Below are 72,089 nucleotides of genomic sequence, written 5' to 3'. Positions count from 1 at the left end.
AACTGACCCCAGTAACAGCCGGGGGGGCCAATCAGGGAATGGGAAGACCCCAAGTTCTTGACTATAACTGAAGCTGTAACACGCGATAGAGTGCGCTTTATTCTTAGTAACTGCAAGATGTAACTGAATGTAACTGAACCAATAAAGTTTGACTGGATACGACCACCGGATTCGGGTCTCGTCAACTGCTAAGACTATAAGAGACCCTACATTCTGGCGTAGTCGGCAGGATTGCTGAATGTCAGCCGCTGGGAGACCCTAGGACCCACGTCGACACATGGGTAAGGACACCTCTTAAATAAAGTCCTCGTTCAAAGTCTTTCGTGGCAGGCGTCATTCACGTGATCTTTAAAAGAACCGTCTGTGGGTAGTCGAGACCCCTGTAACAGAGAGCTCTTCACTCGACAGAACATAAGGTCCTGTCCCGTACTTAAGGTCCACGTCTTGCACCCGCTGCAACTAAGGGTTCTAAATCGGCACAATGGCTGCAGGCAGAAACAAAAACCGTCCCACGACTGAAAAAGGAGGGCTGGCCCCACCGGAGGTCACGGACGAGGAAGTGTTCGAAAGCCTTAGGGAATACATCGAACAGCGATTTGATTTATGAAAGATGTGCCGAAATTGAACAAAAGTACGGAACCTCTAAGGGTCAGTAGACCCTGGACGATATAAAAAGGGTATGGGGGAAAACCACGCGCATGAAAGATAAAGAAAGGACCTGCTGGTCCCTGGCCGTCATGAGCCAAGTTCGACAGGGAAAAGAAATCATGACCCAGTCCCAATTCGATCGGGATCTGAAAGCTACTAAAGATCAAATCAAGGCATTTAGGGAACAAGTGACCATGAAAAATTCAGAAATAGAGAAGAAAGGGAAAGGGATAACTAAACTGAAGGGTGAGATTAAAGATTTGGTCGCAGCCAGTACGCAGGGGCCGCATCTGGGGTACAAAGCCGTCTATCCAAGTCTGGCACAAGTAGGGAAAGAACACCGACAGCTGGAAAGGCAACAGGCGGGAGTAGTGACGTCGGATTCGGGCTCCTCGTTATCAGACGAGGACTCGGACGGCAGCGATGGATTCTACAGCCCCACTAAAAACAACGAGAGTTAAAGTAGAGATGACGACCAAGACGGAAGGTGGAACTAAGAAACGTAAACAAAAATACGAGAATATGATCGTTCATGTAGCCGCGGAACCCGAAAAAATAGATAAACAATCGAAAAAACTCCAACACCCGAAAAAGGGAGGGGCGAGAACTTGGGAACAATGAGATCGACTGCGAAGTACTTACACACTCCATCCTTTGGACAGAGTCCAGATTCTGACTGTCATGGTGCCGGAACGATCGGCACGTAAACTCCAGAGGGCAGTAAAAGAGGCACTTGGAGACACTGGACAGGGGATTGACGCAGCCTGGGGAGAAGTGAAAGGGTGGTTAACAAAGTACGGGCTGGCAAGGACGGATTGGAGTAAGATTGCAGGGTGTCAGCAAAAAGGCACAGAGGTACTCGAGTATGAGGAGCGATTCAAGTCTACGTGGCTGGAACATTCGGGTCTGCATCAAGATGCGGAGCAGATGGATGACGAAAGAGTCAGACCCTTGAAGGCTACCTTTATGGCGGGGTTGAAACCAGAACTATCTAAATTAGTGAAGGCGACCCTGGCAGATTGGGATGATCGGGGAACCTCCTTCGTGCAGTTAGTAGACCGGTGTAGCCAGTTAGATCGGGATTTAACTTCAAAGGTCCGAGTAATGCAGACTGGATGGAAACCAAAGAACCGAGAGGGACAGACGTCCGCAAGACTGCCGGGAAAGTGCCACTATTGCGGTAAAGAGGGACATTGGGCCCGATCGTGCCGAGCGAAGAAACAGAACAACCAGGGAAACTCAGGGACGGGCCAGAAACAGGCCGACAGGCGGTCAGTGATGGAACAGTTTAAAGAACTTTCCTTCGATCAGCAGCTGCAGTTGCTGCAGCATGCAAAAAACTCGTAGAGCCCACCCCTCCCCGGCAGGATCACTGTTAGCATTAATACATCAGCGCAGGGACGGACTATATGTCAGTGTGGGAGTGGGCGACAAAGAGATTGATTGTTTATTGGACAGGGGCAGAATTGACGTGCGTGCCTGAAAATGATAAATTCCCCCTCGACAGGACAACCTGTGCGGCACATGGAGTCGGAGGCCATAAGCTGATACTCCACCGAACCCAGCCGATGTGTTTGGTTCTGGGACCACATGAAGTAACCGCATCGGCCTGGGTGGGACCAGTGGGACAACCCCTACTCGGGATGGATGTCTTGATGAAAATAGACTCCTCCCTGGACTTTGAGGATGGCCAAGTCACATGGTCGATCCAATCCCTGCAGAGAGAAGAACTAAGGGACCAACCGATATGGGCCAAGGACAAACATGACTGTGGCTTGCTTAAAATGGACCCGGTTACCTTCACCGGGACTCCACCTCCTTGCACCAAACAGTATCCGATCAGCCCGACATCAATCCAAGGAATATTACCCATCATCTGGCAGTTAGAAGAATAAGGGGTACTAGTTAAGACCCACAGCTCATCCAACAGTCCCGTATGGCCAGTGCTTAAGGGTAAAGACGCCTGGCGCATGGCGGTGGCCTATCGGAAGGCCAACCAGTGCATTGACCAAAAAGCTCTGTTGGTAGTGGACCCTCCACTATATTTCAGGCTCTGACACTGGAAGACAAGTACTTCTCCGTTATTGATATGGCCAACAGATTCTGGGCAATTCCGTTGGCCCCGGAGGTGCTGCCATGGTTTGCCTTTACCATCCAGAGACAGCAATATACCTGGACCCGTCTACCTCAAGGGTTCCACAACAGCCCAACAGTGTTCCACATGGCCCTCCAGGGTCACTTAAGGAACTACCCCCGATGGGATCTACGGTCATGCAATATGTCAATGATATCCGACTGGCGTCCACCACGGAAGAACAGCACGAATGAGACGTGCTGACCTTATTGGACCACCTCGTCGAAAAGGGATACAAGGCCAGTATGGCCAAGAACCCAGATAGCCCAGGGAGAAGTAATTTACCTAGGACAAAAGATCTCAATGGGAGAGCGGGGACTGACCCAGGATAGGACCAAGGCTATTCGCGCGTCTAAACAGCCCGCCACGATCCAGGAACTTCGATCCTTCTTGGGTCTGTGAAATTTTAATAGGAACTGGGTGGACTCCTACATTCAACGAGCACAACCATTGAATGACCTGCTAAAAGGAAAACAGACCTCAAAAGAAGGTATCACTCTGGCTGAGGAGCAAAAGGAGACATTTGAAAAACTGAAACAGGTCCTGTGTACGGCACCCGCCCTAGGGATCTGTACACCAGGAAGCCCTTCACCCTATTCGTGCATGAGAAAGAAGGATACATGACTGCTATCCTGACTCAAGAACATGGGGACCAACAGAGGCCCATCGGATACTACTCAGCCAAACTCGACACAGTGGCTCTCGGATGGGGAAGTTGCCTGAGGGCCATGGAAGCTACATGCCAAGCAGTAATAGTAAAGGCAGGATTAGTCTTAGTCCAGAAACTGATCATCAAGTGTTCCCATACAGTGCATGCTATGCTCTCCATGAACCGGGTCATAAGAACATAAGAACACAAGAATTAGAAACAGGAGTGGGCATCTAGCCCCTCGAGCCTGCTCCGCCATTCAAAAAGATTATGGCTGATCTGGCCGTGGACTCAGCTCCACTTACCAGCCTGCTCCCCATAACCCTTAATTCCCTTATTGGTTAAAAATCTATCTAGCCGTGATTTGAATACATTCAATGAGCTAGCCTCAACTGCTTCCTTGGGCAGAGAATTCCACAGATTCACAACCCTCTGGGAGAAGAAATTCCTTCTCAACTCGGTTTTAAATTGGCTCCCCCGTATTTTGAGGCTGTGCCCCCAAGGTCTAGTCTCCCCGACCAGTGGAAACAACCTCTCTGCCTCGATCTTGTCTATCCCTTTCATTATTTTAAATGTTTCTATAAGATCACCCCTCATCCTTCTGAACTCCAACGAGTAAACCTAGTCTGCTCAATCTATCATCATAAGGTAACACCCTCATCTCCGGAATCAGCCTAGTGAATTGTCTCTGTACCCCGTCCAAAGCTAGTATATCCTTCCTTAAGTAAGGTGATCAAAACTACACGCAGTACTCCAGGTGCGGCCTCACCAATACCCTGTACAGTTGCAGCAGGACCTCCCTGCTTTTGTACTCCATCCCTCTTGCAATGAAGGCCAACATTCCATTCGCCTTCCTGATTACCTGCTGCACCTGCAAACTAACTTTTTGGGATTCATGCACAAGGACCCCCAGGTCCCTCTGCACCACAGCATGTTGTAATTTCTCCTCATTCAAATAATATTCCCTTTTACTGTTTTTTTTTCCAAGGTGGATGACCTCACATTTTCCGACATTGTATTCCATCTGCCAAACCTTCGCCCATTCGCTTAACCTGTAAAAATCTCTTTGCTGCCTCCCTGTGTCCTCTAAACAACCTGCTTTCCCACTAATCTTTGTGTCATCTGCAAATTTTGTTACAGTACACTCTGTCCCCTCTTCCAGGTCATCGATGTATATTGCAAACAGTTGTGGTCTCAGCACTGATCCCTGTGGCACACCATTAACCACCAATTTCCAACCCGAAAAGGACCCATTTATCCCGACTCTCTGCTTTCTGTTTGTCAGCCAATTCTCTATCCATGCTAATACATTTCCTCTGACTCCGCGTACCTCTATCTTCTGCAGTAACTTTTTGTGTGGCACCTTATCGAATGCCTTTTGGAAATCTAAATACACCACATCCATCGGTACACCTCTATCCACCCATGCTCGTTATATACTCAAAAAATTCCAGTAAATTAGTAAAACATGATTTCCCCTTCATGAATCAATGTTGCGTCTGCTTGATTACACTATTCTTAACTAGATATCCCACTATTTTTTCCTTAATGATACCTTCAAGCATTTTCCCCACTACAGATGTTAAACTAACCGGCCTATAGTTACCTGCCTTTTGTCTGTCCCCTTTTTTAAACAGAGGCTTTACATTAGCTGCTTTCCAATCCGCTGGTACCTCCCCAGAGTCCAGAGAATTTTGGTAGATTATAACGAATGCATCTGCTATAACTTCCGCCATCTCTTTTAATACCCTGGGATGCATTTCATCAGGACCAGGGGACTTGTCTACCTTGAATCCCATTAGCCTGTCCAGCACTATCCCCCTAGTGATAGTGATTGTCTCAAGGTCCTCCCTTCCCACATTCCCGTGACCAGCAATTTTTGGCATGGTTTTTGTGTCTTCCACTATGAAGACCGAAGCAAAATAATTGTTTAAGGTCTCAGCCATTTTCACATTTCCCCTTATTAAATCCCTCTTCTCATCTTCTAAGGGACCAACATTTACTTTAGCCACTCTCTTCCGTTTTATATATCAGTAAATGCTTTTACGATCTGTTTTTATGTCTTGCGCAAGTTTACTTTCGTAATCTATCTTTCCTTTCTTTATTACTTTCTTAGTCATTCTTTGCTGTCGTTTAAAATTTTCCCAATCTTCTAGTTTCCCACTAACCTTGGCCACATGATACGCATTGGTTTTTAATTCGAATCTCTCCTTTATTTCCTTGGTTATCCACAGCTGGTTTTTCCTTCTCTTACTGCCCTTCTTTTTCACTGGAATAGATTTTTGTTGAGCACTATAAACATAAGAACATAAGAACATAAGAATTAGGAACAGGAGTAGGCCATCTAGCCCCTCGAGCCTGCTCCGCCATTCAATAAGATCATGGTTGATCTGGACGTGGACTCAGCTCCACTTACCCGCCCGCTCCCCGTAACCCTTAATTCCCTTATTGGTTAAAAATCTATCTGTGACTTGAATACATTCAATGAGCTAGCCTCAACTGCTTCCTTGGGCAGAGAATTCCACAGATTCACAACCCTCTGGGAAAAGAAATTCCTTCTCAACTCGGTTTTAAATTGGCTCCCCTGTATTTTGAGGCTGTGCCCCCTAGTTCTAGTCTCCCCGACCAGTGGAAACAACCTCTCTGCCTCGATCTTGTCTATCCCTTTCATTATTTTCAATGTTTCTATAAAATCACCCCTCATCCTTCTGAACTCCAACGAGTAAAGACCCAGTCTACTCAATCTATCATCATAAGGTAACCCCCTCATCTCCAGAATCAGCCGAGTGAATCGTCTCTATACCCCCTCCAAAGCCAGTATATCCTTCCTGAAGTAAAGTGACCAAAACTGCACCCAGTACTCCAGGTGCGGCCTCACCAATACCCTATGCAGTTGCAGCAGGACCTCCCTGCTTTTATACTCCATCACTCTCGCAATGAAGGCCAACATTCCATTCACCTTCCTGATTACCTGCTGCACCTGCAAACTAACTTTTTGGGATACATGCACAAAGACCCCCAGGTCCCTCTGCACCTCAGCATGTTGTAATTTCTCCTCATTCAAATAATATTCCCTTTTACTGTTTTTTTTCCCAAGGTGGATGACCTCACACTTTCCGACATTGTATTCCATCTGCCAAACCTTAGCCCATTCGCTTAACCTATCCAAATCTCTTTGCAGCCTCTCTGTGTCCTCTACACAACCTGCTTTCCCACTAATCTTTGTGTCATCTGCAAATTTTGTTACACTACACTCTGTCCCCTCTTCCAGGTCATCTATGTATATTGTAAACAGTTGTGGTCCCAGCACCGATCCCTGTGGCACACCACTAACCACCAATTTCCAACCCGAAAAGGACCCATTTATCCCGACTCTCTGCTTTCTGTTCGCCAGCCAATTCTCTATCCATGCTAATACATTTCCTCTGACTCCGCGTACCTCTATCTTGTGCAGTAACCTTTTGTGTGGCACCTTATTGAATGCCTTTTGGAAATCTAAATACACCATATCCATTGGTACACCTCTATCCACCATGCTCGTTATGTCCTCAACGAATTCCAGTAAATTAGTTAAACATGATTTCCCCTGCATGAATCCATGCTGTGTCTGCTTGATTGCACTATTCCTATCTAGATGTCCCACTATTTCTTCCTTAATGATAGTTTCAAGCATTTTCCCCACTACAGATGTTAAACTAACCGGCCTATAGTTCCCTGCCTTTTGTCTGCCCCCTTTTTTAAACAGAGGCGTTACATTAGCTGCTTTCCAATCCGCTGGTACCTCCCCAGAGTCCAGAGAATTTTGGTAGATTATAACGAATGCATCTGCGATAACTTCCGCCATCTCTTTTAATACCCTGGGATGCATTTCATCAGGACCAGGGGACTTTTCTCCCTTGAGTTCCATTACCTGTCCAGCACTACTCCCTAGTGATAGTGATTGTCTCCAGGTCCTCCCTTCACACATTCCTGTGACCAGCAATTTTTGGCATGGTTTTTGTGTCTCCCACTGTGAAGACCGAAGCAAAATAATTGTTTAAAGTCTCAGCCATTTCCACATTTCCCATTATTAAATCCCCCTTCTCATCTTCTAAGGGACCAACATTTACTTTATTCACTCTTTTCCGTTTTATATATCGGTAAAAGCTTTTACTATCTGTTTTTATGTTTTGCGCAAGTTTACTTTCGTAATCTATCTTTCCTTTCTTTATTGCTTTTTTAGTCATTCTTTGCTGTTGTTTAAAATTTTCCCAATCTTCTAGATTCCCACTAACCTTGGCCACCTTATACACATTGGTCTTTGATTTGATACTCTCCTTTATTTCCTTGGTTATCCACAGCTGGTTATCCCTTCTCTTACCACCCTTCATTTTCACTGGAATATATTTTTGTTGTGCACTATGAAAGAGCTCCTTAAAAGTCCTCCACTGTTCCTCAATTGTGCCACCATTTAGTCTGTGTTTCCAGTCTACTTTAGCCAACTCCGCCCTCATCCCACTGTAGTCCCCTTTGTTTAAGCATAGTACGCTCGTTTGAGACACTACTTCCTCACCCTCAATCTGTATTACAAATTCAACCATACTGTGATCACTCATTCCGAGAGGATCTTTTACTAGGAGTCGTTTATTTTTCCTATCTCATGACACAGGACCAGATCTAAGATAGCTTGCTCCCTTGTAGGTTCTGTAACATACTGTTCTAAGAAACAGTCCCTTATGCATTCAATGAATTCCTCCTCCAGGCTACCCCGTGCGATTTGAGTTGACCAATCGATATGTAGGTTAAAATCCCCCATGACTACTGCCGTTCCTTTTTCACATGCCTCCATCATTCCCTTGATTATTGCCTGCCTCACCGTGAAGTTATTATTTGGGGACCTATAAACTACGCCCACCAGTGACTTTTTCCCCTTACTATCTCGAATCTCCACCCACAATGATTGAGCATTTTGTTCATTAGAGCCAATATCGTCTCTCACAACTGCCCTGATATCATCCTTTATTAACAGAGCTACCCCACCTCCTTTCCCTTCTTGTCTATCTTTCCGAATCGTCAGATACCCCTGTATGTTTAATTCCCAGTCTTGGACACCCTGCAACCATGTTTCTGTAATGGCCACCAAATCATACCTATCTGTAATGATTTGTGTCGTCAACTCATTTACTTTATTTCGAATGCTGCGTGCGTTTAGATAGAGTATTTTAATCCTAGTTTTTAAACCATGATTTCTAGTTTTGACCCCTCCTGCAGCCCCTTTATATTCAGTGGCCCTTTTTGTTTTTTGCCTTGGGTTTCTCTGCCATCCACTTTTACTCATCTCCTTTCTGTCTTTTGCTTTTGTCTCCTTTTTGTTTCCCTCTGTCTCCCTGCATTGGTTCTCATCCCCCTGCCATATTAGTTTAACTACTCCCCAACAGCACTAGCAAACACTACCCCTAGGACATTGGTTCCGGTCCTGCCCCAGTGCAGACTGTCCGGTTTGTACTGGTCCCACCTCCCCCAGAACCGGTTCCAATGCCCCAGGAATTTGAATCCCTCCCTGCTGCACCACTGCTCAAGCCACGTATTCATCTGCGCTATCCTGCGATTCCTACTCTGACTAGCATGTGGCACTGGTAGCAATCCCGAGATTACTACTTTTGAGGTGCTACTTTTTAATTTCGCTTCTAGCTCCTTAAATTCGTCTCGTAGGACCTCATCCCTTTTTTTACCTATGTCGTTGGTACCAATGTGCACCACGACAACTGGCTGTTCTCCCTCCCTTTTTAGAATGTTCTGCACCCGCTCCGAGACATCCTTGACCCTTGCACCAGGGAGGCAACATACCATCCTGGAGTCTCAGTTGCGGCCGCAGAAACGCCTATCTATTCCTCTTAAAATTGAATCCCCTATCACTATCGCTCTCCCACTCTTTTTCCTGCCCTCCTATGCAACAGAGCCAGCCATGGTGCCATGAACTTGGCTGCTGCTGCCCTCCCCTGATGAGTCATCCCCCTCAACAGTACTCAAAGCAGTGTATCTGTTTTGCAGGGAGATGACCGCAGGGGACCTCTGCACTACCTTCCTTACACTGCTCTTCCTGCTGTTCTTCCATTCCCTAGCTGGCTGTGGACCCTTCACATGTGGTAAGACCAGCTCGCTACACGTGCTACTCACGTCATTCTCAGCATCGTGGATGCTCCAGAGTGAATCCACCCTCAGCTCCAATTGCGCAACGCAAACCGTCAGGAGCTGGATGTGGACACACTTCCCACACACGTAGTCGTCAGGGAAGAGCTCCTTAAAAGTCCTCCACTGTTCCTCAATTGTGCCACCGGTTAGTCTGTGTTCCCAGTCTACTTTAGCCAACTATGCCCTCATCCCACTGTAGTTCCCTTTGTTTAAGCATAGTATGCTCGTTTGAGACACTACTTCCTCACTCTCAATCTGTATTACAAATTCAACCATACTGTGATCACTCATTCCGAGAGGATCTTTTACTAGGAGATTGTTTATTATTCCTGACTCATTACACAGGACCAGATCTAAGATAGCTTGCTCCCTTGTAGGTTCTGTAACATACTGTTCTAAGAAATAATCCTGTATGCATTCTATGAATTCCTCCTCCAGGCTACCCCGTGCAATTTGATTTGACCAATCGATATGTAGGTTAAAATCCCCCATGATTACTGCCGTTCCTTTTTCATATGCCTCCATTATTCCCTTGATTATTGTCAGCCCCACCGTGAAGTTATTATTTGGGGGCCTATAAACTACGCCCACCAGTGACTTTTTCCCTTTACTATCTCTAATCTCCACCCACAATGATTCAACATTTTGCTCATTAGAGCCAATATCATCTCTCACAACTGCCCTGATATCATCCTTTATTAACAGAGCTACCCCACCTCCTTTCCCTTCTTGTCTATCCTTCTGAATTGTCAGATACCCCTGTATGTTTAATTCCCAGTCTTGGCCACCGTGCAACCACATTTCTGTAACGGCCACCAAATTGTACCCATTTGTAATGATTTGTGCCGACAACTCATTTACTTTATTTTGAATGCTGTGTGCGTTTAGGTAGAGTGTTTAATACTAGTTTTTAAACCATGATTTTTAGTTTTGACCCCTCCTGCAGCCCCTTTATATTCATACATATTGTCCCTTCCTATCACCTTGTGGTTTACACTTACCCCAGTGCTACTCTGCTCTGTTGCCTCCTGCCTTTTGCATTCTTTCTTGGGGTCCTGTTTATCTGCGCTCTCACCCACTCTAACTAGCTCAGAGCCCTCTCCTGGGTTCCGAATACGCCTCCCAATGAGGCACCGAGCTTTCAGGCTTGCCTTTTTATTACACTTTGACCTTTTCGAATTTTGCTGTACATTGGCCCTTTTTGTTTTTGGCCTTGGGTTTCTCTGCCCTCCACTTTTACTCATCTCCTTTCTGTCTTTTGCTTCTGTCTCCATTTTGTTTCTCCCTGCATTGGTTCCCATCCCCCTGCCATATTAGTTTAACTCCTCCCCAACAGCACTTGCAAACACTCCCCGTAGGACATTGGTTCTGGTTCTGCCTAGGTGCAGACCGTCCGGTTTGTACTGGTCCCACCTCCCCCAGAACCGGTTCCAATGCCCCAGGAATTTGAATCCCTCACTGCTGCACCACTGCTCAAGCCACATATTCATCTGAGCTATCCTGCGATTCCTACTCTGACTAGCACGTGGCGCTGGTAGCAATCCCGAGATAACTACATTTGAGGTCCTACTTTTTAATTTAGCTTCTAGCTCCTTAAATTCGTCTCGTGGGACCTCATCCCTTTTTTTACCTATGTTGTTGGTACCAATGTGCACCACGACAACTTGCTATTCTCCCTCCCTTTTCAGAGACATCCTTGACCCTTGCACCAGGGAGGCAACTTACTATCCTGGAGTCTCGATTGCGGCCGCAGAAACGCCTATCTATTCCTCTTACAATTGAATCCCCTATCACTATCGCTCTCCCACTCTTTTTCCTGCCCTCCTATGCAACAGAGCCAGCCACTGTGCCATGAACTTGGCTGCTGCTGCCCTCCCCCTCAACGGTACTCAAAGTGGTGTATCTGTTTTGCAGGGGGTTGACCGCAGGGGACCCCTGCACTACCTTCCTTGCACTGCTCTTCCTACTGGTCTTCCATTCCCTAGCTGGCTGTGGACCCTTCACCTGCAGTCAGACCGACTCACTACACATGCTACTCACGTCATTCTCAGCATCGTGGATGCTCCAGAGTGAATCCACCCTCAGCTCCAATTCCGCAACGCGGTCCGTCAGGAGCTGGAGGCGGATACACTTCCCGCACACGTAGTCGTCAGGGACACCGGAAGTTCCCACATGGTACAGGAGGAGCATATCACGTGACCGAGCTCTCCTGCCATGACTTAACCCTTAGATACAGGCGACCTCAGCCAGATGGGCCAGATGGACAACAGCCCTGGAAGCTCCAAACCTGCATATTGTATGAGCTAGCTGGTTAATCCGGCCACCGTACTCCCCCTGCCTGAAGAAGTGTATGAAGACTAGCACGAATGTGCGGGCATGTTAGAAGAAGCTGCTGCGGCAGCCGAAGAGCCGTTACCCAATCCGGACTTGATCCTATTTACAGACGGATCCTCATCTGTGGAGCATGGAATCCGCAAGGTGGGCTGGGCAGTCACGACGCTGCACAAGGTAGTCAGGAAAGGGACCTCCGCTCAGCAGGCTGAATTGAGAGCGCTGGCCGAAGTCTGCAGGGAGCCGAGGGACAAACAGCTAATAAATACATGGATTCCAGGTACGCTTTTGGGGTGGCACATGATTTCGGCCAGTTATGACGGAAGAGAGGATTCTGGGCTGCAACAGAAATCCCAATACGCAATGGGGCGGAAGTCCGCGACCTACTTGAAGCATTACTGCCGCCAGAGGAGGTATGTATCCTGAAATACAAGGCCCATACGAAGGAGAATACAGATAAGGCTAAAGGGAACGCATGGGCCGACCAGGCAGGTAAGGAAGCCGCCTTAATGGAACCAGAGAAGGGCGCCCTTGTATGCCAACTGGGGACCCGAACGCTGACACAGGATCTGGCAAAAATGCAGGAGGAATGTCTCCGGATGGAAAATGGAAATGGATAAGTGAAGGGATAAAGCTATGGGCGGATGGAATGTGGAGGCAGCCTGAGACAGGAAAACCAGTGGCACCACAAGCGCTAATGCCCTTTTTGGCCCAACAAATACACTCCTGGGGGCACGTAGCCCCCCAACAATTGTCGGCTCGATTCCAGAAGAGCGGGTGGAGCCGGGGTTTTAGGAAACACGCTCAAGCCACGGTGGGCAGGTGCGTCACTTGCCAGAAAAATAACCCCGGGCCCTCCACTACAATGCCACTTCCCTGACCTCTGGCCCCGGCAGGGCCTTTCCGAGAATTACGAGTAGATTACATCTCATTGCCCCCATGTCAGGGGTATACGGACATCTTAGTGATTGTGGATCGATTCTCTAGGTGGGTGGAAGCCGTACCCACCCGAAGGAGCACCGCCACGCACACGGCTAAGGTGCTGAGTAAAGACTATATACCTAAATGGGGAGTCCCCGCAAGTATTGCAGGAAGAATGTTCCCAATGTTGGGGAAGTCCAGAACCAGGGGTCACAGTCTAAGGATAAGGGGTAAGCCATTTAGGACCGAGATGAGGGGAAACTTCTTCACCCAGAGAGTGGTGAACCTGTGGAATTCTCTACCACAGAAAGTTGTTGAGGCCAATTCACTAAATATATTCAAAAGGAGTTAGATGTAGTCCTTACTACTAGGGGGATCAAGAGGTATGGCGAGAAAACAGGAATGGGGTACTGAAGTTGCATGTTCAGCCATGAACTCATTGAATGGCGGTGCAGGCTCGAAGGGCCAAATGGCCTACTCCTGCACCTATTTTCTATGTTTCCATGTTTCTATTGACTCTGATCAGGGGGCCATGTGCCGAGAGGTCTGCAGATTGCTCAACATCACCTGGAATCTACATTGCCCTTATCACCCACAGTTGTCAGGCCAAGTGGAGCGTATGAATCGAACTTTGAAACAACGACTGGCCAAGTACCACCAAGAGGAGATCCCGTGGCTTCAAGCACTCCCAATGGTCTTGTGTAGCATCAAGGCTACCCCAAACTGAACCACGGACTTAAGCCCTTTTGAGGTGATCACCGGGACACCAATGTCTCTCCCGGGGACCATCGATCTGCGAAAAGCAGACTGTCACCTGATGAGTGACACATTGTCGGAATATTGCCAGAATTTAACAAATGCTATCAGTTCTGCTTCCCAACAGGTAAAAGCGGCTTGGGGGGAACCCCCGGAGGGCGGACACGATATCGTCCCAGGAGTTTGGGTATATGTAAAGAAACTACACAAAGAACCGCTGGGAGCCAAGTGGAAGGACCGTACCAAGTGTTGCTGACGACCTGATCGGTGGTTAAACTCCAAGGGAAGGAGGCTTAGATCCACGCCTGGCACATTAAACGGGCACCCACATCGGAAACAGACTAAAAGAACTGAACTTTTGAACTCAACAAAATGTTTGGACTGATTGTACTCGTGGGTCTGACCCTACCCCTGTGTAACATGGAGCTACATGTAAATACTTTTATGCACAGGTCATAACCCTATGCTAAGGAAGCTAACATCTCCAGTTATTGGGTATGTGCGCAGGTACCTATCCATTCAAAGGGAGGAATTCCTTTGAGACCGGTCCCCCTCAATGAATCTGAGATGGCGGAATGACTTTTTAACCAGAACCATATGAACGGGAACAGGACCAATAGTCTGGGGGAAGACGTAGAACTACCAAAGGCCGAATGGCAGTCAGTAGGTTATGGGTTAAACACCTTTTTGGGGTGGTATCAGCCCAATTATAACCAGATCCTAAAGCCCCCGTTCTTGGTCCTCACTAGCACCTCAGGGATAGGAAGGCCACAAGGGTCGGTATGTCTGATCAGAAACCAAACCGGAGGGCAGGAAATGGGGAATAGTACGTGTAGGCAAAATGGGAATGTGATGAAAGGAAGCATGCAGAGCTTCCTGCATTTCCAGAATAAGACCAGCCCGGGCCAGAACTTTACACAAGGATGGGTAGTGATAGAAGGTGGCCGATATTCCCCATACAACGGTACCTACTTTATTTGCGGCCATAGAGCTTATTCCTGGCTGCCACAGAACTGGACAGGATCTTGTTATGTGGGTTATGTGATACCCTACATTCGCCAATCCACTTTCCTTCCAGGGTTGTTTTCTCCACAAAGGAGTAAATGGGCGATTACGGAGACTGAACGGTTCTTCGCCATGCTGGTTCCTTGGTATGGAACTGGTAAATTAGCAAGGGAATCCATTAACATGGCATCTGTCCTGGAAAAGGTGGCTAATGACACCGCAGGAGCCCTACTTAAAATAAACGCCAAAATGGTGGCCATTCATACAGTGGCCTTACAAAAGCGAATGGCCTTAGACTTTATCCTGGCGGAGAGGGGGCGGGGGGACATATGCCTTGATCGGCACCGAATGTTGCACATATATCCCGGATAGTTCCGAGGATATCACCAACCCAGCAGACCACATCAAAAAGAAGATAGAACAGCTGCAACAACCCACAGCTACCACACTGTGGGGCTGGGCCACAGGATGGCTAGGCTCCATGGGCAGCTCATTGGTACAAGGAATTATATTTGTATTTGCTGCAATAGTAGCATTATACTGTTTGTTTGCTTTGATTAGATGTTTGATTATGCGTATGATGACAATGACGAACCCCGGAATAAGGAATGTGGAAGGGGGCTTTCGCCACCCACTTCTGCACCTTAAGAAGTGGATATATATATAATCGAGGCGTTATGATTCCGGCTAAGGAGGGAATCAAAGGGGGGATTGTGGGACCTGATTAACTGGGACCTGATTAATTTATAATTATAGAGTAGCTGTGTGCTGTGTACATGCTCACTAACAATGGAAAATGTTGCAGCGTGGTTGGGGCCAAAGCACAGTCACAGGGTTAAGCGCTGTTCCGACCAGATAACAGGAACATGCTGCGAAACAGTGAACAGTAGGAGGAAAGGGCATGATGTGGTAATCACATCATGACCAAGGCGATTACTATCTGCAATGGACAGCTGGGTCATAACCAGTGGCCAGTCCGGAGTCGACAAACTGACCCCAGTAACAGCCGGAGGGCCAATCAGGGAATGGGAAGACCCCACGTTTGCGACTATAACTGAAGCTGTAACACGCGGTAGACTGCGCTTTATTCTTAGTAACTGCAAGATGTAACTGAATGTAACTGAGCCAATAAAGTTTGCCTGGATACTACCACCAGATTCGAGTCTCGTCAACTGCTAAAAATATAAGAGACCCGACAGTTATGTTCAATAACAAAAGTTTAATACCAACATTGGTCTGAAATCATAAGTATCACAGCCAATAACACCCAACCCCGGCCACACCCCACTTTTTCCACCATTGACATAAATCACATGTTCAACATGTCCAGCAACACAGAATACAAAGGCAAAGCAGGAGCGCGGTCCCCAGCCCCCATACATTACAACAAATTGCATACACCCAGATGGAGATATAACACAGCCATCACCTGTGGAGATACACCTCACTTTCCTTCTCGTCTCCCCTTCTTCTCCCTACCGCTACCCCTTCCCCTCCTTGCTCCGCGATGCCTGGATGAGGAGCTCCTCAGGCGGTGAAGGCAGATGCGGTGGTTGCACGGGTACGGGAGCGGGGGGTGCCAAGGGGGCAACATTCTCTGATGCAGAAGCAGGATCTTGGACCTTGCTCTCATCAGTCATTAGCAGTGGTGGTGCGGAACTTAGGGGTGGAGTGCTGCGCTCTGGGACCACTGGGAGGCCTGTGGCAGCAGTGTTCCTGGCTATTGCATTCAGGGCCTCCGCCATGCGCGGAATGTACTCAGTCATGGTGCTCAGCTGTCAGGATATGCCCCCAATGCTTCGATGAGCTGGTCATCAATGTCTACAGTCCTCCTGGACAACTGTACTATAGCTCCGCTGTCGTGTGGCGCTCGTGGACCAGACCTGCCGTGTCCATGAGGCCTCCGCGGGGTCGGCGCCGTCCTGAGGACAAATGGGGTGCCCTGTGGCAGGTGCTTGGGGTCGGCACCTCCAGAGTGGGGGCGGGAATGACCGGAGGACCACTAGATGGCCTTGGGGTAGAATGACTTCTGGAGCGTGGCGATGCAGGTTCCTTGAAGTCCACACTCTCATCCGTAGAGGACAGACTCAGTGGATTGCCGGGCGAGAATCGGAGCTGCTCAGCACCAGATGTAGTAGGATCGTCCGCCAACTCCTGCCCCGCGTCCCCACCTTCTGGCCTTTGTGGTCTTGTCTTGGGACGCGTTGCTGGCTGAGCTGAAAAACACAAATGAGCTTATTAGAGGAGAAGGGGGTGCTAGGGTCACAATGTGAGTCCAGCGCTACACACAGCATATGCACGACAAAAGCACCACCGCTCTCAAAATCATCGCACACATCACATTTCATGACCATCAACACATTTGCATTCCAATGATTTTCATTCGGCCATCATTATTTCTATGACAATTTATATGATTGTTCGGATATGAGTGAGTGTAGTATCTATTGACTTCACATCACATAATGGTGTAAGCTTTACTCACGTGGCATCACTTCAGGGTCTGCAGATGCATCCGTGGCTGTCCGGGGGTGCTTCCCCACGAGTGCGAGCACCCGCTCCTCCTTGTCAGTGATGTCGCTAGGGACTGGTGGCCCCCCACCTGTTCGCCTCTGCATAGACCTCATCGTCGATAGCTTCTTCTGAAAAAGGTGACAGGACGACATTGCGTGATATCATTGCTAGGTACTGTCACAGACACTGATACAACACATAACCGACAGATGTAATCATGATTATTATGGAAATTATCCTTCTTTACCTAAAGACGTGCACCGTGACCGCAGGCTTTGAGTAAAACATTCCCGGTAAAAGTGAAAGACCTCACATCTGATGATAGCCACTCATGACTGTTACAGATCAAATGATATAAATTTATCAGTGCATGTAAATAAATGTAATACTCTTGCGGATCCCACAAGATCATTCCATTGTTTGCCGCATTGGTTGCCCTTATGCATCCCGTTGGTCGCCGACGAGACCACTTCTGCTATCTCAGTCCATATCCTCTGGTATGCCTTTGGGGTGGGCTTCCCACGCCTTCCCTGTGTCAAATCACCCCAGCGTAACTCGACCTCCTGCAGGAGGGAGGCATTTGCCTCGTCCAAGAACCTCCTGGCTCTTTTGCGCCCTCCAATGAGCTCCTCACCCAGCTCACTGCTCTCTCCAGCGTCAGTCTCCACAGCATGCTGTGATGCCTCCTCCTCTCTCTCTCGGTCAAATATGTGGCTGGTAACAGCTACATTTTGTTTGCCTACTTGCTGTGAAGCTCTAAAATTTCCCTCTTTCCTCCCAAGGCAGCCACACCACACCCAGCCACACCTTCAGTCCCTCTGAGCTCCCTCTCTCTCTCTCTCTCTCTCTCCTCTTCTATGCATGTCATGATGACCCTTGACCTCCAGAATCGCGGGAATCGAGCGTTGCCATGTCATTGCTAAAGGTGGCCACACTTTATGACAGAAGGTCAAAAAAATTTAATGCTACCGCCCATTTTATATCGCTCGCGTCAACGCCCATTTTCAAAAGTGGAGACTAGGTGCTTTGAGAATGGACGAGAAGCCTACGCTCTGAAAACCCTTTTTTAATGCCCACGCCGGAAATATCGCCCAAACAAAAGTGGAGGTTCTAGCCCAATATCCCTTTGCAGATTTGCACAACTTGCTTTCCCACCCAGCTTTGTATCATCAGCAAATTTGGTAACATTACACTTGGCCCCTTCATCCAAGTCATTAATATAGATTGTAAATAGTTGAGGCCCCAGCACCAATCCCTGTGGCATCTCACTAATTACCATTTGTCAACCGGAAAATGACCCATTTATCCCGACTCGCTGTTTTCTGTTAGTTAACTAATCCTCTAGCCATGCTAATATATTACGCCCAACCCCGTGAACCTTTATCTTGTGCAGTAATCTTTTATGTGGAACTTTATTTAAAACCTTTTGGAAATCCAAATACATCACATCCCCTGGTTCCCCCTTATCCACCATCCTCAAAAAACTCCAGCAAATTTGTAAAGCATGATTTCCCTTTCATAAAACCATGCTGACTCTGCTTGATTGAATCATACTTTTCCAAATGTCCTGCTACTGCTTCCTTAATAATAGACTCCAGCATTTTCCCAACCACAGATGTTAGGCTAACTGGTCTATAGTTTCCTGCTTTCTGTCTCCCTTCTTTTTTAAATAGGGGCGTTACATTTGCGGTTTTCAAATCCGCTGGGACCGCCCCAGGATCCAGGGAATTTTGGTAGATTACAACCAATGCATCCACTTTCTCTGCAGCCACTTCTTTTAAGACCCTAGAATGCAAGCCATCAGGTCCAGGGGACTTGTCTGCTTTTAGTCCCATTACTTTACCGAGTACTACTTGTTTAGTGATAGTGATTGTTTTAAGTTCCTCCCTCCCTATAGCTTCTTGATTATCTATTATTGTGATGTTTTTAGTGAAGACCGATACAAAATATTTGTTCAATGTCTCTGCCATTTCTAATTATTGCCATCTCCTTTATTAATTCCCCAGTCTCAGCGACCGATGTTTACTTTAGCTATTCTCTTCCTCTTTATATACCTGTAGAGACTCTTACTATCTGTTTTTATATTTCTTACTAGTTTACTCTCATAATCTATCTTCTCGCTCTCTCTTATTGCTATAGTCGTCCTTTGCTGTTTAAAAAAAATTACCAATCCTCTGGCCTCCCACTAATCCCGACAATATTGTATGCCACTGTTTTCAATTTCCAATTTCCTGATGTAGATGGGCATGGACAGTTCCATTATCGGAGGAGTTGTGGGAGAGATGTCTATCTGCGATTTCTACTTAGTGTACCAGAGAACAGTTGGAATTAAATGCTGTGCCTCTAAACCGTAGGCCAAGGCTCTGTGTTTACTCAATCTCAGTCACACTCAATCATGGTGCACAGGGATCCGGTTCACACTCAAAGTACCGAAATAGGAGAGAAAACACAGTGAGAAAGTTCCCTGGGACCCCTCGCTGACCCCTCACTGACCCCTCACCCTCACTGACCCCTCGCTGACCCCTCACCCTTGCTGACCCCTCGCTGTCTCCTCACTGACCCTGACCCCTCGCTGATCCTCACCTACCTCAGATTCACACCACAGTTGGGCCCCTCATCAGCCCGGGACCCCTCACCCTCTCAGTACCCTCACGAGCACATGACACAGGCACCAAGGGCTGGCACCGGGGTGATTATACATCTGTTTTTCTCAACGCGAGATGATTTCTTTGATACATTTGTTTTTTGTCCTGGATTTCGTGTTCTTGTTTATTCTTGTGGGAAATAGAGGTCAAGACTCTCTGAAGGAAAGCAATTGGGTGGTAGTAGTAAAGATGGTGGAAAGGGCTGTGGGACTATTGTTGTATTGGGAATAGGAGGGCACATTTAGGTGAAGTGGTCCTGGATGAGCTGGTCTCTGAGAATCAGGAACTGATAGCACACTCAATGCCATATTGCAGGTTCCAGGAGGTGGTGACCTATCAGGATAGTAAACGGCTGGCCATCCAGCAGGGTAGTATAGAACAATCGTCGAAATTTACAGCACGGAAGGAGGCCATTTCGGCCCATCATGTCCGCGCCGGCTGACAAACACCTATCCAGCCTAATCCACTTTCCAGCTCTTGGTTCGCAGCCCTGTAAGTTACGGCACTCAAGTACTTTTTAAATGTGGTGAGGGTTTCTGCCTCTACCTCCCTTTCAGGCAGTGAGTTCCAGACCCCCACCACCCTCTGGGTAAATACATTTCCCCTCAAATCCTCTCTAAACCTCCTACTAATTAATTTAAATCTATGCCCTCATGTTGTTGACCCCTCTGCTAAGAGAAATATGATCCTTCCTATCCACTCTATCTAGGCCCCTCATAATTTTATACATCTCAATAAAGTCTCCCCTCAGTCTCCTCTGTTCCAAAGAAAGCAAACCCAGTCTATGCAATCTTTCCTTATCGCTATAATTCTCCAGTCCTGGCAACATCCTCGTAAATCTTCTCTGTACCCTCTCTAGTGTAATCACATCTTTACGATAATGTGATGACCAGAACTGCACACAGTACTCCAGCTGTGGCCTAACCAGGTTTTATACAGTTCAAGCATAACCCCCTGCTCTTATATTCTATACCTCGGCTAATAAAGGCAAGTATTCCATATGCCTTCTTTTTATTCCCTGCTACCTTCAGGGATCTGTGGACGTGCACTCCAAGATCCCTCTGTTCCTCTACACTTCTCAGTGTCTTACCATTAATGTGTATTCCCTTGCCTTGTTAGCCCTCCCCAAATGCATTACCTCACACTTCTCCGGATTAAATTCCACTTGCCACTGTTATGCCCACCTGACCAGTTAATTAATATCTTCCTGCAGTCTACAGCTTTCTTCTTCATTATCAACCACACGGCCAATTTTAGTATCATCTGCAAACTTCTTAATCATGCCCCCTATATTCAAGTCTAGATCATTGATGTATAGCACAAAATGCAAGGGACCTAGCACTGAGCCCTGTGGAACCCCACTGGAAACATCCTTCCAGTCACAAAAACACCCATCAACCATTACCCTTTGCTTCCTGCCTCCGAGCCAATTATGGATCCAACTTGCCACTAGTAAGGGGCAAGCAGCACAGGACTCTTTCAGATGGTGTGACGCTAACAAGTCAGTTTTCAGTGCGGAAATGTGAGGGTGACAACACTTTGGGGGATCGCAGCCCTGAGCAAATCCATGGCACCGTGGGAACAAAGGACTGCGGTAGGGGGGGTGGGCAGGTGGGGGCACAGCGAGCTGTAGCAATGCAGTGTTCGTAGGCATTGTTCCCTGCAATTTTTAATTTTGTGCGCTGTCCCTTTAACCCGGTCGAGCAGCTTAGCGGGAGTATTGGTCATCGGGGATTTGATGGTCCGGGGGAGAGACAGGCTTTCCTGCAACTGCCGATGTGAGTCGTGTATGGTGCGTTACCTCCCTGTCCCAGGGTAATCATCATTATAGGGGGTCCCTCGAACGAGGATGACTTGCTTCCACGTGGGTTCACAGATGTTTCAATGGAGGACCCGATATTCCAGTTCTGAACTCCAATTGAGGGGGTGGAAGATGCCTGTGCATGGATTTTTTTAACGTGTGGTGGCCGTTGCACATCAGCCACCACACGGGCTTGACAGAGCTAGGTCTAGGTCCAATGGCAAGGGTTAATCAGGATGACTGGAGACCTGCTCTGCTGCACAGACCTAGTGCGCGCACATATTTCAGTGTGGGCTGGCCCGTGCTGCCCCTGGGCTCTCGCCTCTTCTGGGCGCTGTACCCTCATTTGCAGTCCCAGGATAAAGGACATCACTGAACGGGTGCAGAACATTCTGCAGGGAAAGGGGAACTGCACAACGTCGTGGTCCATGTTGGAACCAACGGCGTTGGAAAGAAAAGGGTTGAGGTTCTGCAGTCACTGTTTCAGGAGCTCGAGTTCAAAGGTAGCAATCTCTGGATTACTCTCAATGCCAGTGAGTGTAGGAGCGGTAAGATAAAGCAGCTTAATGCCTGGCTGCCGAAATGGTGCAGGAGGGAGTTCATCTGATTCCTGAGGCTTTTGGATCAATTCTGGGATAGGAGGGAGCTGTACAAGGTGGACGGGTTGCACCTCGATAGGGTTGGGATCAATGTCCTCGTGGGAAGGTTAACTAGTGCTGTGGGGAGGGTTTGAACTAATTTGGCAGGGGGAGAGGCACCAGGGATGAACCATTAGAGAGGAGAAGCAAGGTGCACAGAGGACTCGTAGAGACAAACAGCATTAGAATAAAGAGTAGTTCTGTGATATAGTCTTACAACATCACTAAGAATCACACTACACAAGATGGCTCCAATACAGAAAACCTGTCATCATGTGATCTTGTCACATGATCCTTTATTATTTGTATCAATAGTTGCATTACCACAGTAGTCCACTAGGTGGAGCAGTAGTTCACTAGGTGGAGCTATATATTACACTTCTCCCTCCTTAATGAAGAAGTAATCATAACAAAATAATCATCATACATAACTTGCATGGTTACTCACAACAAAAGATAATGACTTATTTTTCCATATTTACAAATCAAACTTAACCACTGGTTTTCTGATTCAAAGAGGTTACCTTCGCTCTCGACAGAACTTTCCAAACTTGGTGTTGAACTTAGACTCATTCTCGGCTGAACCTGAGGAGAGTTTTTCTCCAAGGGTAACTTCAGACTGTTTGTCTGCCTGATTCGGACTCAGACTTACATTCTGACTTTCTCGTGGACTTGTTTCTAGAACATCTAATGTAGGATGTGGACTCATCAGAAATAATCGAATCTTTCCAACTTTCAACTCCTTCCACATCTATAGATACAATATGATCAATGTGAGCAAACCTAGCCTGTCCATGATCAAACATCTTGACCAAATATGTGCGAGGGCCACATATCTTCACTACTCTCCCTGGTAATCTTCCCACAAGATGTCTGCGCTCCTCAAATTCTGCACTCTTGAACATCCCTCATTATAACTGCTCAACCATCGGTGGCCGTTCCTCCAGCTGTTTGGGCCCTAAGCTCTGGAACTCCCTCCCAAAACCTTTCCTCCTCTCTACTTTTTCCTCCTTTAAGACGCTCCTTAAAACCTAGCTCTTTAACCAAGCTTTCGGTCATCTGCCTTAATTTCTTCTTTTGTGGCTCGGTGTCAAATTAATCTTTTTTGCCTTGTAACACTGCTGTGAAGCACCTTGGGACGTTTTACTATGTTAAAGGTGCTATATAAATAAAAGTTGCTGTTGTATTCACTTTATCTATTTATGGTGATGGTTCTTTACTCTCACCTTCTGATTTAATTTCACACCTCTCTCTTACTCTACCTCTATCATGACTCTCTGTCTTGATTGTTTCTCTTCAATGCTATGTAGTCTCTGGCGATTTCTACTTATAGCTTTGAAAGTTGGTTTACTCATCAGTCAGCATGCCTTCGCAAGATGCCCTGTTTTCTTGCAGAAGAAACACTCTGCCTTCAGATATGGACAACTTTGAGCAATGTGTTGTCCCTGGCACCGAGAGCATGACTTCAATGCTCTGTTACCTTGGCCAATTGCTGAGGCCTTGGGGCCCAACTGCCTTTTACTTTTAACCTGCAGGTGAGTCACCTCGGTTTTCTGACCACTGGAAATGGTGCGAAATTCTCGGGAATATTGGTCGGCCACATCCATCGACAAAGCTGTCTGACAAGCGAAATTAAAAGTCAAGTTAGGGATTGTCAACAACTTGCTTCTGATTGTTTCATTTTTCATCCCACAAACAAAGCATTCACTCAATGCTCGGTCCTGAAAGTTTCTGAAATGATAGTCAATAGATAACTTTTTTAAAGCTACAATGTACTCACTGATACCCTCGTCAGTTAATTGATTTTGTATTCCAAATTGATAACTTTCAGCAATTTCCAGGGGCTCAGGACAGTAGTGCTGTTCTACCTTGGTTAGAATCTCTGTCAATGGCGTATCCTTTGGCTTGAAGGGAACAAGCACATTTTTCAGGGTTTCATACACCTCAGGGCGTGCTTCAGTCAAGAAAATAGCCCAGTTTCTCTCTAAAACCACGCGGTTATGGTTTTCATCATCGGGGACTTCGACGATACTATTCGCTGTGAAAAACATTTCTAGCTGCTCCATATATGCTCCGAAAATTTCTCGGTCATGATGGAACTCACCCAAGCGCCCTATTATTCCCATAGGTGTGACCATCTAGACTCCAGCAATGCTGACCGTTCAGCCAAGTGTGCTTGAGGTTACCTTGGATTTTTAGCTGTGAAGTTACCTTGGATTTTCTGCAAAACAAAGAACCTCTCAAAGTTGCTTTGTCGGTTGGCTGGATTATCCACCAACGGAAACTGCAGACAGGGAATCCAATTATCCAATCCTCGTTCACCAATGTGATATATTCTTATGACATCACTGAGAATCACACTACACAAGATGGCTCCAATACAGAAAACCTGCCATCATGTGATCTTGTCACATGATCCTTTATTATTTACATCAGTAGTTGCATTACCACAGTAGTCCAGTAGGTGGAACTCTATTATAAGTTCAGAAGTAGAAGGGGTCAGCCAGGTGAAACTGTGATGTGAACTACGATGGGTTTGGCGTGTAAATGCAAGGAATGTGGTAAATTAGGTTGGTGAGCTGCAGGCATAAATTGCCACATGGGACTATGATATATGGTGATGATGAAGACCTGGCTCAAACAAGGGGAGGATTGGGAACTCAATATGCCGGGCTACAAAGAATTCAGGAATGATAGGGAAGGGAAAAAATAGTGTGGAGGTGCGGCAGTATTGATCAAAGTTACCGTTACAGCACTAGAAAGGGATGACATACTTTATGGTTCAAAGACGGAATCTATTTGATTCGAGCTAAGGAACAATAGTGGAGCTATTACACTGCTAGGTGTGACCAACGTTAGTGTTCTAGATCAGGCCAACATCCCCAGCTTCGAAGCACTGACCACACTCGACCAGCTTCGTTGGGCAGGCCACATCGCCCGCATGCCCGACACAAGACTCCCAAAGCAAGCGCTCTATTCGGAACTCCTACATGGCAAGCGAGCCAAAGGTGGGCAGAGGAAACGTTACAAGGACACTCTCAAAGCCTTCTGGATAAAGTGCAACATCTCCACCGACACCTGGGAGTCCCTGGCCAAAGACCATCCTAAGTGGAGGAAGAGCATCCGGGAGGGCGTTGAGCACCTCGAGTCTCATCGTCGAGAGCATGCAGAAAACAAGCGCAGGCAGCGGAAGGAGCGTGCGGCAAACCAGACTCCCCACCCACCTTTTCCTTCTGTCTGCCCCACCTGTGACACAGACTGTAATTCCCATATTGGACTGTACAGCCACCTGAGAACTCACTTTTAGAGTGGAAGCAAATCTTCCTCGATTTCGGAGGACTGCCTTTGGTGTTTACTATAGGCCAGAGGTTCTCAACCAAGGGTCCATGGCCCCTTAGGGGTCTGTGAAAAGATTTGTTATTATTTAAATGGAGAAAAATTGCAAAGTGGCGCAGTACAGCAGGACCTGGGGGTCCTGGTGCATGAAACACAAAAGGATAGTATGCAGGTACAGCAAGTGATCAGGAAGGCCAATGGAATTTTGGCCTTTATTGCAAAGGGGATGGAGTATAAAAACAGGAAAGTCTTGCTACAGTTAAACAGGGTATTGGTGAGGCCACACCTGGAATACTGCGTGCAGTTTTGGTTTCCATATAGGTTGATTCCAGGGATGAGGGGGTTGACTTATGAGGAAAGGTTGAGTAGGTTGGGCCTCTACTCATTGGAATTCAGAAGAATGAGAGGTGGTCTTATCGAAACGTATAAGATTATGAGGGGGCTTGACAAGGTGGATGCAGAGAGGATGTTTCCACTGATGGGGGAGACTAGAACTAGGGGGCATAATCTTAGAATAAGGGGCCACCCATTTAAAACTGAGATGAGAAGAAATTTCTTTTCTCAGAGGGTTGTGGATCTGTGGAATTCACTGCCTCAGAGAGCTGTGGAAGCTGGGACATTGAATAAATTTAAGACAGAAATAGTCAGTTTCTTAACTGATAAGGAGATAAGGGGTTATGGGGAGCGGTCAGGGAAGTGGACCTGAGTCCATGATCGGGTCACCCATGATCGTATTGAATGGCGAAGCAGGCTTAAGGGGCTGTATGGCCTACTCCTGCTCCTATTTCTTATGTTCTTATATTCTTATTTCAGGTGGTCCGTCAATGTCTATGCAGAAGTAATACATTTTTTTAACCCTAAGGAAATATGGCGACACCCATTTTCCAATCGGCACAGCCCCACGATGCACATGTGGTACAGTGAGGTCACTGGAAAGTGGACAGTGATTGGAAGCTATCAGCAGTAACGTGGTATTCTATATAAATCAGTGTGCGCAGGTGAAGGAAGTACCTGAAGGCAGAGAGTGGCGCGTGGGGATAGTCCTACCATCATCATCAGCATCATCATAGGCAGTCCCTCAGAATCGAGGAAGACTTGCTTCCACTCTTAAAATGAGTCCATAGGTGGCTGAACAGTCCAATATGGGAACCACAGTCCCTGTCACAGGTGGGACAGATAGTCATTGAGGGAAGGGGTGGGTGGGACTGGTTTGCCGCCCGCTCCTTCCGCTGCCTGCGTTTGGTTTCTGCACGCTCTCGGCGATGAGACTTGAGGTGTTCTGCGCCCTTCCGGATGCACTTCCTCCACTTTGGGTGGTCATTGGCCAGGGACTCCCAGGTGTCGGTGGGGATGTTGCACTTTATCAGGGAGGCTTTGAGGGTGTCCTTGTAACGTTTCTTCTGCCCACCTTTGGCTCGTTTGCCGTGAAGGAGTTCCGAGTAGAGCACTTGTTTTGAGAGTCTTGTGTCTGGCATCGGACAATGTGGCCTGCCCAGTGGAGCTGATCAAGTGTGGTCAGTGCTTCAATGCTGGGGATGTTGGCCTGGTAGAGGACGCTGATGTTGGTGCGTCTGTCCTCCCAGGGGATTTGCAGGATCTTGTAGGTCCTACCAACTCACATGGACACAGTAAGGCCGTGACTTTGAGTAAGTCCCAGTTCCCCTCTGGGGTGGGGGTGGGGAGGGGGCAGTGGGGGTTTGATATTGAAGGTTAACCAGACGAGTTGCAACCAGGCCCTCCCCACCCACCCCCCAGCCACCTCTCATCCCCCTCGCAGCTCCGGCCTCTGCTACAGGCTCTGTCTTCCTCTGTCCAGACTCGGCTGTGCTGGGGTCACGAGTTAGTCACATGCAGATGGGCTGCTCCAGTAACCCATGAGGCAGAATGTCAGGCCTGGTAACTCATCGTGCAGCGCCTCCCTAGAACTGGGCATCATTGAGGTGCAGGTTCACGATATAACTTATCAAAGTGTCCCCTTTATAGGGCTCAATTTTCCCGGGGACTGGGAATGTGACTGGACTGTGTGTGGGGACCAAGAATGGGACCAGATTGTGTGTGGGGACCAAGAATGTGACTGGACTGTGTGTGGGGACTGAGAATGGGACCAGACTGTGTGTGGGGACTGAGAATGGGAATGGACTGTGTGTGGGGACTGAGAATGGGATCGGACTGTGTGTGGGGACCGAGAATGGGATCGGACTGTGTGTGAGGACTGAGAATGGGATCGGACTGTGTGTGGGGACTGAGAATGGGACCAGACTGTGTGTGGGGATGGGGGACCGAGAATGGGACCGGACTGTGTGTGGGGACTGAGAATGGGACCGGACTGTGTGTGGGGACTGAGAATGGGATCGGACTGTGTGTGGGGACTGAGAATGGGACCGGACTGTGTGTGGGGACTGAGAATGGGACCAGACTGTGTGTGGGGACTGAGAATGGGAATGGACTGTGTGTGGGAACCGAGAATGGGACCGGACTGTGTGTGGGGACCGAGAATGGGACCGGACTGTGTGTGGGGACTGAAAATGGGATCGGACTGTGTGTGGGGACCGAGAATGGGATCGGGCTGTGTGTGGGGACTGAGAATGGGATCAGACTGTGTGTGGGGACTGAGAATGGGACCGGACTGTGTGTGGGGACGGGGGACCGAGAATGGGACCGGACTATGTGTGAGGACTGAGAATGGGACCAGACTGTGTGTGGGGACTGAGAATGGGACCGGACTGTGTGTGGGGACTGAGAATGGGACCGGACTGTGTGTGGGGACTGAGAATGGGATCGGACTGTGTGTGGGGACTGAGAATGGGATCGGACTGTGTGTGGGAACGTGGGACTGAGAATGGGATCGGACTGTGTGTGGGGACTGAGAATGGGACCGGACTGTGTGTGGGGACGGGGGACTAAGAATGGGATCGGACTGTGTGTGGGGACTGAGAATGGGATCGGACTGTGTGTGGGGACCGAGAATGGGACCGGACTGTGTGTGGGGACTGAGAATGGGACCGGACTCTATGTGGGGACCGAGAATGGGGCTGGACTGTGTGTGGGGACCGGGGACAGAGAATGGGTCTGGACAGCCTTCCGGTGGGGCTGGAGGTAAGTTGCTGCTATGTGTTTTTCAATTCTTTCACTGTGTCCGGGCATGTGCTGTGCCGACTTCCATACCTGTGCCGATTTCCTTAACTCTTGGGAAGGTTTTTCAGACAGGCCACATATGCTGGCCTAATCAGAACTGGAGTAACTCTCAACTGGCCAAACTTCCATAAATGGCCAGAATTGGCGCTGGTGGCTGGTTACGCCCCCTTTGGCTGAAGAAAAAACTGACCTAAAAATATCGTAACTAAATTACGCTGGTGCAATTTGGTTGGGGAAACTGGGGATTTTTAAATTAGGCCAGAAAAAGCAGCCTGCTCCAAAATAAAATGGCGCAAATACTGGGGAAAGTTGAGCCCATAGGGAGGCAAAAAGCAAATGACCGCAACAGTACACATACTGGAAAATAGCAGGTCCATCAACATTTACACAAGAGCAGGCACCATTTGTTCAGAAGGGGTTGGGGTATCTGAGCCTTTGCTCTCATGCCAGGGTATCTGATGATATGTTTGAGGTTGGGGTGCCCTGTTTTACTCACCATTCGGTTGAGGGCTGGATATTTTTGATATATATGTTGAATCTTGGGCTGTGGGCAAGGCTGGTATTTATGCCCATCCTCATTTGGTGCGTGTTTATTACATGCTGAAAGTGCAGACATCAACACGTTCTCAGGTTATACCCTCTTTACGTAAGGTGTAATGTTTCACATTAAATAAGTAAAGCAAACATAATAAATATATATGTTTAGTTGTATGACTAATTTTTATGCAGAAACAAATTCTTGTGTTGTGTGGCAGGAGGTCCGTGGAATTTTTATAACGTGGGAGGGGGGACTCAGAAGCAAAAAGGTTGGGAAGCCCTGCAATAGGCCACAAAATAGTGGGAAGGACAGAGAGGAGCAAATTTGTTGTCAAATTTCAGAAAGATGCAAGAACTATAGGGCAGGGATAAAGGGGGACTTCAATTATCCCAATATAGACTGGAGTAATTGTAAAGGTCAGAGAGGGGGAGGAATTCCTGGAAGTTGTACAAGAGAACTTTCTTGAGCAGTATTTTCCCAGCCCAGCGAAGAAGGAGGCAGTGTTAGATCTGGTCTGAGGAATGAAATGGGGCAAGTGGAACATGTTTCAGCGGGGGAGCATTTGGGCAACAGTGATCATAATATCATCAGGTTTAGACCAGTTATGGAAAAGGACAAGGAACAATCAAACATGAAACTACTCAAGTGAAGGATGGGTAATTTCAGTAAGTTGAAATTGTTACCTGGCCCAGGTGGACTGGAATTAAAACGGGCAGGTAACACAGTAAATGGCCTTCAAAGAGGAAATGTAGTTAGTGGGGCAAAGAGAGTACAGGAGAATAGATTAACGGGTAGCATAAAATAAAACCAAAAAGTGTTTCATAAACATATCTGTCATGTATCTCACACTACTGTACATAACTGTATCTTACCATGCTATATATGACTGTAACTAGGGATGACCTGTAACCACAAGCTTACCTTACCACCAGGGGTGCACTTGCAGGAGACACTGGACAGGTATATAAAGACAGGTCTCAGGCAAGTGTGGCATTCGAGAGCTGTGAAATAAAGGTGACCTTGACTTCAGCATGTGCCTCGTGTGAGTCTGTACTGCAGGGACAGGACTTTACAGTGGCGACGAGTTAAGGGATTACAGAATCCACAGAGTGGCGACCAACGGCTCAGATGAAAAATACAATGCTGGAGACAATTGGGAGGACTTTATAGAAAGGCTCCAGCAAAGCTTCGTAACCAAAGACTGGTTAGGTGACGATAAGGCAGACAAGAGAAGAGCCCATCTCTTGACCAGCTGTGGCTCGAAAACATATGCCTTAATGAAGGACCTGCTGGCACCCGAGAAACCAGCAAGCAAGTTGTTTGAAGAGTTGAGCACACTGGTAAGAGACCACTTGAAGCCAGCGAGCAGCCTACACATGGCCAGACACAGGTTCTACAACTACAGACGCTGTGTGGGCCAGAGCACACCCGACTTCGTGGCGGAACTTCGGAGGTTGGCTAGCTTATGTGAGTTCTCCGATGAACTAAGGAGAGAAGTACTGAGAGACGTTTTTATTGAAGGGATAGGCCATGCAGGCATATTCCGAAAGCTTATAGAGACCAAGAACTTGACCCTAGAGGCAGCAGCACTGGTTGCACAGACATTCTTGGCAGGAGAAGAAGAAACGAGGTTGATCTTTACTGCGGGTACGACAACTAACGAAACATTGGAACAAGAGGTTCATAGCGTGAAACAAGCCGCTACCCCCACACACAGACAAAGGCAGGAGAGCAGGCCTTCAACAGCAGGAAGTGGCGCCAGAAGCCATCAAGGGCCACATGAACGGCCGTTCACACCTCATCAACCCACAATGCGAGCAATCAACTACAAACAGAGAGAAGCTCAAGAGAGATCAGCCAGACGCAGCTCATCCTTTGGAAACAATGGAAGCGGTCTGTGCTGGAGATGTGGGGGAAGGCACTCATCAAGGGGGTGTCAATTTCAGCATGCTGTTTGCAGAAACTGCGACTATACAGGGCATCTAGCCCGCATGTGCAGAAAAATGGCAGCTCTGCTGGTATACAAATCGGAAGAGTCGGAAAGCGGACCAGAAGACGGTGGGGACAGTACCCGGGACACCAGGGCACAGCGGATCAACACGATCAATGGCCACTGCTCTTACAATAAGACACCTCCAATAATGATGAGGGTCCTACTCAACGGGATACCCATCAACATGGAGCTGGATACGGGAGCAAGTCAATCTCTCATGAGCGCTCAACAATTTGAAACAGCTGTGGCCGCACAAAAGAGACTGACCAAAACTCACAAGGGTCGACACCAAACTAAGGACCTATACCAAAGAAATCATCGCAATCCTTGGCAGCGCCATGCTCTCAGTCACACACAAAGGGACAGTGAACCGACTTCCCCTGTGGATTGTCCCCGAGATCTCCCAGCACTGCTGGGGAAAAGCTGGCTGGCAAAACTAAACTGGAAATGGGATGATGTTCACGCCATGTCATTAGAGGAACGGACCTCCTGCTCAACAGTTCTAAGTCGATTTGAACATCTCTTTCAGCCAGGTGTGGGCACCTTCAAAGGGGCTAAAGTCAAAATCTACATCACACAGGATGCTAGACAGGTCCATCACAAGGCTAGAGCTGTGCCCTATGTGATGAGGTAAAATATTGATCATGTACTGGACAGGTTTCTGCGGGAAGGCATTATCTCACCCGTGGAATCTGTGGGGATTAAAAATCTACCATAAACAGAGTCTCCCTACAGGACCAATACCCGCTGCCCAGAGCAGAGGACCTATTTACCAAATTGGCTGAAGGAAAACTTTTCTCAAAACTAGATCTCACATCTGCGTATATGACGCAAGAACTGACCGAAGAGTCTAAGCTACTCAACACCATCAACACACAGCGAGGCCTTTTCATGTACAATCGATGCCAATTTGGCATCAGATTGGTAGCTGCTATATTCCAGCGCAACATGGGGAGTCTGCTCAAGTCCATCCCGGGGACGGTTGTATTTCAAGACGACATACTTATCAAGGGCAGGGACACCGAATCCCATCTCTGCAATTTGGAGGAAGTACTAAAGGGGTTGGATCGGGTAGGCCTAAGAGTTAAGAAATCCAAGTGCCTGTTTTTTGTGCCCGAGGTTGAATTTTTGGGCAGAAGGATTACCGCTGATGGAATCCGCCCAACAGAGTCCAAAACCGAAGCAATTTGCCTGGCACCCAAGCCCCGGAATGTCTCGGAACTGCGCGCCTTTCTCGGGCTACTCAATTACTTTGGAAACTTTATACAGAACTTAAGCACGCTGCTGGAGCCTCTCCACGTGCTACTCAGAAAGGGGTGCGATTGGTTTTGGGGAGATGCCTAGGAACGTGCCTTCAATAAGGCACGCAACCTTCTGTGTTCCAACAGTGTTTTGGCTTTCTTTGATCCAGGTAAAAAGCTAGTTTTTACATGTGATGCGTCAGCGTACGGGGTCGGGTGCGTTTTACAACATGTCAATGGTGCAGGTAAATTACAACCCATAGCTTATGCCTCCAGGTCACTTTCGCGGACGGAGCGCGGGTACGGAATGGTGGAGAAGGAGGCGCTCGCGTCAAAAAGATGCACCAATACCTTTTCGGGGCCATGTTCGCGTTAGAAACCGACCACAAGCCCCTCACGTCCCTACTATCTGAGAGCAAGGCAATAAACGCCAATGCCTCGGCGCGCATTCAGCGGTGGGCACTCATGCTGACGTCTTACGACTACAGCATAAGGCACAGACCAGGCACAGACAACTGTGCCGACGCGCTTAGCAGGCTACCCCTGGCGACCACGGAAAGGTCCGACGAACAGGACTGTGAGATGGTCATGGCAATCAATGCCTTTGAGTCAACATGTTCGCCCATGACGGCTCGCCAAATCAGAGCCTGGACGACCAGCGACCCCACGTTATCCCTACTAAAATGATGTGTTTTAACTGGTGACTGGGCAGAGGCCCGCAATGCCTGTCCCGAGGAGATCAAACCTTTCCATAGGTGCATGCATGAGCTATCACTACAAGCAGACTGCCTGATGTGAGGCAGCCGAGTAGTTATGCCTTTGCGAGGCAGAGAGGCATTTGTCCAGGAGCTCCATGGCGAGCACCCGGGGATCGTTCTCATGAAGGCCATAGCTAGATCCCATGTCTGGTTGCCTGGCATTGATGCAGACTTGGAGCTCTGCATCCGATGGTGCACCATTTATGCCCAACTCAGTAATGCCCCCAGAGAGGTCCCCCTGAGCCCCTGGCCCTGGCCCACCAAACCGTGGTCGCGGGTGCACGTAGACTATGCGGGCCCATTCATGGGCAAAATGTTCCTCGTAGTTGGAGATGCATTTTCAAAGTGGATCGAATGCACCATTTTAAACTCGAGCACCATCTCCACCACTGTTGAGAGCCTCGGAACTATGTTTGCAATGCATGGAATTCCTGACATATTGGTCAGTGATAATGGTCCGTGCTTCACCAGCGCAGAATTCCAAGATTTTATAAGTGACCATGGCATAAATCATGTTAAGACGGCACCATTCAAGCCGGCCTCCAACGGCCAGGCGGAGCAAGCAGTGCAAATCATTAAACAAGGCATGCTCACAATCCAAGGTCCCACAGGCGACAGGCGGCTGCAGGGCCGCCTGTCGCGACTGCTGCTGACATACAGATCTCGTCCACATTCATTGACTGGAGTTCCCCCCGCGCAACTATTGATGAAATGGACCTTAAAGACAAGACTCTCATTAATCCTCCCAGACATGCATGAAATCGTTGAGGCAAAGCGTCGTAAGCTAACTGAGTACCATGACCGAAATTCGAGGGGGAGGTGGAATGAGATAGGGGACAAAGTGTTTGTGCTAAACTATGGCAGGGGTCCCAAATGGCTTGCAGGGAGAGTAACAGGCAAGGGAGGAAACAGGCTACTGGTGGTGCAAATGGACAATGGCCAAACCTGCCGGAGGCATGTAGACCAAGTCAAAAGTAGATTCACCAAGAACACTGCTGAACCAGGGGCAGACTACAATGTGGAACTCACACCACACCTGGTGGACATACAGAGGGAACAACCTGAGGAAAGGACAATCCCAACAGACAGCCCAGGCGAGATACCAACAATCATACTGAACGAAACATACAGCCTAGGCGAGATACCAGCAATCACACCGAAAGAAAAACAGGCACCAAGGCAAACAAGTGAACCACAACTAAGACGCTCCACATGAGATCGTAGACCACCTGAGAGACTAAACCTATAAAGACAATAAGACCTTGGGGGAGGGTGATGTCATGTATCTCACACTACTGTACATAACTGTATCTTACCATGCTATACGTGACTGTAACGAGAGATGAGCTTTAACCACAAGCTTACCTTATCACCAGGAGATACTTGCAGGAGACACTGGATACCTGTCCCAGACAGGTATATAAAGACAGGTCTCAGGCAAGTGTGGCATTCGAGAGCTGTGCAATAAAGGTGCAGGTCCTGAGTGACCTTGACTTCAGCATGTGCCTCGTGTGAGTCTGTACTGCAGGGACAGGACTTTACAATATCAATAGTGAAATGGTCAAAGGAAGGGTGGGGTTGGTTAGTGACCAAAAGTAAATCTTGTGGAGGCAAAGAGCGTGGCTGAGGTGCTAACTGAACACTTTGCATCCGTCTTCACTTAAGAAAAGGATGCTGCCACTGTCACAGTAAAGGAGGAGGTAGGAGAGAAATTGGATGGAATACAATTAAAGATTGGCAGTGCTGAAAGTAGAAGAGTCACCTCTCTTGCTGGGCACCATTGTTCCACCATTACCTCACCCAAGTGACTATTCTTCATGCGGGAGCCCAGATAGTGAGCATAGCCAGGCCATTAGAGTGGAGAGAGCTTTGCAGGCAGGCCCGATCCTGTCCTCCCTTGATTCTGAGAGAGGGGGTCTGTTGGGGAATGAGAATCCTGACTGAACGTTCCCCTTTCGTAGGCCCCAAGTGCGCTGAGGCCAATTGTACTGGGATCGACTGACTCAGCATACACCAGGCATTAGATCTGTGACCCATCCTTCCCCAGTATAAGGTCGGTACCACACCGTGAGGTGCATGGAAGCATCATCATCATAGCCGGTCCCTAGAACCAGGGTGGCTTGCTTCCACAAGAGTTAACAGATATCTCAATGAAGGACCCGATGTTCCAGTCCTGAACTCCAATTGAGGGGGTGGAAGATGCCTGTGCGTGGATTTTTTTAACGTGTGGTGGCCGTTGCACACCAGCCACCAAATGGGCTTGACAGAGCTAGGTCTTGGTTCAGTGGCAACGGTTAACCAGGACGACTGGAGACCTGCTATACTGCACAGACCTAGCGTGCACACATATCGCAGTGTGGGCTGGCCCGTGCTGCACCTGGGCCCTCGCCTCTTCTGGGCTCTGTACCCTCATTCGCCGGACCTCCACCACGATGTTCCAGGGCCCGGCGCTCCAGCTCTATTTCTAACCCCGACCTGTGGTAGTGTTCTCGCACAGGTCAGGGCGGACCACGATGTGTGCATGGAAGCACCGAGCCATGGGAAGGGGAGAAGTAAACGGGTGAATTGTTAGGAAAACCGAGCGTGCTGTTTTGAGAAAGTCAAGCAGTTCAGTGTTGGTGTCTCACCAAAGTCTGGCTCACTTGGAGGGTGTGGATGTGGTGGGAGCGGCAAAGCCACACGGGAAGTTAAATTCTATAAATATATAAATATTTTACAACTCAACTGTACTCAAAAAGGAAATGTGTGAAGCAGTCTTGTGGTCTGTGAAGAATTCAAGCAACTCCGCCACCTCTCTCCATTCACTCGCCCGTTAGCTAATCGTGCTGAGGTGACTCAGTTCACCAGCGCAGGGCCTGGCCCGGTGTGCTGCCAAGCACTTTGACCACACGGACCCCCAGGAGACGGCTCGCCACCATCACCATCACCTTCTCAGGGCAACGGGCGATGGGCACCAAGGCCCAAGTTCCAAGAACCAGGAAAGCCAACATTGCGAAGGTCTCAATTGCAATCCTTGTCCAGGCTGACTTAGAGATTCTCAACCGGGGTGCTGGTTGGGACACTGCACTTGCCACTGGCACCCATTACATCCCCACATTACCCCCAAGTTAAGGAGTGAGAAAAAGTCAGGCAAGGTTCCCCCTGGTGGCTGCCAAATGTCACCAGCTAGCAAGTGCGTGTGTGCAAGCGCTCTACTCGGAACGCCTTCACGGCAAACGAGCCAAAGGTGGGCAGAGGAAACGTTACAAGGACACCCTCAAAGCCTCCCTGGTAAAGTGCAACATCCCCACCGACACCTGGGAGTCCCTGGCCAAAGACCACCCTAAGTGGAGGAAGTGCATCCGGGAGGGCGCTGAGCACCTCGAGTCTCGTCGCTGAGAGCAGGCAGAAATCAAGCGCAGACAGCGGAAAGAACGTGCGGCAAACCAGTCCCACCTACCCTTTCCTTCAACAACTATCTGTTCCATCTGTGACAGAGTCTGTGGCTCTCGTATTCGACTGTTCAGCCACCTGAGAACTCATTTTTAGAGTGGAAGCAAGTCTTCCTTGATTGCGAGGGACTACCTTTGATGATGTGTGTATGTAGAGTTCAGGTGAGACCAAGATTGGACATCAATGTGATGCCTGCCGCTATCAAGCACTTGGCGCCTAGACTCACATGCAAAGAATGAGCACTTGGGTGAAGTACTGGGGGTGGGGAGGGGGTGCCTGAGGGGACGTTTGTACCCGAGCAAGGATCAGCACCCTGAAAGTAGCAGAGGGGTAAAGAAAAATCAATGAAAATAATGATGGCAATCACCAACTAGGTTGAACACAAATGTTGTGGAATGTGTTTGCCATTGCTACAGTAGTAAGCTCCACCAGTTCTGACCTCGGCTCCTGTGCCAGGGCTTGCAGTGAAGGCTGTTGTTTTAGGCCCTTGTTACTTGCTTATAGACTCTGTAAGAATGTAGGCTGCATTTGGAAGCCGCTTCCTAACCAGTCCAGCAGTGAGTAGAACACTAAACAAACATCTGCCTCACGTGTTTATGAATGGACTTTCAGCACAACTTGTGAAAGGATTGTCCTTGCACCAGCCGGCTGAGCTCTCTCGCATGGCAGCTGTAAGCCTCAAGCTCTGCTGCCCTCATTAATCCCATTAATTTCAGATCTTTGCCCATCAAAAGATCACTACACCTCCATCATTGTCCCCTCCACCTCTCTCCACCCCTCTCCACTCTCGTCCCCACCACCTCTCTCCACCCTCGTCCCCTCCACCTCTCTCCACCCTCGTCCCCTCCACCTCTCTCCACTCTCGTCCCCTCCACCTCTCTCCACCCTCATCCCCTCCACCTCTCTCCACCCTCGTCCCCTCCACCTCTCTCCACCACTCTATCTCAAGTGTAAATCACGCTCTGTGTGTGAATAACCAATTGCAACAATTTGAATTGTAAAGTGCCTTTAATGTAGTGAAACATCCCAAGGTGTTTCACAGCAGCGCTATCAAACAAAATTTTACACCGAACCGCATAAGGAGACATTAGCGCAAGTCACCAAAAGCTTGGTCAAAGAGGTAGGTTTTAAGGAGAGTCTTAAAGGAAGAAAGAGGTAGGGAGGGAGTTCCAGAGTTTGGGGCCCAGGCAGCTGAAAGTACGGCCACCGATGGCGAGGCGATAAAATTCAGGGATGCTCAAGAGGCTAGAATTGGAGGAGCGCAGAGATATTGTAGGGTTGTAGCTCCTGGATATTAGTCTTAAAGTCACCATTCACTAATTTGAACCTGTGTCCTCTTGTCCTAAATCCACTGTTTAAATGGAAAGTAAAATTGTGCGGAGGTGTACAATGGGCGACGGCTCTGCTACCCGATCTAACCCCCCTGCAATCAATGAGTACAGAGAGTTAGAGAATTCCTCTCTCAGTCCAACTCTGCTCAATGGATTGTGAAAGACAGAGCCTGGTACTGCGAGGTCTGTCTATCTGGCAAAGGCTGCCTCGCCCTCCTGCAGCCTGCTCTCGCTTCGGGTTCAGTGTTTTCAATTGTATTTTGATCCTGTTGGGTTCTCCCATGTTGAATTTGGCCTGGCAGGTTGTTTTGGAAAAGTCTGCCATCAGTACTGCTCCCCCATTGGCGTATAAATGCTCGATCCATCAGTAAGGAAGCAATACAGAGTGTTGTTATGATCCGGAATGTGCTGCCTGAAAGGTCAGTTGAAGCGGATTGAATGATAACTCTCAAATGGGAACAGGATATATACATGAAAAGGAAAAAAAAATGCAGGGCTATGGGGAAAAACCGGGTAGAGGGACCAATTGGACAGCTCTTTGTAAGAGCCGGCACAGGCACGATGGACCAAAAGGTCTCCTTCTGCAATCTGTGATTCTATGCCTTTTCCAAACCGCCATTGCTAATACATGCAATCGGGAAAGCTAGTGACATTAAGAAAGGAATCTCCATCCAGAATAGTTGGGTGCAGGACCAGGAGATGTGTAGCATGGTTTGGGAAATAGGGAAGAGTGGTCGAGCTTGTGCTTGTTGTCCTTTGTGCATTTTGCAGTGGATGGCGTTGAAGTGTCTAACTCTGAGCCACTCACTGTTTCTTTCATTGACTGAGACATGCTTCCAAGACCCTTTTGGGTGTCCTGTGCTGTCTCAGAGGTAGATAAGAACATAATAAATAGGAATAGGAGTAGGCCATTCGGCCCCTCGAGCCTGCTCCGCCATTCAATAAGATCATGGCTGATCTGATCATGGACTCAGCTCCACTTCCCCGCCCGCTCCCCATAACCCCTTATTTCCTTATCATTTAAGAAACTGTCTATTTCTGTCTTAAATTTATTTAATGTCCCAGCTTCCACAGCTCTCTGAGGCAGCGAATTCCACAGATTCACAACCCTCTGAGAGCAGAAATTTCTTCTCATCTCAGTTCTAAATGGGTGGCCCCTTATTCTAAGATCATGCCCTCTAGTTCTAGTCTCCTCTATCAGTGGAAACATACTCTCTGCATTCACCTTGTCAAGTCCCCTCATAATTTTATACGTTTGTATAAGTTCACCTTTCATTCTTCTGAATTCCAATGGGTAGAGGCCCAACCTACTCAACCTTTCCTCATAAGTCAACCCCCTCATCCCCAGGATCAACCTAGTGAACCTTCTCTGAACTGCCTCCAAAGCAAGTATATCCTTTCGTAAATATGGAAACCAAAACTGCACGCAGTATTCCAGGTGTGGCCTCACCAATACCCTTTACTGCTGGAACAAGACTTCCCTGCTTTTATACTCCATCCCCTTTGCAATGGAGGCCAAGATTCCATTGGCCTTCACTTGCTGTACCTGCATACTATTCTTTTGTGTTTCATGCACAAGTACCCCAGGTCCCGCTGTACTGCAGCACTTTGCAATCTTTCTCCATTTAAATAATAACTTGCTCTTTGATTTTTTTCCTGACAAAGTGTATGACCTCACTCTTTCCAACATTATACTTCATCTGCCAAATTCTTGCCCACTCACTTAGCCTGTCTATGTCCTCCTGCAGCCTGTTTATGTCCTCCTCACACAATGCCCTTCCTCCCATCTTTGTAGCATCAGCAAACTTGGCTATGTTACACTCAGTCCCCTCTTCCACATCGTTAATATAAATTGTAAATAGTTGGGGTCCCAGCACTGATCCCTGCGGCACCCCACTCGTTGCCAACCATTTATCCCGACTCTCTGTTTTCTGTTAGTTAGCCAATCCTCTATCCATGCTAATATACTACCCCCAACCCGATGAACATTTATCTTGTGCAATAAACTTTTATGTGGCACCTTGTCAAATGCCTTTTGCAAATCCAAATACACCACATCCACTGGTTCCCCTTTATTCACCCTGTTTGTTACATCCTCAAAGAATTCCAGCAAATTTGTCAAACATGACTTCCCTTCATAAATCCATGCTGACTCTGCCTGACTGAATTTTGCTTTTCCAAATGTCCTGCTACTGCTTCTTTAATAATGGACTCCAACATTTTCCCAACCACAGATGTTGGGCTAAATGGTCTATAGTTTCCTGCTTTTTGTCTGCCTCCTTTTTTTAATAGGTGTGTTACATTTGCAGTTTTCCAATCTGCTGAGACCTCCCCAGAATCCAGGGAATTTTGGAAAATTACAACCAATGCATCCACAATTCCTGCCGCCACTTCTCTTAAGACCCGAGGATGCAAGCCATCAGGTCCAGGGGATAAATCCGACTTTAGATATTGAAGGATAATGTGTGGCCCAGGCCTATTAGTTCAGTTTTATCTGGTTTTATCTGGGTGACTGTGCCTCAGTAGTAATGTATCACAGGTCCAAGAAACTGCAGAGTAAAGAGGGCCTCATCGTAAAATTACAGCCAGGCCATCTGGGAGTGAAATCCGGAAGCCCTTTTCTGTACAAGAGTAGTGCCAATCTGGAACTCTCGCCCCCATTGCTGAGTCAATTGCAGCATTCAGGACTGAGCTGGGCAGCTCAGTGTTGGGTGTGGGTATAATGGGATATGGATCCAAGGTGGGTGATTAGAGTTGAGATGCTGATTAGCCATGGTCTGATTGAATGGTAGAGCAGGCCCGAGGTGCTGCACAGCCTCCTCCTGTTCCTGTCAGTGCACCAAACAAACGAGGAAAGCTATTCGTGCAGAAGTCACGGTTGGAGGCTTCCCGGGGCGGATGCCTCCCACCTGAAAAAAACTCTACGAACTTACCCGGTGGTGTGGGAGGTTGGGAGACTTGCGTCCTAGGCCTTTATGAGTAGGCCTGCGTCGAGGTCCACGTATCCCAGGGGCACAGGCACTTCGTACACGTCCCTGGAATCACATGGGCCTGCCCAACCAATCACAGTAGGGCTATTCCCATTCTTGCCTGTGGTGAGTTCTGTAGATACGGAATCACCATAAGTATGAATGGCAATACACCCTAAAATAAACAAATAATTTTTTTTTAACTCACATATTTAAAATGAATCAAAATGATTTTAAATAATTAATTAAAACAAAAAATTGTTCTTTTGAACAATAAATTTACATATTTTAAAGGGTCTGAAAATAAACTTACCTTATTTCACAGGTTTTTAAAAGTTTAAATTATGGAAAAAATTGTATTTTTTTCCGTCCTTCAAAAGTCTTATGCTGATAAAAAGCGGGTCTTACTCCTGTTTTTATCAGGCACGGGATTTGTACGGGCATTCGCTGGGCAGAAGTTGGGCAACTCGCCCAACTCTCCACCCGCAAATGACCTTTCCTTTCAGATTCGTGCAATCAGTCTTTGACAGGTCACAAGTCCCGGGATTCGGCAGGTGCACTTAGCATCTAAACCCGGAACTTGCAGGATCCCCGCGGGCATGTACGTACCTCGTACATGTCCGCAAGGGCCGCAAATTCAGCCCCATTAACTCTCGATTAACACACAACACTGCACTCAGAAGCGAAATAAATTTGTATTAGAGGCGCTTTTAACTGCAAGCGTGATTTGGTTGGGAAGGAGGTAATTTTAAAAAAATCACCTTAACTGGCCTCTTCTGGTCCCAGACGCTCTCCCCTCCTGTCTTCAGCTGGCAGGGAAGTCCCAGCTCAGGCCAGAGTTAAATTTGCAGCTGGGTTATTTGAGTTAAATAACATCATTGATATGTATATCTAATGAAACACCACACTGGTTCCGGGAGTGCCTTTCTCCTCTTTCTGTCTCCCTTCTCTTGGCTCCCCTTCCTCCCACCCCTCTCTGAATCCCCATCTCACTCCCCTCTCTCCCTCTATCTCTCGCCCACTATCTCCCCTCTCTCTATTCCCAACCCTCTCTTTATGTACTCTCTCTTCCTTCTCTCTGTCACTTCCTCCTTTCCCCGTGTCATGTCTGTACATGCTGTTTGTAGCCACCAGATGATGTCATTGTTGGAGGCCACTGAGTATAAAAAGCCAGCCATTTTGTGAGTCAGACTTTGGGCCAAAATAAAGCAGAGCCAAAGTTGTACCTTGCTTAGTTAAACAGTACTCAGTTTGAACCTTTATTGCATACATAACATTTGGTGATGAGAACTTGAGGAAGGACATTCTTGCTATTGAGGGAGTGCAGCGAAGGTTCACCAGACTGATTCCCAGGATGGCGGGACTGACCTATCAAGAAAGACTGGATCAACTGGGCTTGTATTCACTGGAGTTCAGAAGAATGAGAGGGGACCTCATAGAAACGTTTAAAATTCTGATGGGTTCAGACAGGTTAGATGCAGGAAGAATGTTCCCAATGTTGAGGAAGTCTAGAACCAGGGGTCACAGTCTAAGGATAAGGGGTAAGCCATTTAGGACCGAGATGAGGAGAAACTTCTTCACCCAGAGAGTGGTGAACCTGTGGAATTCTCTACCACAGAAAGTTGTTGAGGCCAATTCACTAAATATATTCAAAAAGGAGTTGGATGAAGTCCTTACTACTAGGGGGATCAAGGTGTATGGCGAGAAAGCAGGAATGGGGTACTGAAGTTGAATGTTCAGCCATGAACTCATTGAATGGCGGTGCAGGCTAGAAGGGCCGAATGGCCTACTCCTGCACCTATTTTCTATGTTTCTACGTCTATGTTTCTATACAAGAACCGTTGTTTGAAAAATGAGCACGATTGGATGATTAGAGCGATTCGTGGAGGGAGAAGATTGGATAGACATTGTGAGCCGTTTGAACCAGTACTTTGTGGCCAATAAAATGAAGGGGGTCGATGATGCAGATCGGCGCCGGGCCGTGTTCCTCACTGTGTGCGGGTCAAAGATCTACGATCTGATAAAGAATCTACTAATGCCTAGTGATCCAACAGAGAAAACGTAAGAGGAGTTGTGTACATTGGTTCGCGAGCACCTCAAGCCAGACGACGGCATCATCATCTCGAGATACAGGTTTTATACACACGTTCGATCGGCGGGCCAGAGCGCGGCGGAATTTGTTGCCGACCTGAGATGTCTAGCGGGACCGTACAAGTTCGGGACGGTGTTGGCAGACATGCTGCAGGACTTCTTTGTTATCGGTATCAACCACGAGGTGATCCTGCGCAAACTTCTGGCGGTGGAGGAGTTGGATTTAAAAAAGGCCATCCAGATCGCTCAACCATGTATGACGATGGACAGGAGTCTAAAGCAAATATCGGTGAAGAACCGAACCTCGGCAAGTACTGTAAATGCGATTGATTCGCCGTTCGGCAGAGTGGCACATGGCAGGGTCTATTCGGCTGCGTTCGTGAAACCTGTGGCTGCCCAAACCGCCAGTGGGATGTATCCGACTTCTCCGTGTTGGCGTTGTGGGGGAAGTCATCGGCACCAGCAGTGCCGATTTAAGCAATATAGTTGCAAAGGCTGTCTGAGAGTGGGGCATCTCCAGCACAAGTGCCCGCAGATGAGCAAGCGAGCTGTGACACATCACGTGGAGGATGAGAGCCAGACTAGCACAGATCCGGATACGCAATCTGAGATGCCAAAGGACGAAGTGTATGGACTGTACTCTTTCATAACCAAGAGTAAACCAATTTTGATTAATGTGAAGTTTAATGGGCTACCGATATCGATGGAACTGGACACGGGGTGAGCCAATCGATCATGAACGAGAGGGCATTTAATAAGCTGTGGGATACTAAGACTGGGAGGTCCAGGCTGAGCCCTGTTCATGCCAAGCTGCGCACATACACCAAAGAACTGATAAAGGTGATTGGCAGTGCACAAATTAATATTCACGAGTTACCACTGTGGATTGTTCCAGGCACTTGCCCAACGCTGCCCGGCAGGAGCTGGTTGGAGAAAATCAGATGCGACTGGAACGACATAAAGGCGTTCTTGTCGGAGGAAGATACATGTGCTCAAGTATTGAGCAAGTTCCCCTCGCTCTTCGAACCGGGTATCAGCAACTTCACGGGCACCAAGGTGCAGATCCACCTGGACTCAGATGCAAGACCCATCCATTATAAAGCTCGGGCAGTGCTGTATATGATGAGGGAGAAGGTCGAAATTCAACTGGACAGACTCCAGCGTGAAGGGATAGTATCACCAGTCGAATTTAATGAATGTGCTGAAAAGTGATGGCACAGTCAGAATCTGTGGAGACTACAAGGCTACGATCAACAGGGTTTTGAAACAGGATCAGTACCCGTTACCGAAGGCTGATGACTTGTTTGCGACGCTAGTCAGAGGGAACTCGTTCACAAAACTGGACTTGACGTCGGCCTATATGACGCAGGAGTTGGTCGAGACATCGAAGAGACTTACGTGCATTAACACGCACAAAGGACTGTTTATTTACCACAAGTGCCCGTTTGGAATTCGCTCGGCTGCAGCAATATTCCAGAGGAATATAGAAAGTCTACTGAAGTCCGTTCCCAGAACCGTCGTGTTCCAAGATGACATCCTGATCACCGGTCATGACTCCAAGAAACATCTGAACAACCTGGAAGAGGTTCTACTGCGTTTGGACAGAATGTATGTATGGTGTTAAAAAGATGCATCAATACCTGTTCGGTCTGAGGTTCGAATTAGAAACCGATCACAAGCCATTCATTTTATTGTTTTCCGAGAGCAAATGTATCAATACCAATGCTTCATCCTGCATCCAAAAATGGGCGCTAACATTATCTGCCTATGATTATGTCATTCGCCACAGACCTGGCACAGAGAATTGTGCCGATGCTTTGAGTTGGTTGCTGTTGCCCACACTGGAGGTGGAAACGCCACAACCGGCAGATTTTATGTTAATCATGGATGCTTTTGAGAGTGAAGGTACCCCTGTCACGGCTCAACAAGTTAAGACCTGGACCAGCCAGGACCCGATATTATTGGTGGTAAAGGGTTGCATCCTCAAAAGGGATTGGTCTGCCATTCCTAAGCAAATGTGCGAGGAGGCCAAACCGTACATTCGTTGCAAGGTCGAACTGTCTATTCAAGCAGATTGCATATTGTGGGGCAATCGAGTTGTAATGCCTAAGAAAGGGAGAGAGAAGTTTGTGCGTGAGTTACACAGCACACATCCTGGTATAGTGATGATGAAGGCCATCGCCAGGTTCCACGTATGTTGACCAGGAATTGATTCTGAGCTGGAAGCATGTATGCATCAGTGCAACACCTGCATGCAGCGCAGCAAAGCACCAGCGGAATCGCCGCTGAGTCTATGGTCATGGCCATCCAAACCATGGTCCAGGATCCATGTAGATTTTGCAGGTCCCTTCCTGGGCAAGATGCTTTTAGTGGTGGTGGATGCTTATTCGAAGTGGATAGAATGCATAATCATCCACTACGTTCACGGCAACCATAGAAAATCTCAATGTCATGTTCGCGACACATGGTCATAGTGGTGAGCGACAATGGGTCGTGCTTCACCAGTCAGGAGTTTGTAAAACTTAACAGCATAAAACATGTGAGGTCAGCGCCGTTCAAGCCTGCGTCCAATGGGCAAGCAGAACATGCAGTACAAATTATTAAGCAAAGCATGAGGAGAGTAACCCAAGAGCCATTTCAGACCCGCTTGTCTTGCATACTGCTGAGTTACACGACAAGACCCCACAGACTCACAGGGGTCTCGCCTGATGAACTCATGATGAAAAGAGGTCTTAAGACCACGTTATCTCTTGTACACCCGGATTTAAGTGATCATGTTGAACACAGAAGACAGAGCCAACAAGGTTACCACAATCGTGCAACTGTGTCATGCGAGATTTCTGTTAATGATCCTGTATATGTGTTGGATTATGGTCAGGGTCCCAAATGGATCGCTGGTACGGTCATGGCCAAGAAGGGCAACAGAGTGTTTGTTAGTAAGCTTAAGAATGGGCAAACTTGCAAGAAACACATGGATCAGACAAAGCTGAGGCACACAGATGAGCAGAACAGTCAGACGAAGAAACCATTGACGACCAACCGACCTACCAGCAGCCTTCAGTGGACTCAAGGGTCATCAGTGAACCTGGAATTTCCATCACGGACTTGTTCAATAAAAATGGACTTACAATTCCTGACATGGCCACTGCCACCCCCAACAAGTCAGCCATCCAGCCACCAGCCACAACAGACTCCGCACATTCACCCAAGGCCGGAATCGAACTGAGACAGTCAACCAGGGAGCGTAAAGCACCGGAGCATCTCAACCTGTGAAAGACTGTGATAAGATCTCAGAGGAGGGTATTATCATGTATGTATATGCTGTTTGTAGCCACCAGATGGTGTCATTGTTGGAGGCCACTGAGCAGCACGCACATGGTGCTGCTCTGGTATAAAAGGCCAGCCATTTTGTGAGTCAGACTTTGGGCCTAAATAAAGCAGAGCCAAGGTTGTACCTTGCTTAGTTAAACAGTACTCAGTTCGTACCTTTATTGCATACATAACACCCTGCCTCTCTCTTCCAGCCTCATTCTCCCTCTCCCTCTGACTGCTCTCTCCTTTTATCCCTTTATCTGTGTACCTTTCTCTTCCCCCACTCACTTTCCCCTCTCTCTTCTCCTTTTCCCCCTCTTTCCCCTCTTCTCTCTCCTTCTCACCACCCCTGAACCTCTCTTCCTCGGTACTTTTTCTCTGCCTATTCCCCATCTCTTTCTCTGACTAATTAACCCGAACGCTAAGTAATTGCCAGTGATTTATTTGTGCAATGGCCTTGGTTGCTTGTACTGAACCATCAACGGAGCCCCTGATTGTTGGAGCAAGGCTTCTGAACGAGGAAGATATGATTAAAGATTGATGAAGATCAACTTGATTTGCTGGCAGGAACGGCAGGCATGGAGCCTTTTGATTGTGTTGTTAAAGGCTGATTTAAAATGCATAAAACTAAAAGAGGAGGCTTGCAGAGATGCAGAGTGAAGTGGAACTCCAGTGAGAGAGCTATAGAAAGCAGCAAAGCGATACCGAGAAAGTACTAATAGGTGCGAGGAGGGACTACAGAAAAAAACTTGCGAGGGATTTAAAGGCAAACCGTAAAAGTTTTAATAAGGAATGTTCTGAGAATGAGTGTAATATGTCCTTACTATAGAGTACAAATGCACACGAGGCCCATACTAGAGAGAAGGTCACTCTGTGACGTAACCTTTATTAGTCAGCACTGAAGTGGAGAAGATGAGTGGAGCTTCCCCTTTTATACCTGAAAGTCCAGGTTACGAGTGTCTCCCACAAGTTCACCACCTAGTGGTCAGTGTTCTCACGGTATACAACTTAGGTCAGTTTATACATGGATTACAATGACAGTTGAATACATGACATCACCTCCCCCCAAAAGTCTTATTGGGATCACAGATTAAGTCTCTCTGGTGGTTTACGCTCCCTTGTAGAGTGCCTGAGTTGGGGCTCTGATTGTTGGACGCTGGCCTGAGTGTCTGCTGTTTGTGGTGCCTCAGGCCTGTCCGGACTGCCCACAGTGACTGGGCTCTCCTCCACTTGGTTCCGGTGTTTGGTCACCTGTGGAGGAGTGAACTCTATATTGTGTTCTTCCTCTGCTTCTTCTATGGAGTTGCTGAACCTCCTTTTTGTTTGATCCATGTGTTTGCGACAGATTTGTCCATTGGTAAGTTTAACTACCAGAATCCTATTCCACTCTTTGGCAATCACAGTGCTTACGAGCCATTTTGGCCCTGCAGCATAGTTGAGGACAAAGACAGGGTCATTCACATCAATACATCGTGTCCTCGCATTCCCGTCATGGTAGTCACATTGTGACCGGTGCCTGCTCTCAACAATTTCTTTCATGGTGGGGTGTATAAGGGATAACCTGGTTTTGAGTGTCCTTTTCATTAGCAGCTCTGCGGGTGGAACCCCTGTGAGCGAGTGTGGTCGGGATCTATTAGCCAACACGAGGTGTGATAAGCGGCTTTGTAGGGAACCCCCTTGGATTCTGAGCATCCCCTGTTTGATTATCTGCACTGCTCGTTCCGCCTGGCCGTTTGAGGCCGGCTTGAACGGTGCCATTCTGACATGGTTGATACCATTTCCTGCCATGAAGTCCTCAAATTCAATGCTTGTGAAGCACGGGCCATTGTCGCTGACCAAGACGTCCGGTAGACCATGGGCGGCGAACATTGCCCGTAGACTTTCTACCGTGGCAGAGGATGTGCTTGAATTGAGAATGTCACACTCGATCCATTTGGAGTAGGAGTCTAGTACAACCAAAAACATTTTTCCCATGAAATGACCTGCGTAGTCCACATGGATGTGTGACCATGGCTTGGCGGGCCAGGACCAGGGGCTAAGGGGGGCTTCCCTGGGCGCATTGCCCAGCTGGGCAGATGTGTTGCACCTGTGAACATAAAGTTCCAGGTCTGCATCTATCTCTGGCCAACAACCGTGTGACCTGGCAATTGCCTTCATCATGACAATGCCCGGGTGCTCATTGTGGAGTTCTCGGATGAACGCTTCTCTGTCCATCTGGGGCATGACTACTCGGTTTCCCAATAGTAGGCAATCGGCCTGAATCGACAGTTCATTCTTGCATCTGTGAAATGGTTTAAATTCCTCAGGGCATGCCCCATACGTGGCTGCCCAGTCCCCATTCAGGACACATTTCTTGACTAAAGACAGTAGTATGTCTCTATTTGTCCAGACTTTGATCTGACGGGCTGTCACGAGTGAGCCTTCGCTTTCGAAAGCTTGAACGGCCATGACCATCTCAGCAGCATGCTCGGTTGCCCCCTCGGTGGTGGCTAGTGGGAGCCTGCTGAGTGCATCGGCGCAGTTTTCAGTGCCTGGTCTGTGCCGAATTGTATAGTCATAGGCGGCTAACGTGAGTGCCCACCTCTGTATGTTGTCGGCCAAAAGGGACGTTCGGGGTTTGTGATCTGTCTCCATCTCAAATTTCTTGCCAAACAGGTACTGGTGCATTTTTTTTACTGCATATACACATGCAAGCGCTTCCTTTTCTACCATCCCATAGCCCCTTTCTGCCTGGGACAGACTTCTGGAGGCATAAGCTACCGGCTGTAACTGACCCTTGGCATTAACATGCTGCAACACACACCCGACCCCATAGGACGACGCATTGCACGTTAAAACAAGTTTCTTACATGGGTCATATAGCGTTAACAGATTGTTGGAGAATAACAAATCGCGTGCTCTATCAAAAGCCCTTTCCTGGCTGTCCCCCGAATCCCATTCGCGACCTTTGCGTAGGAGCACATGTAGCCGCTCTAACAGCGTGCTCAATTTGGGAAGAAAATTACCAAAATAGTTCAGGAGCCCCAGGAACGAACCCAGCTCCGTCATGTTACAGGGTCTGGGTGCTCTCTGGATCGCTTCCATTTTGGACGCAGTCGGTCTGATCCCGTCTGCTGCTACCCTCATCCCCAGGAATCCTACCTCTGGAGCTAGGAAGACGCACTTCGCCTTTTTCAGTCGCAGACCTACCCGGTCCAGTCTGCATAGCACCTCCTCCAGGTTGTGGAGGTGTTCTTCAGTATCGCAACCCATGTTGAGGATGTCGTCTTGAAAAACCACAGTCCTTGGAATCGACTTGAGGAGACTTTCCATGTTTCGTTGAAAGATCGTGGCAGCCGAGCGAATCCCGAATGGACATCTGTTGTACTCAAACAACCCCTTGTGTGTCGTGATGGTGGTCAGCTTCTTCGACTCACTCGCTAGCTCCTGGGTCATGTAAGCTGAGGTCAGGTCCAATTTTGAAAAATGTTTGCCACCGGATAGCGTCGCAAAGAGGTCCTCCACTCTCGGTAGCGGGTACTGGTCTTGGAGTGACACCGATTGTTGGTGGCCTTGTAATCACCATATATCCTGACCGACCCATCTGCCTTGAGCACCGGCACAATCGGGCTCGCCCAGTCAATGAATTCGACTGGCGAGATAATGCCTTCCCTCAGCAGACGGTCCAATTCGCTTTCTATCTTTTCCCGCATCACGTATGGCACCGCTCTGGCCTTGTGGTGTGCTGGCCTGGCGTCCGGGTTTATGTGAATCATTACCTTGGTCCCCATGAAAGTGCCAATGCCGGGTTGAAATAATGAGTCAAATTTGTCCAGGATCTGTGAGCATGATACTCACTCCACAGAAGAAATTGCATTCTCATTGCCCCATTTCCAGTTCATGACAGCAAGCCAACTCCTCCCCAGCAGTGCGGGACTGTCCCCCGGGACAATCCAAAATGACAACCTGTTCTCCGAATCTTTGTGGGTCATGACTACCATGGCGCTGCCTAGCACTGGAATGATCTCCTTTGTATATGTCCGTAGCTGTGCGTCAATCGACAATAATATTGGCCTCCTGGCTTCAGACGCCCACAACTTGTCGAACTGTTTGATACTCATCAGGGACTGGCTGGCCCCCGTGACTAGCTCCATTGATAATGGGGTGCCATTGAAGAGCACTTTCATCATTATCGGTGGCGTCCTGTTGTATGAACTGTATATGTTCTCCACATGAACTCGCTGAACTTCAGCTTTCAGCGATTTCCCCCAGTGTCCATTTGGCCCCGTCAGGCTTACATCATCCCTGTCCTCCTCGTACATCAACCTGGCTGCAGGCTTCCTGCACATACGCGCCAAGTGACCGCTGACGTTGCAGTTTCTGCAGGTATATTGCTGATACCTGCAAGCTCTGGCTGTGTGTTTGCCTCCACACCTCCAACATGAGCCTTTGTTGGAAACAAAAGGTCCATTACCAGTCGATCGTCTCTGACTGTCTCTGTAACTGTCCTTAAGCGCACCATTGACAGGTGTTGATGGCCCCATTACTGGCCGCATTGTCCCTTGTGATGGCATGAATCGCCATTCAGCTAGCCATTGTCGCTGTTGAATTTACCCTTTGGGTTCGACTATATGCTCGGGCATGTCCGATTGCCCCTGTCTGCCTGGAGAACTGTGTGCTGCATTAGCAATGTTGACTCCCTGTCCATTTGCTGCATTTAAACCAAGATTGTTGTCAAACATCATTCTGGTCTCTTCCTCCCCTGAGATAAATGTCTGGGCCATCAAAGCCGCCGTTTCCAGGGTCAAATCTTTGGTCTCAATCAGTTTCCTGAAAACCCCAAAGTGCCTGATGCGCTCAATAAAAAAGTCTCGCAGCATCCCCGCTCTGCATGTATCTGGGAACTTACATAGGTTCACCAATCGGCGGAGGTCTGCCACGAAGTCTGGAACGCTTTGCCCTTCTCGCCGCTGGTGCGTGTAAAACCGGTGTCTCGCCATGTGCATGCTGCTCGCCGGTTTAAGGTGTTCCCCGATCAACTTACTGAACTCTTCAAAAGTCTTGTCCGTCGGCTTCTCTGGCACTCGGAGGTCCTTCATCGGGGAGTACATCCTGGATCCACAAACCGTCAGGAGATGAGCCCTGCGTTTGTCGGCCGAATCCTGTCCCAGCCATTCCTTAGTGACGAAACTTTACTGTAGTCTCTCAATAAAGTCGTCCCAATCATCACCAACACAGTACCTCTCGTCTGTGCTGCTAGTGGCCATGCTCGCATGGTTTAAATCCCAGTTTCTCGTCGCCAATGATATGTCCTTACTATACAATACAAATGCACACGAGGCACATACTAGAGAGAAGGTCACTTTGTGACCAGTAACCTTTATTAGCCAGCACTGAAATGGAGAAGATGGGTGGAGCTTCCCCTTTTATACCTGAAAGTCCAGGTTAGAAGTGTCTCCCACAAGTTCACCACCTAGTGGTCAGTGTTCTCACGGTGTACAACTTAGCTCAGTTTATACATGGGTTACAATGACAGTTGAATACATGACAGAGTGTGGCTAAGGGAAACATGAGTCCATTAAAGAGAGATGCAGGTAGCATGGTAACGGATAGTAAGGAAACAGCGGACTTGTTAATGGAGTGTTTTGTATCCGTTTTCACAGTGAAGGAAGGGGATAAAGGGGGAGAGGGGAAACTGAGAATAAACAAAGGGGTTATTTTATTAGATTGAATATAAGTAAAAAAATATCAATGGAGAAAATAATGATACCAATTATAGACAAATCTTCAGGACATTATGGTTTCCACCAGGGTATTAAAAGTAGGTGAGGACAGTTTAGAAGTGCGATTTATAATCTTTCAAAGCTCTCTTGATTCAGGAATTGTGGCATTGGATTGGAAAATTATTTAAGAAGGGTGGGAAAGAGAAATCAGGTTACAACAGGCCCATTAGTTTAATGTCAGTTGTGGGACAGTTACTGGAATCTGTCATTGGGGACAGAGTGACTGAGTACTGAACACATTTGAGCTGATAAGAGGGAGGCAGCATGGATTTGTGAATCATCATCATCATAGGCAGTCCCTCGGAATCGAGGAAGACTTGCTTCCACTCTTAACATGAGTCCTTAGGTGGCTGAACCGTCCAATACGAGAACGACAGTCCCTGTCACAGGTGGGACAGATAGTCGTTGTGGGAAAGGGTGGGTGGGACAGGTTTGCCGCACGCTCTTTCCGCTGCCTGCGCTTGGTTTCTGCATGCTCTCAGCGACGAGACTCGAGGTGCTCAGCGCCCTCCTGGATGCACTTCCTCCACTTAGGGCGGTCTTTGGCCAGGGACTCCCAGGTGTCGGTGGGGATGTTGCACTTTATCAGGGAGGCTTTGAGGGTGTCCTTGTAACATTTCCTCTGCCCACCTTTGGCTCGTTTGCTGTGTAGGAGTTCCGAGTAGAGCGTTTGCTTTGTGAGTCTCGTGTCAGGCATGCGAACTATGTGGCCTGCCCAGCGGAGCTGATCAAGTGTGGTCAGTGCTTCAATGCTGGGGATGTTGGCCTGGTCGAGGACGCTAACGTTGGTGCGTCTTTCCTCCCAGGGGATTTGTTGGATCTTGCAGAGACATCGTTGGTGGTATTTCCCCAGCGACTTGAGGTGTCTGCTGTACACGATCCACGTCTCTGAGCCATACAGAAGGGCGGGTATTTCTACAGCCTTGTAGAGCATGAGCTTGATGGCAGTTTTAAGGGCCTGATCTTCGAACACTCTTTTCCTCAGGCAGACATGGTGGACAGTGGAGTATCTATGGATGTTGTCTATATGGACTTTCAGAAAACATTTGATCAGGTTCTAAACAAGAGATTATTAGGACCAATGTGAGTCCAAGGGCTAGACTTTCACCTTCATTTTCGGCGATTTTCTCGGCAGTACAGCTGTTTTTTGACAAAAAACCTCTGGCGAAAGTTTCCTCTTTATTTTTTAAAGAGCTCCGCCCAAATTTTGAGAAGACCACTGGGAAGCAGCGCCCACGTGCACCGCCAAGCACACCACCAGAATCGAAGCTTGGCCTCAATGGGGACCCGTACACACTGCCGAGGAAACCGCCCATGAAAAGCTGCCAGAAACAGGGCGTAGGGCACCCTGCAGAGAAAGGTAAGTTAAAAGGTTTCTTAAAATTATTTTTTAAATTCTAAACTGGCGATTGCGTTAAAAAGTGTCTTGAGAATGTTTTATTTTTTGTTTAACTGAAAAAATATTTTTTGAGTTTTCCCCCCTCCCTAGGCCCAACCGCAGCCTCGGACTAAATTTTAGTACTTACTGTCCATTCCAGTAAGAACCGCCCGTTTCACCTTATTTCGCCTTTAACTGCCGAGAAACCGCTGAGAATATTGGTGCAAGATCCATTTTCTCGCCGGGCAATATTTTTGACCTTTATTATGGAAATTCTCGCCAGCGTTAGTTGCAGAACGTTAGCGGTTGTTTCTGGGTGGCAATCGGGCGGTGAGGGACTATCGGGAAAGTCTAGCCCCATGGAACTGGAGGTAACATTGTGGCATGGGTTGGAAATTAGTGGTAGGTAGGAGACAGAGAGGAGGGAGAGTGGGTGTGTACTCAAATGGCAGGATGTGACTAGTGGTGAGCCCAGGGAATCTACACTGGAGCCTCAACTATTCACTGTATTCATCAATGACTTGGATGAAGGAATAGAGAGTTGTATATCCAAGTTTGCTGAAGATAATGGCCTAGAAATTCCAGTCGAGGTCTTCCCGCGGGCAAACGACAGGAAAAGGTTAAAAAAAGATGCGCACTTACCTGTTCCTGCTGCGCTCGCTCGAGATCTCGGTCCCGAGGCCTTCGTTCCCTGCACGTCGCAGCACGTGCACGTTGGGACGTCCGTAAGCTGGAGTCACATGACTCTGGGCAGCCAATCCAGGTACAGTATTTTTTCATTCATAATAATGGGAACTCCGTAAGTTGGAGAAACCCCCAAAACACCCAAATACTAATAAAAAAATAGAAAATATACACGATATTTAAGATTCATTTAAATTAAAGTTATTAATGTCTTATATAAAAAATGTATCTGATTTTTTAATAAAGTTTTTTAAATTATGGTTTTAAATAAACTTACCGTAGCGGGCAGAGTTTTTAAACAATAAAATGTGTTTATTTAATTTAATTTAATCTGTTTATGTGTGTTTTAAAACACTCACGCCTGTAATAGTAAGCTATGCACTTGCTTTTATCAGACACAAGATTTTCGAGGACATTTGCCGGGCAAGATATGGGTAAATCCCGCAATCTTGGCCAGGCAAATGTCCTCGCTCCCGAGATACGGAGGATCTGTCAGGCTCTAGCTTGACAGATCGGAAAAGCTGGTTTTCAACGCATGCGCATTGTACGCTGAAAACCGGCTTTTCCGATGCCTTCCCGGATTTGTAGACACTCCATACACGTTCCATACACACTCCGTACACACTTCATATGGGCCCGGGGAGGCTGGGATTTCTGCCCCACTAAGTTGGGAGGCACAGTAAGTAGTGAAGATGGGAGCAGGAAGATACAAAGAGACATTGAGAGATTACATGACACGAATGTGGCAGATGGAGTACAATGTGAGCAAGTGTGAGGTCATCCACTTCAGATCCAAAAAAGACTCATTGGAATATTTTCTAAACTAGGAGCTGTGGAAGAGCAAAGGGATTTGGGAGTCCAGCTACACAGATCACTAAAAACTAATGGACTGGTACAAAAGGTAATCCCAAAGGTTAATGGAATGTTGTCCTTTATCTCCAGGGGCCGGAACACAAAGGGCTGGAGGTTATGGTACAGCTGTACTGAGCTCTGGTCAGACCCCATCGAGAGCACTGCGTCCAGTCCTGGGCCCAGCACCTCGGGAAGGAGATATTGGCCTTGGGAGCGAGTGCAGTGCACATTCACCAGAATGATACCGGGCTAAAAGGGTTAAATTATGAAGACTGGTCACATAAACTTGACTGGTATTTGCCTGAGATGGTCTAATTGAAGTGTTTAAATGATAAAAGTATTCGATAAAAGGTTAAATATAGAGAAACTATTTCCATTGGTGAGGGAATCCAGAACAAGGGGACCTAAATATTAAAATTAGAACTCGATCATTCAGGGGTGAAATTAGGAAGCACTTTTTCCACACAAAAGATTAGGAAAATCTGGAACTCTCTCCCCCCTCAAAAGGCTGTAGATGCTGGGGTTCAATTGGAGTTTTCAAGACTGAGGTGGATCGATTTTTGGTGGGTAAGGGTATCAGAAGATATGGAGCAATGGCAGGCAGATGGAGTTGAGCTACGGACCAGCCACGATCTAACTGAATGGTGGAATGGCCTCGAGGAGCCAAATGATTTCCTCCTGTTTCTATGTTCCTGTTAACCTAGGGGGGAATCGTGGCTAAGCTCATGTAATGTCTGAGCCCAGGCCTTTTCCAGCAGGGGGTCTCTGGTCTTCAGTCAGAAACCTTCCTTCCCTGGGGACACCGAGGCCAATTGTAGGCCCCAACAGCTGTGATCAGCTGACCCAGCACAGCCTGGAACCTGATCGGGATATACCTGGCCTGGCATGTATTTCTCCATTGGGTCAGGGGTGCCAGACTTCAGTTACATGGAGAGGCTGGAGAAGCTTGGCTTGTTACTGTTGTGTATGGAGAAAGAGTCAGTCTGAACACTGTGAGCTCAAAGTAAATTGTGACCTTAGTCTTTTATTACAGGTCTCCAGAGTGCCTCTCCAACCTGTGAAGCTTCCTTAAATACCTGTGCTCCCAAGGGATTATGGGATCCCTTGGGACTCCCGGGGATGAGCCCTCTGGTGGCTGCACAGAGTAAATACAAGTTTACATATATAACAACACTCCCCCCCGCCCCCAAAGTCAATAGGGTAACTATTTACAATGTGAGTCGATCTGGGACCCTTCTTGCCTTGGTTGATCGTCTCGGTGTGAAAGCTGGTGTTGTTGAATCATTTGTTGGGCCCTCGCTGAGCTGCTGTGCATCTGGCCTTGCTGGGCTGCCTGGTGTGTTGGGCCCTGCTGGGCTGCTGTGGATGATGGGTTCTGCTTCGTGGTCAACCATGGTGCCAGTTGCCCCTGGTGTGTATGTTGGGGGATCAAAAAAGGTAGTGGGTTGCTCAGGATAGTCCATGAATCTGAGTTTGATTTGGTCCAAGTGTTTCCAGTGAATTAGTCCATTTGAAAGTTTGACCCGAAACACCATGTTCCCCTCTTTGGCCACGACAATCCCAGAAAACCACTTGGGACCTTGTCCATAATTTAATACAAATACAGGATCATTGATCACTGAAGCTATCATTAGGAAGAAATAGCGGGACATCCAGATAGGAATCGTGCAATCAAGCAGACGCAACATGGATTCATGAAGGGGAAATCATGTTTAACTAATTTACTGGAATTCTTTGAGGATATAACGAGCATGGTGGATAGAGGTGTACCAGTGGATGTGGTATATTTGGATTTCCAAAAGGCATTCGATAAGGTGCCACACAAAAGGTTACTGCAGAAGATAAGTGTATGGGGAGTCAGAGGAAATGTATTAGCATGGATAGAGAATTCGCTGGCGAACAGAAAGCAGAGAGTCGGGATAAATGGGTCCTTTTCGGATTGGAAATCGGTGGTTAGTGGTGTGTCACAGGGATTGGTGCTGGGACCACAACTGTTTACAATATACACAGATGACCTGGAAGAGGGGACAGAGTGTACTGTAACAAAATTTGCAGATGACACAAAGATTAGTGGGAAAGCGGGTTGTGTAGAGGACACAGAGAGGCTGCAAAGAGATTTAGATAGGTTAAGCGAATGGGCTAAGGTTTGGCAGATGGAATACAATGTTGGAAAATGTGAGGTCATCCACCTTGGAAAAAAAAACAGTAAAAGGGAATATTATTTGAATGGGGAGAAATTACAACATGCTGTGGTGCAGAGGGACCTGGGGGTCCTTGTGCATGAATCCCAAAAGGTTAGTTTGCAGGTGCAGCAGGTAATCAGGAAGGCGAATGGAATGTTGGCCTTCATTGCGAGAGGGATGGAGTACAAAAGCAGGGAGGTCCTTCTGCAACTGTATTGGGTATTGGTGAGGCCGCACCTGGAGTACTGCGTGCAGTTTTGGTCACCTTACTTAAGGAAGGATATACTAGCTTTGGAGGGGATACAGAGACGATTCACTAGGCTGATTCCGGAGATGAGGGGGTTACCTTATGATGATAGATTGAGTAGACTGGGTCTTTACGCGTTGGAGTTCAGAAGGATGAGGGGTGATCATATAGAAACATTTAAAATAATGAAAGGGATAGACAAGATAGAGGCAGAGAGGTTGTTTCCACTGGTCGGGGAGACTAGAACTAGGGGGCACAGCCTCAAAATACGGGGGAGCCAATTTAAAACCGAGTTGAGAAGGAATTTCTTCTCCCAGAGGGTTGTGAATCTGTGGAATTCTCTGCCCAGGGAAGCAGTTGAGGCTAGCTCATTGAATGTATTCAAATCACAGATAGATAGATTTTTAACCAATAAGGAAATTAAGGGTTATGGGGAGCGGGCGGGTAAGTGAAGCTGAGTCCACGGCCAGGTCAGCCATGATCTTGTTGAATGGCGGAGCAGGCTCGAGGGGCTAGATGGCCTACTCCTGTTCCTAATTCTTATGTTCTTATGTTCTTATTTCAATTTCACGTGACACATTTGCACTATCATGGTATGCACTTTGTTGAGGCCACCTGCTCTCTACCTGTTCATGTAGATCAGAGTGAACTAACGAGAGCCTTGTCTTAACAGCTCTTTTCATGAGCAGTTCAGCAGGTGGGATCCCAGTGAGTGAGTGGGGTCTTGTGCGGTAGTTAAGCAGGACTCGGGATAGGCGAGTCTGCAGTGAGCCTTGCTTGATGGTTTGCACTGCTCTCGCTGCCTGACCATTGGACGCTGGTTTAAACGGAGCAGATGTGATGTGTTTGATCCTGTTACGGGTCATGAATTCTTTGAACTCAGCATTGGTAAAACATGGCCTGTTGTCGCTCACCAGGACATCGGGTAAGCAGTGAGTGGCAAACATGGCCCGCATGCTTTCAGTAGTGGCAGCAGACGTGCTATCCGGCATTATCTCACGTTCAATCCACTTGGAGTACGTGTCTACAACCACAAGAAACATTTTATCCAACAACGGGCCTGCATAGTTGACGTGTACCCTAGACCACGGTTTGGAGGGCCAAGACCATAAACTTAGCGGCGTCTCCCTGGGTACATTGCTTAACTGCGAGCATGTATTACATTTGTGAACGCAGGACTCTAAGTCCGCATCGATACCGGGCCACCACACGTGGGATCTGGCTATCGCTTTCATCATTACGATGCCTGGGTGGGTACTGTGGAGATCATTGATGAAGGTGTCTCTGCCCTTCTTGGGGACCACTACTCAATTGCCCCACAGAAGGCAGTTTGCCTGTATAGACATTTCATTTTTGCGCTGCTGGAACGGCTTTATCTCTTCCTACATTTCCACTGGGTCACTGGACCAGCTCCCGTGAAGCACACAGCTTTTGACTAGAGATAATAAAGGGCCCTGGCTTGTCCAGGTTTTGATCTGCTGGGCAGTGATGGGTGATTGCTCACTCTCAAATGCTTCCATAACCATGGCTAGATCTGCGGGCTGCGCCATTTTCACCCCCATGGTGGGTAATGGCAGCCTACTGAGAGCATCGGCGCAGTTTTCTGTGCCTGGCCTGTGGCGGATGGCGCAGTTGTATGCGAACAACATGAGCGCCCATTTCTGGATGTGGGCCGATGCATTGGTATTTATCCCTTTACTCTCGGAAAACAAGGATATAAGTGGCTTATGGTCATTTTCTAATTCGAATTTTAGCCCAAATTGGTATTGATGCATTTTCTTTACCCCATATATACACGCTAACGCTTCTTTTTCAATCATGCCATAAGCTCTCTCAGCCTTAGACAGACTCCTGGATGCATAAGCAACCGGTTGCAGTTTCCTTGTTGCACCACAACCTTTCGAAAGTCTTTTTGCCCATGATGGACTGGCTCGCGCCTGTGTCCAGCTCCATTGACACCGGGTCTCCATTTAGTTCAACATTCAGCATTATCGGGGGATAATTCGTGGTAAATGTGTGCACCCCATGTAGCTCTGCCTCCTCGATCTGAGGCTCTGGTTCATCGTGACCCTCCGTGGATCTGTCCTCCTCTGCAAAATGGCAGTTTGCAGGTTTAACAAGCTTTGCAGCTCACCTGCACACTCATTGGAGGTGTCAGATTGTTCTACAGCCCTTGCAAACGTACTCTTTGAATTGTCATGAATGGAAATGATGATCACCTCCGCAGTGCCAACAAGGTGTTAATGGCCTTGCATTCATCACCCTTGATGGTGAGACATCTGTGGACGTGTAGCTGCAGGTATGTGTGACCTGCCCTGTTCGTTACGATTTGAAAACAACATCACTTTGTTCACAGTTCTTGTAGCAGCACTTGTGTGCTGAGAGATTTGCTTCGCATAGTCACTGGTGGCAATGAACGCCTGGGCTATCGCTGTGGCCTTACTCAAGGTTGGGGTCTCTACAGTAAAAAAGTTTGCGAAGTATGGTTTCATGGCCAATGCCAAGTATGAAAAAGTCTCTGTGCATGTGCTCCAAATGTCCTTCAAATTCTCAATGTCCTGCAAGGCGTCTTAGCTCGGCGACATAACTCGCCACTTCCTGGCCTTCAGACCTTTTGTAGGTGTAGAACCGGTACCTCACCATCAGAATGCTTTCCTTCGGGTTCAAATGCTCTCGGACCAGAATGCACAAATGGTCGTACGATTTCTCCGTGGGTTTTGCTGGAGTGAGCAGATTCTTCATGATGCCACACGTTGGTGCCCCACAGACGGTGAGGAGAATCGCCCTTCGTTTGGCAGTGCTCTCTTCCCCATCCAGCTCGTTGGTCACGGAGTGTTGGTCGCGTCGCTCCACAAAGGTTTCCCAATCATCTCCCTCCGAGAATTTCTTCAGGATGCCCACTGTTCTCTGCATCTTTGGGTTCGCTATCTGTATCTCGTCGCCAGTTGTTGTGTATGGAGAAAGAGTCAGACTGAACACTGAGCTCAAAGTAAAGTGTGACCTTAGTCTTGCATTGCAGGTCTCCAGAGTGCCTCTCCAACCTGTGAAGCACTCTTAAATACCTGTGCTCCCAAGAGATTATGGGATCCCTTGGGACTCCCGGGGATGAGCCCTCTGGTGGTTGTACAGAGTAAATACAAGTTTACATATATAACATTTCCCCTTCGTGAAGAGAAGGTTAAGGGGAGATTTAACAGAGGTGTTCAAAATCATGAACGGTTTTGACAGAGTGAATCGGGAGAAATTGTTCCCAGTGGCAGAATGGTGGGTGACCAGAGGACACAGATAATTGGCAAAAGAACCAGAGGGGAGATGAATAGAACCTTTGTACACAGTGAGTTGAAATGTGGAATGCCTTGCCTGAAACGGGCGATGGAAGCAGATTCAATAATAAATTTCAAATTGGAATTGGATAAATACTTGCAAAGGAAACATTTGCCGGGCTGTGGGGAAAGAGCGGGGGAGTAGGACTAATTGGGCAGCTCTACCAAAGAGCTGGCACAGGCATTATGGGCCAAATGGCCTCCTTCTGTGCTGTATCATTCTACGACTCTATGAGCCAGACTTTTGGTTTTATTGTTGCCGATTTTCTCGGCATTACAGCTGGTTTTTCGCCCGGCGATAGTTTCCAGGTAAGTTTTTGAACGTTATCGCCCACTTCTGAACACGCCCGCTGGGAGCAGGCCGCCCACCTGCAACGCCGAGAACAACCACTCGGGCATAAGTTTGGGCTCAACCACCGATGTCCAGATCGCCGAGAGGCCCATCCTGTAAACGCTGCTTCAACAGGGCAGTAAGGAAGGACCCAGCAAAGAAAGGTAAGGTAAAGGTTCTTTTATAATTTTTTTTTAATTTTACCACGGCGATTAGGGTTAAAACTGTCTTGGGAGTGGTTTGTATGTATTTATTTTTTTTAATGAAAATTTTTTTTTAAAGTTTTGCCCCCTCCCTAGGCCCAACCGCAGCCTCGGACTAAATTTTACTACTGATCGTCCATTCCGGTAATGACTGCCCATTTGTCTAACTTTGCACTTAGTTAGACAATGAGTGTGAGTGTGCAACGCCCATTTTCTCGCCCGGTGATCAGTTCTACTTACTTTTACCTTTAAAATGGAAATTCTCGCTAACTTTCTTCGCCGAAAGTTAGCGTTGCTTCTCAGCGGGCAATCGGGCGCTGACGGTCTTTAGGGAAAGTCTGACCCTATGAGTCATCAGAGAAAGCTTGATTTTACTTTGGGAACTGCTGTTGTCTGTAGTGGGGAGGGGGTGGGGGACGGGATGAGGGGGAGGGAGAGGTGGGTTGGTGGAGGTGTTGTAGGAATAGGCAGCTTTACTATTTCTCATCTATATGTTGTCCCTCGGTGATATCATCTGAAAGCACAGCGTCAGTTTGCACATGTACCCTGGCAACACTCAGCCCGACCTCACCACCAGCTCTCTTGGCCCGTCACTGTCTCTTATTGGTTACACTGCTTATCCTACATCTAGTACTCCGGCTAAATATTGGGAAGACCGAAGCCATTGGGGGAGCAATTTGGGAGCATCCCGCCTGGAAGTAAACGATGGAACCAGTGGGAACCTGGTCAACCTTCGCTGCCTCCAGGCCAGGTCCAAGACCAGTCCCATCCTCTGTCGTCGAACTACAGTACACGGACGACGCTTGCGTCTGCGCACACTCGGAGGTGAACTCCAAACCATCATCAATACTTTCACTGAGGTGTACGAAAGCATGGGCCTTACACTAAACATCTGTAAGACAAAGGTTCTCCACCAACCTGACCCCACCACACAGCACTGTCCTCTGATTATCAAAATCCACGATGAGGCTTTGGACAACGTGGACCATTTTCCGTACCTCAGGAGTTTAATGTCAGCAAGGACAGATATCGATGACGAGGTCCAACAACGCCTTCAGTGCGCCAGCGCAGCCTTCGGTCACTTGAGGATGAGAGTGTTTGAGGACCAGGACCTCAAATATGGCACCAAGCTTATGGTCTACAGGGCTGTAGTGATACCCGCCCTCTTATATGGTTCAGAGATGTGGAGCATAGACAGTAGACACCTGAAATCGTTGGAGAAGTGCCATCAGTGCTGCCTCTGCAAGATCCTGCAAATCCACTGGGAGGATAGATGCACCAACGTCAGTGTTCTCGAACAGGCCAACATCCCCAGCATTGAAGCACTGACCACACTCGACCAGCTCCGTTGGGTGGGCCACATCGTTCACATGCCAGACACGAGACTCCCAAAGCAAGCGCTCCGCTCGGAACTCCAACATAGCAGGCGAGCCCCAGGTGGGCAGAGGAAACGTTTTAAGGACACCCTTAGAGCCTCCTTGATAAAATGCAACATCCCCACCGGCACCCAGGAATCCCTGGCACAAGACCACCCTAAGTGGAGGAAGAGCATCCGGGAGGGCGCTGAGCACCTCGAGTCTCGTCGCCGAGAGCATGCAGAAATCAAGCGCAGGCAGTGGAAGGAGCGTGCGGCAAACCAGACTCCCCACCCACCCTTTCCTTCAACGACTGTCTGCCCCACCTGTGACAGAGACTGTAATTCCCGTATTGGACTGTTCAGTCACCTGAGAACTCACTTTTAGAGTGGAAGCAAGTCTTCCTTGATGATGATGATGATATGCCAATCATTCCAATATGATTGACAGTACTCAATACATGCAGTGCCATTAAAACTAGATGCCTTCCTACATTACAACAGTGACTACACTTTGAAAGAACTTTATTGGCTGTAAAGGGCATTTGGACATCTTTCTGCATACATCTATCTAGGGACAACAGGCTGTAGACACCACACTCACCTCCTGCACATTTGCCTCCTGCGATGTTGGATTCTGCATTCTGTGCTGAGCCGCCCTTCTGACCTGCAGGAGCCCTTGTTGTCACTTGTTATATACAGAAGTACCTATATACACTAATGTACCTATATACGGATGTATCTATATACACTAATGTACCTATATACACTAATATACCTATATACGGAAGTGCCTATATACACTAATATATCTATGTACGGAAGTACCTATTTACACTAATGTACCTATATACGGAAGTACCCATATACACTAATGTACCTATATATACTAAAATACGTACATACGGAAGTGCCTATATACACTAATGTCCTATATACGGATGTACCTATATTCAGAAGTACCTATATACACCAATGTACCTATATACGGATGTACCTATATACACTGATGTACCTATCTACACTAACGTGCCTATATACACTAATGTACCTATATACGGAAGTATCTATATACACTAATGTACCTATATACATTGATGTACCAAAATACACTAATGTACCTATATACGGATGTATCTATATACACTAATGTACCTATATACACTAATATACCTATATACGGAAGTGCCTATATACACTAATGTACCTATATACGGATGTACCTATAAAAACTAATATACCTATGTATGGAAGTACCTATATACACTAATGTACCCATATACACTAATGTACCTATATATACTAAAATACCTATATACGGAAGTGCCTATATACACTAATGTCCTATATACGGATGTACCTATATTCAGAAGTACCTATATACACCTATGTACCTATATACGGATGTACCTATATACACTGATGTACCTATCTACACTAACGTACCTATATACACTAATGTACCTATATACAGAAGTATCTATATACACTAATGTACCTATATACATATATACCTATATACACTAATATACCTATGTACGGAAGTATCTATATACACTAATGTACCTATATACGGATGTACCTATATACACTAATGTACCTATATACAGAAGTGCCTATATACACTAATGTACCTATATACACGGAAGTGCCTATATACACTAACGTACCTATCTACAGAAGTACCTATATACACTAACGTATCGATATACGGAAGTACCTATACACACTAATGTACCTATATACGGAAGTACCTAAGTACACTAATGTACCCATATACATTAATGTACCTATATACAGAAGTACCTATATACACTGATGTATCTATATACACTAATGTACCTATATACATTAATATGCCTATATACGGATGTACCTATATATACTGCTGTACCTATATACACTGATATACCTATATACAGAAGTACCTATATACACTAATGTACCTATATACGGAAGTACCCATATACACTAATGTACCTAAAAACGGAAATACCTATATACACTAATGTACCTATATACAGAACAGAATATGTACTAGTTTGTTTTATTTCATGTTATTGAGAGAAATTTGCATATATGTATAGGAGTCTCGTATTGCAATGTTACCAGAGCCAGAATATATACCTACTTGTATGCTTTTAATTGTTGAATATACAAGCCTATGTTTTCATACTCAGAATCAGAATCATATGTAATTAATTAATTAATCATAAGCGCCTTGGGACGTTTTCCTCCATTATAGGCGCTATATAAATAAAGGTTATTACTATTATTCTATACGTAATGTAATGAAGATGAACAAACATAACTATCGGCCCATTTGGGTCAGTTTGCCCCAGGCGATCAGGCCCTGAATCCGGCCCTGCCAACACTCACACTTGCACTGAGCTGTGACCAGAGACAGGGACCCCTCTCCCAAGGGCAGCCGAGGGTGACTGCAGCCCTCCAGCTGCGACACTGTCTGAGCCCAACTTGACATGGACCAGACGGCTGACCTATCCTGGTCTGCAGGGCTCAATGCCACTTCAAGCAGCGGAGGTATATTTAAAGCTGCTGAGTCCCCCCGGCACCCTCACAGATCCTGCATTTTGTGACTGAAGTCTCAGTCCACATTGTGAATGCTGTGAAAATATCACAACCTTGTCTTAAATACAATCGGTTCCTGCCAATTATTAATGGTCTTTTGGCTCTTGATCTTTGATGTTTTTCCACCTTTTTCTGTCTCATAAGAACATAAGAAATAGGAGCAGGAGTAGGCCATACGACCCCTCGAGCCTGCTCCGCCATTTAATAAGATCATGGCTGATCCGATCATGGACTCAGCTCCATTTCCCTGCCTGCTCCCCATAACCCCTTATTCCGTTATCGTTTAAGAAACTGTCTATCTCTGTCTTAAATTTATTCAATGTCCCAGCTTCCACAGCTCTCTGAGGCAGCGAGTGCCACAGATTTACAACCCCCTGCAAAAGGACATCGACAGGCTAAGTGAGTGGGCAAAAATTTGACAGATGGAGTATAATCTTGGAAAGTGTGAGGTCATGCACTTTGGCAGAAAAAGTCAAAGAGCAAGTTATTATTTAAATGGAGAAAGATTGCAAAGTGCCGCAGTGCAGCAGGACGTGGAGGTATTTGTGCATGAAACACAAAAGGATAGTATGCAGGTACAGCAAGTGATCAGGAAGGCCAATGGTACCTTGGTGTTTATTGCAAAGGGGATGGAGTATAAAAGCAGGGAAGTCTTGCTACAGTTATACAGGGTATTGGTGAGGCCACACCTGGAATATTGCGTGCAGTTTCGGTTTCTATATTTACGAAAGGATATACTTGCTTTGGAGGCAGTTCAGAGACTGTTCACTAGGTTGATTCTGGAGATGAGGGGGTTGACTTATGAGGAAAGGTTGAGTAGGTTGGGCCTCTACTCATTGGAATTCAGAAGAATGAGAGGTGATCTTATAAAAAGATTATGAGGGGACTTGACAAAGTGGATATAGAGAGGATGTTTCCACTGGTGGGGGAGACTAGAACTAGAGGGCATGATCTTAGAATAAGGGGCCTCCCATTTAGAACTGAGATGAGGAGAAATTTCTTCTCTGAGGGTTGTAAATCTGTGGAATTCGCTGCCTCAGAGAGCTGTGGAAGCTGGGACATTGAATAAATTTAAGACAGAAATAGACAATTTCTTAAATGAGAAGGGGATAAGGGGTTATGGGGAGCGGGCAGGGAAGTGGACCTGAGTCCATGATCAGATCAGCCATGATCTTATTGAATAGCGGAGCAGGCTCGAGGGGCCATATGGCCTACTCCTGTTCCTATTTCTTATGTTCTATGTTCTCGAATAAATTTCTCCTCATCTCAGTTTTAAATGGGCGGCCCCTTATTTTAAGATCATGTACACACCCTGTGTATATACCCTCTGTAATGTACACACCCTGTGTATATACCTCTGTAATTTACACACCCTGTGTATATACCTCCGTAACGTACTCACCCTGTGTATATACCCTCTGTAATGTACACATCCAGTGTATATACCCTCTGTAATGTACACATCCCGTGTATATACCCTCCGTAATGTACACATCCTGTGTATATACCCTCCGTAATGTACACACCCTGTGTATATACGCTCTGTAATATACACACCCTTTGTATATACCCTCTAATGTACACACCCTGTGTATATATGCTCTGTAATGTACATCCCCTGTGTATATACCCTCTGTAATGTATACACCCTTTGTAATGTACATGCACTGTGTATATACCCTCTGCAATATACACACCCTTTTATATACCCTCTGTAATGTACACACCCTGTGTATAAACCTCTGTAATTTACACACCCTGTGTATATACCTCCGTAATGTACTCACCCTGTGTATATACCCTCTGTAATGTACACATCCAGTGTATATACCCTCTGTAATGTACACACCCCGTGTATATACCCTCCGTAATGTACACACCCTGTGTATATACCCTCCGTAATGTACACACCCTGTGTATATACGCTCTGTAATATACACACCCTTTGTATATGCCCTCTAATGTACACACCCTGTGTATATACCCTCTGTACTGTACACACCCTGTGTATATACCCTCTGTAATGTATACTCCCTGTGTATGTACCCTCTGCAATGTACAAGCCCTGTGTATATATCCTCTGTAATGTACATGTACTGTGTATATACCTCTGTGCAGTATGTTTAATGGAAGACTTTCTGGTTTACAGGGATGGTAGGTAATCTCTGTGTCCTCTAACCTCAACCTGACTCCATCGTAGAGGGGAAAGGGAGTAAAAGAGAATGAGAAGTTATGGATCGAGAGGAATAAATGACATAGAGAAACCCAGAGAGGACATGAGAGAATGGGGAGTGAGGGTATTGGAGAGAACTGAGAAAGTTGACCTGGCCAACATGTACCCTTTAACCACCTGATGCAGATTATCTGCTCATTATCTCATTGCTGTTTGTGGGAGCTTGCTGTGTGCAAACTGTCTGCCGTGCTTCCTACATTACAACAGTGACTACACTTCAAAAGTACTTATTTGGCTGTAAAATGTTTAGTGACATCCTGAGATTGTGAAAAGCGCAAAAGAAATGCAAGTTTTTTCCATATAATCACACAACACAGAAGAGGGCCAATTGGCCCCTTGTGCCTGTGTCATCTTTTTGAAAGAGCTACCCAATTAGTCCTACTCCTCCGCACCCTCCCCCTACAAATTTCCCCATTTCAAATATATATCCAAATTCCTTTCAAATCTGCTTCCTCTACCCTTTCAGGCAGTGCATTCTAGATCATAATAACTCACTGCGTAAAACAAATGTCCCTTCATCTCCCCCCTGATTTGGTATGGAATGGTTCCGTGCTCACTGATGGTTACACGGACAGATCCACTAGAGAAGCACCTGATTCATGTTGTGTATTGTTTAGGAGTGATTTAATGAGATACATGAGCTGGATAACCTCTCCTAACCTCTCCAAGCACAAGGCGTACAGAGCTGAATGTTACTATATACTCCTGTCCTTTTGGACAATGATCTGATAAATGATTAAGCTCCAAAGTAAGTACAAGCACATGTACCAACACAATCTCATAAAATACTTAATGTTATATCAGTGTAAACCAGAGGAAATATTGTGATAAATGATTTTAAAGCAGGAAATAGTGAACTGTTTATCTAGGTGTTTAAGCAAACAAGCACTATTAGGGACTACAAGAACAGGATATAGATTAAATATTTATTCAACCAGCTAGTATAAATGAAAGAAAGAAAAAATAATTAAAACCAGATACCAGGGTGACAAAAGTACAAAGAGGTATTCATAATGACCGAGAACAGTGGAAGTTATACAATGGTGGAGTGTACGCTCGCCCAAAGTGTGAACGTTTTGATGATAAAATAAACATTGGCTTTTTGAAATATTCTAACAGTGAGTTTGACTTTGGATCCAGTTTGTTGCTCTTGGCCATCGCCTCCCAGTTGGCTGTTGTCCTTGGCCAGGGCTAGCCTCAAGCCTGCCTTCGTGAAGAATGCTAAGTGGTTTTGAGTGACGTTGAGTCGTTTGCTGGGAAGGTCTACAGCTGGTCCAGTTACTGTGGAGTTAACAGGTGAAGTGTGACCATGGCACAACTTGCCCGAATCACAGTCAGACCTTGGCTTCATGGTTACCCAGAAACACCTTGCTGTTTTCAGAGAGCAGCTCACTCCTTCAATCTCCATTTCTTTCAATGGCTCCCTCTTTTCTCCCTTTTTCTCCTCTGGGTTTCGTTACTATGGTGTTTCTGGGGTGTGTATTACCATGGTAAGAATACCATGATTCTTGTTTGGTGACCCCGGGGCAACCCAGTGTCATCCTTATTGGTCCATCAAAATAGGCCCAGTGGGTGCATTTTTATTTGGAGGGGATTAGGGAGGGAAGGGAGAGCTCACATCTCTGTTGGCCAATGCCACCAGAACAGGTATCTCTACAATTGTCCAATTCCCAAGTTTAGGTCATTGCTAAAACAAAACAAATTGATCCAATCAACTAAAATTTTATTCTCTTCATTCAGTTAGCTGAGCCACATCCTGCGTTGCCCACTGGTCATGCTGGTGGGCAGCTCTGTTGAGCTGGTGGGTCACCGCGTGATCATGCTCCCCGACCTGTGTGAGAATACCCTCGCAGGTCGGGGCTATAAATAGACCTGGAGCGCTGGGCCCTGGGACATCGTGGCGGAGATGCGGCGAATGAGGGTACGGGACCCAGAAGAGCCAAAGGCCCAGGGGCAGCACGGACCTTCCCACACAGCGATATGCGTGTGCACTAGGTCCGTGCAGCAGAGCTGGTCTCCAGTTGTCCTGGTTAATCCTTGCCACTGGATAAAGACCTAGCTCTGTCAAGCCCATGTGGTGGCTGGTGTGCAATGGTCACCACACGTTAAAAAAAAAACACAGGCATCGTCCACCCCCTCAATTGTAGTTCAGGACTGGAACATCGGCTCCTTCATTCAAACATCTGTGAACTCGTGTGGAAGCAAGTCATCCTCGTTCGAGGGACCGCCTATGATGATGATGATTACCATGGTATGGACAGTTAGTGAGGTACTTCCCCACGGTGTTGACTGTTGCTAGGGTACATTGCCATGGTGTTGCTGAGGCATGTTACCATGGTCCTGACTATTGTCTGGTAACTCACCCCAAGTGTGATCAAATGTGATCGAGGCCCAGGAGGTGAGAGGTGAGAGTTCGGGGCCCAGAAGAGGCGAGGGGCTAGGGGCAGCACGGGCTAGCCCACACTACGATACATGTGCACACTAGGTCCGTGCAGCAGAGCAGATCTCCAGTCGTGTTGGGTAATCCTTGCCACTGGACCAAGACTTAGCTCTGTCAAGCCCTTGTGGTGGCTGGTGTGCAACGGTCACCACATGTTAAAAAAAATCCACGCACAGGCATCTTCCACCCTTCAAAATGCAGTTCGGGACCTGGATTATTAGGTCCTTCATTGAAACACCTGTGAACTTTTTGGCATGGAAGCAAGTCATCCTCGCTTCAAGGGACTGCCTATGATGATGAACTCACCCAATGGTCATCCATCACATGACAGCCTGGACAAGAAGTGTCAGTAGGTTAGGAGGCAGCACAGTCTGGCTCGATCACGCACACCAGTTTAGCGTTCTGGAGCAGGCACCCTGGGTAAGTTTCCCCCTCCTGTGCCCAGGATCTCTGGGGCCTAGCTGCAGGTCCATCTGAGAGCAATTAACCGAATAAGGACCAGGAATGAACCAGGCGACTCCCTGGTCTGATCAGCTCAGTACCACATCAAGCAGTGCCTGTACCCCCCAGAGGAATTATGGGAAACTGCCTATTCACATCCGGTGCGAGGCGTGTAGTTGAGGCAACTCTGCCCTTCTGTGGGTTCCAGTTCAGAAAAGTGTCGGGTCATTTTGTTTGACAACAGATTGGAAACTTTACAACTGGTCGGAGACCCATACCGAGTGGGAACATCCCAGGTTTAAAAATCTTCAAATTACAGCAGGCGTCAAGGCGTGAAATCGGGAAGCACTTTTTGAACATTGGGTAATGTTATTCTCCCTCAAATCATCATCATAGGCAGTCCCTCGGAATTGAGGAAGACTTGCTTCCACTCTAAAAATGAGTCCTTAGGTGGCTGAACAGTCCAATATGAGAACCACAGTCTCTGTCACAGGTGGGACAGACAGTCGTTGAAGGAAAGAGTGGGTGGGACAGGTTTGCCGTACGCTCTTTCCGCTGCCTGCACTTGATTTTTGCGTACACTTGGCGACGAGACTCGAGGTGCTCAGCGTCCTCCCGGATGCACTTCCTCCACTTAGGGCGGTCTTTGGCCAGGGATTCCCAGGTGTCAGTGGGGGTGTTGCATTTTATCAGGGAGGCTTTGAGAGTGTCCTTGTAACGTTTCCTCTGCCCACCTTTGGCTCGTTTGCCGTGTAGGAGTTCCGAGTAGAGTGCTTGCTTTGGGAGTCTCGTGTATGGCATGTGAACAATGTGGCCTGCCCAGTGGAGCTGATCAAGTGTGGTCAGTGCTTCAATGCTGCGGATGTTGGCCTGGTCGCGGACGCTAACGTTGGTGCGTCTGTCCTTCCAGGGGATTTGGAGGAATTTGCGGAGACATCGTTGGTGGTATTTCTCCAGTTATGGATGTTGGCGGTTAATTGAAGCTTTCAAGGCTGAGGTCAATAGATTTTTTATTAGACAGGGATAGGGAGCAGTGATGGGTAGATGGAGTTGAAGTCATAGATCAGCCCAGATCACATTGAATGATGGAACAATGTTGTCCATGTGTTGGTGTGGCACCATTTATACCAACTGTGGCCCAGTGGCAGTGTTTTCTTCGCTGAGTCAGAAGGTTTTGGGTTCAAGTCCTTGTCCAGCTCACTGTGCACAAATTGGCAGCTGCGTTTCCCATATTACAAAACTGACTATACTCCAAAAGTACTTAATTGGCTGTAAAGTGCTTTGAGACATCCGGTGGTTGTGAAAGGCGCGATATAAATGCAATCTTTTCTTTCTTTCTTTTCCAGAGACTTGAGCCCACAATCCAGGCTGACCCTCCAGTGCAGTGCTGAGGGAGTGCTGCACTGTCAGAGGTGCCGTCTTTCAGATCAGACGTTAAACCGAGGCCCTGTCTGCACTCTCAGGTGGACATAAATGATCCAATGGCACAATTTCATAGAGGAGCAGGGGAGTTCTCCCCGGTGTCCTGGCCAATATTTATCCCTCAAACAACATCACTGAAACACACTATCTGCTCATTACCATATTGCTGTTAGTGGAAGCTTGCTGTGCACAATATTGAGCCATGTTTCCTACATTATACGGTGACTACACTTCAGAAGTATTTCATTGGCTGTAAGGTGCTTTGGGCTGAGGTCCTGAGGCCGTGAAAGGCGCTTTA

The 72,089-nt window shown here is 47.4% G+C and overlaps 1 protein-coding gene across 1 annotated transcript; it reads right to left on the bottom strand.

Moving 5' to 3' along the window:
- Window positions 1-15,893: 15,893 nt before the first annotated feature.
- On the bottom strand, window positions 15,894-60,368 carry LOC139262695 (uncharacterized). Its single transcript, XM_070877847.1, has 4 exons — window positions 60,067-60,368; window positions 54,132-54,180; window positions 17,101-17,257; window positions 15,894-16,831 (listed from the first exon to the last, which is right to left on the bottom strand). Exons 1-4 carry the CDS (start codon window positions 60,366-60,368, stop codon window positions 16,461-16,463), a joined length of 879 nt encoding a protein of 292 aa, XP_070733948.1. The 3' UTR covers window positions 15,894-16,460.
- Between the last annotated feature and the right edge of the window lie 11,721 nt (window positions 60,369-72,089).

The sequence above is a fragment of the Pristiophorus japonicus genome, chromosome 4 (genome assembly GCF_044704955.1).
Source record: "Pristiophorus japonicus isolate sPriJap1 chromosome 4, sPriJap1.hap1, whole genome shotgun sequence".
Taxonomy (NCBI): Eukaryota; Metazoa; Chordata; class Chondrichthyes; family Pristiophoridae; genus Pristiophorus; species Pristiophorus japonicus.
The sequence above is the reverse complement of the archived record's forward strand: the minus strand, read 5'-3'. Positions and strand labels throughout refer to the sequence as shown.

Excerpts from the sequence above, each read along its gene's own strand:
- LOC139262695 (XM_070877847.1), bottom strand. The coding sequence starts at position 60,368 with ATGCAGAGAACAGTGGGCATCCTGAAGAAATTCTCGGAGGGAGATGAT. Across the intron at positions 54,181-60,066 it reads CGGTTCTACACCTACAAAAG|GGAACGAAGGCCTCGGGACC; the intron begins GTCTGAAGGCCA and ends TGCGACGTGCAG. Across the intron at positions 17,258-54,131 it reads AGCGAGCGCAGCAGGAACAG|AAGAAGCTATCGACGATGAG; the intron begins GTAAGTGCGCAT and ends CACCTTTTTCAG.